This window comes from Triticum aestivum, chromosome 6A (genome assembly GCF_018294505.1).
Source record: "Triticum aestivum cultivar Chinese Spring chromosome 6A, IWGSC CS RefSeq v2.1, whole genome shotgun sequence".
NCBI lineage: Eukaryota > Viridiplantae > Streptophyta > Magnoliopsida > Poales > Poaceae > Triticum > Triticum aestivum.
Window position 1 is genome coordinate 584806980 of NC_057809.1, and position 72089 is coordinate 584879068.

The window sequence follows — 72089 nt, forward strand, 5'->3', positions numbered from 1 at the left end:
GTATATTCTTATGATGTAAAATGACCAACTTACAGCGCAGTTAGAACAGTATACTTACTTAAAAAAAGTAAGAACAGTATGCCGTGATTGTACATGTTTAGCTATTTCTCAAAATTTTCCGTGAAAACTTGTGTGCTTCATTCAGAACTCTATAATTCACCTAGCTTCATTCAGAACTTGTGTGATTGTAGATGTGAGGTTCTTATAAACTTGCTTCCATCAGAATTGGTATGATGGCTTCAACCAGAAATCTTTAAAATTTAATTTACAAATAGTATACTTCAAGCATCAAACTCGTGTTTCTGTATTTTCTGTCAGCAAATATTGGATGTGAAGGATCATATTCATTGCCTGTTTCTACACAATTCCTTTTCTAATGGAACTTAAGCATTCAGAACTGTGTGTTTCCAGTTAAATAATAATAATTCAGAACTACGTCCGAGTCTATTTACAGAAAGAGCATGACAGAGTATGATCCTCGTTTGGTAGCACCAGCTTGTTTGTATTTGGCATCAAAGGTAGAGGAAAGCACAGTGCAAGCAAGGCTTCTTGTATTTTACATCAAGAAGATGTGTGGTGAGTCTCCTGATCATATAGATAGACCCATGCTTACCTGGAAGGCTGGAAGAGCTGCACAGCCTACTAACCATTTATTCTCCTTCCCCTAAATTGTAGGTTCTGATGACAAGTACCGATTTGAAATCAAAGATATCCTTGAAATGGAAATGAAGCTCCTGGAAGCACTCGACTATTATTTGGTTGTTTACCATCCATACCGTCCTCTTCTACAGTATGGCTTTGTTTCCCCTATCATCTCAATAGCAATGACATTTCCACTAGAATTGAAGCTTTTCTGCAATGGCACTGAGAGATGTTCTGCTTTACAGGTTATTGCAGGATGCTGGCATAACAGATCTGACACAATTTGCCTGGTAAGCATATCTTCTTGAATAAGAATGTGGTATCATATTGAGGACCACGTGCTGCTAATCTGCCATGGAACTTGTCGTCCTTTCTAATTTTAGTCACACCGTGTACTGTTTTTCTTTTTGTGGATGGAAGTTGAATTCTGTCATATGCAAGAAAAGTTCTTTGATATACTTTAGTGATAGTGGTTGTTAAAATTAGCCTTCTCTTTTTTGAATCATTTTATTATGAGTGATTTTAGTCGGAGCAAATGGACTGCCCTTTTAGTGCCCCCTTTTAGAATTTGTCTGCACATGTATTTCATTTAAATGAAGAACATTTACATTCCATATGTCTGGAACATTCCTGTTAGGAATGCAGGACCGTGGGGATAATACAAATGCCTCTACCGTGTTTTCCTTCTCACTTAAGTATAGTAGTACGACGAGATAAATATCTTTTATGTGGAATAGCGGGGACAACAAATATAAGTGAAAATACTTTTTATTTCTGATTTATGGTATGCTCAGTCATACACGACCTATATCTATGTTGATAAGACACTGTTACTTGCAGGGGCCTTGTCAATGATACTTACAAGATGGATCTCATTCTCATATATCCTCCTTATATGATTGCATTGGCCTGCATATACATTGCAAGCGTTCTTAAAGATAAGGACACAACCTCGTGGTTTGAAGAACTCCGCGTTGACATGAACATTGTAGGCGTTCCTCTGATATTTTCCCCATCGGTTGGCAATTTCATTATGTCCTCATATTAACGATCGACACTCCTTTTCAACACTCAGGTTAAGAATATCTCAATGGAAATCTTGGACTTTTACGACACCTACAAGATTGATCCTCAAAGGGGCCTCCAGGAGGACAAGATCATCCCTGTGATGAACAAGTTGCCATCAAAGGCCTGAAGGCTGATCTGACACCTGACCGTTTAACCACCTTATAACGCTTATCATCTGGATTGTGTTAACCCCGTAACCCTAAACATCTTCGAAGGCAAGATCCAGGGAATGCCCCGGGACTTCGATGACATAAATTGTTAGGTGATTAGGCGCAAGTTATTTAGGGGGTAGTCTGTAATACTTGGCATCTGATTTCTGCATCATCCAAAACCCAAGTGAAATTGTTTCAACCTGAGCCCTGTTTGTTGGCTTCTTCTTAGAGTTACTCCATTTATCTGAAACCTAGTACCATTTCTGTTAGGGAAACGTTGCGTGCCGGTCGACCGGCCGAACACTGCGCCGGTCCCTTGTGTTGCGCCACGCGTTTTCTCTATTGGCCCACAACCGCTTTTGTTTCTTTCGTTCTTATCTTCACCAGGACTTCTCTCGTCCACTCATTTCTCTTCCCGTGCGTCTTCCTCCTCTCATCTATCTCTTCTCACGCTGCTCCATCGCTCCATCGCCCCAAACTTTGGTCTCCGATGCTGCTCCTCCCCCACACGCTTTGGTCTCCGGTGCTGCTCCTCCGCCATCGCTCTCTTCTCCACAACCCTCCTGCTTCCCCCATCTTCTTCATCTAGCAAACATCACCATGGATGGATTGGATGAGAGCTACAAGACCCACACGCCAGCACCGGTGGTGCGCGCTGGGAGCAGCCCGCCGGGATGTTGCAAACGGTGGTGCGTGCTGCTGGGGCCGGCAACTACGGATCGGCGGCGACCCAGTTTTTTTGCTGGAACGGACCAATTTTTTTGCTGCGATCCAGCGACGGCAATCTGTTTGTTTTTGCTGGAACCACACTTTGTTTTTGCTGGAACCATGTTTTTTGTTTGCTGGAACCATGTATTTTTTTTGTTTTGTCGGTCATTGCCAATGCTATGCGAAACCATTTTTTTTTGTTTTTGCTGGAACCATACTTTGTTTTTGCTGGAACCATGTATTTTTTTTGTTTTCTTGGTCATTGCCAATGCTATGCGAAACCATGTTTTTTGCTGGAACCATACTCTGTTTTTGCTGGAACCGTACCTTTGTTTTGTTGTAACCATGTTTTTGCTAGAACCATCTTATTTTTGCTGGAGCTATGATTGAATGGGGTGCTACAACCGTTATGGTTGGTGCTACAACCGTGGTCGGCGATTGCTTCAACCTGCCACGGCACCGTCCAAGCGGCCAAGGGCGGTTACCCTCGCCGGAGCTCAACGAACAGAGCACTGTCCGAGTGGGTGCTACAACCGTTATGGAGGGGTGCTACAACCGTGTTTGACGATTGCTTCAACCGACCACGGCACAGACCCGGCAGCCATGGGCAGTACCCTGCCAGAGCTCGACGAACATGGCCACAACAACGACGGACAAGGTTGCAACCCACGACGGCGAGGCAGGGAACAACTACGGCGAGGAGCTTCAACGGTGATGACGGCGAGTTGCGACGGCTACGGCGGCGGCGACGAGCTCCGTGATGCAGTTAGAGCGGTGGCCAGGGGAGGACGATCTGACGGGGGCGGGGGAGGATGATCTGACGCGGGCGTTGACCTCGACCCTCTTTTTTGCGCGGAGATGTGATCGCTTTGTTTTTTTTTTCTGGTTGCAGATAATGGGGACGAGGAATAAGCGCATCAGACGGTTATAGGGAATCTGATCGTACGGTGGGATTAGGACCGGCCCAAATTTGGGCCGGTGCGCCGGCGCCCATCACTGGCCTTTCTGTTATGCAATCTGGCATCTCCAGCATTGACCATGTTTGCCCGTCAGAAGCCCGCGGTAGAAAGCTCGGCACTCCTGTAAGCATGACAGCCGGTGACCTCACACCAGACCCGAGTGGGCAATCTACCCTTTCAGCTATGCCGCCTACAGCGGTGTGGTAGTCGACGAGCCCATCATTGATCAGGACTGAAACGTAACACACGGGGGCACATCATAAGAACACACCAATACTGAAGATGCTATCCACTGTTTTATCTCAGCTTCAAGCTTAATCTCAGTTACATCATAGACCAACCATCTAATGATACGTACAGCAGTCAACTTAATCAATTGTTCATCTGAGCACCTGCTACAGGTTCCTCAGCAACCATAATCTATGTGATGATACTCTTTGGCGATTGATCCGATGCTGACCTGAAAACAGATTTCACAGGAAGATGTTAGTCCAACGGCACTGTATTTGACGAGTGTGCCCAGGTGAAAAAAACCTGCAGATAGGCAGAAGGGCTCACCTTAACCATCCGAGTTCGGAAGGTAAATACGATGGAAGTTGTTCTTCCTCAGGGCCTTGCGGCAAGTAGGGCATTTCTTCTGAAACTGGATGGCTTGCTTGATGCACTCTGCGCAGAAGATATGGCCACATTTTGTTGTCGAAGGCTCCACCAGCTTGTTAAGGCACACCGGGCAAGTGAAATTCGGTTCCTTTGGAACCACCACCTTAGCAGGCTCTTGGCTAATTTGCACCGCATTGTTCGACTGCCGAGACGGAAACATACAGTTATAGTTGAACAAAAATTGTAAGCAGTAAGGCCAACAAGAACTGGGCACAAGGTTCAAACGCATGGAGAAAAATGGAGGGGAACTTCTACCTTGTTCCAACATATCCTCTAGCGTACTGCGTAACCATATCAATGCATGGCATCTATGCTACACAAGGTAAGATGGTCCTTGAAATTTAGCGGTTGCCAACTTGTCGGTGCAAAATTAAAATCTTTACAGTTAGCAGCTACCAAGAACAATATTAAGAGACCTATATGGCATCATCACAAAATTACACATATGAGTGTCTTATTATTTATCTATGGCTAGTAACAGAACAAGAAAAATATTGTCTACTTAAATCAAAGAACCTTCACACTCGTAATTCACTAAAAGGGCAGGATATCTCAGAACTCTACAGGAAGGATAAAGACAAGCATATACCAAGCAGCTGCTATATACATAGAGGACAAGGTAGATAGCAGCTAAGTAGCAACTACACGGTGTCTTAAAGCTGTGAAAGTGTTCCCTTAAAAAATTACAGATTTTACCTGCAGGCTGGACCCTTCTTCCCTTTCTGGGGAGAGACATATCAAAGGCGCAACCCTTTGGCGTTTGTTCCACGTGTTATGAGAAGGCATAGCTGCATTATCTACATGAAACAGTACTGATTGAGTAAATCATAAAGCAGAATGACAAAGTTGTGATTAATCTAAATTGACTCGGAATCAGATAGCATATGATGAACATGTTTACATCTTGTACTTAAGCTTTCCAGATTCAATGTTCATACACATGCATTGTCTTACAACAAACAACTGCAATGTGAAATTCGAAGAAGAAAACTTCAAACAACGAGTCTAATTCTGAGCAGCTTATGTTATGATTGCTTCCACATTTGAGAACCCAACAATATACTGTGCTGCTCACGATTTCAACAGTTCTAGACAAATCTATCAACACAAATCATATTAAACTGATGCAGAATTTATTCCCAAATTCTTTTATGTTAGAAGCTAAACATTTCTATCAAGTGCAGTATATGATAAACTAACCTTCCAGGGCAGCATCTTCATCCAGATAAAGTGGTGTCAAAAATTGACTTCTAGTTCTCCGATTCTCTGCAATGGGAAATTTAAAGAAGAAAACGTCAAACAATGAGTCTAATTCTGAGCAGCTTATATTATGATTGCTTCCAGATATGAAAAATAGATGTCCTCATGTTATGGGTAAGAACCCAACAATGTACTGTGTTGTTCATGATTTTGACAGTTCTAGAAGAATCTATCGACACAACTCATATTAAACTGATGAAGACTTATCCCCAAATTCTTTCATGTTGGATGCCAAACATTTCTATCAAGTGCAATATATGTAGCTAACCTTCCATGGCAGCATCTTCATCAAGACAAAATGGTGTCGCACATTGCCTTATAATTCTCCAATTCTCTGCAATGGGAAATTCGAAGAAGAAAACGTCAAACAATGAGTCTAATTTTCAGCAGCTTATATTATTATGATTGTTTCAACATGTGAAAAATAGATGTCCTCATGTTATGGATAAGATCCCAGCAATGTACCATGTTGTTCATGGTTTCAACAGTTCTAGAAGAATCTACCAACAGAACTCGTACAAAACTGATGAAGAATTTATACCCAAATTCTTTTATGTTGGAAGCCAAACATTTCTATCAAGTGCAATATGTAGTAAGTAATGAACTTACCTTCCAGGACAGCATCTTCATCCAGAGAAAATTGTGTCACAGGTTGCCCTCTAGTTCTCCGGTTCACCCCCTGCAAAATGCAAGGTAGTTTGATAAAACTGATCCATGATTATAGATAAATTCCTAGCAGGAAAACCTGAGCAAGAAGTACACTAAACACTAGTAAGTGGTGCATACACAGACTCTGTTTCTTAAACATCACCACGGACCCAATGGCATAACATTTTATTCTTGAAAAGTGAAGTGCATGGTGCATCATTAAAAGACGAGGATAAGAAATTTACCGGGGGAGGCACTTGTGAAGGCGATAGGGCCTGCACTTCATCATCGAGAGCTTCCACATCAATAGGCGATGTGCGTGCACCAGGGAAGACCGAGAGCCCATGATGGTTCCCCGCCACCGGCGAGCTTGCATCCAAGTCCACAACAACTTTATCAGCAGATCCATCCAGCGATTGCCTCCTTGCGGCACGCCGTGCGCCGCTGGTATTACTCATGCTATGTACTCCCTCTGATGCTTATACTCACCTTACCTCCCTTCAGTTCTATATAACCAACCTGAATTTTAAGAGCGTTGTCAGTCTCAACCCATCGTCCTACAATTATTTGTGCACAATCGACAAGGATAACGACTTCGATTACATGAACCCAGCCCAGCCATCCTAAAAGTGGTACTATTATATACAAATAGGTAAACACGCCAAAACTTTTGATCGCAACTTTAGACTATCTTGGCAAAGCCATTCTGCAATACTAGCAACAATATAATAACAAAAAAAAAACAAAGGCTTCACCAGAAAAGGAGCAACCGGATAGACTTTTCTTCCCCCTTTTGTGAATAATCGCATTTGGGGAAGTGAATCGCAGATGGTCATACTCCTACTACTATTGGGGCATAAATCCTAATCCTAATCCGGTAGAATCCGGTGGATAATAGCCAGGAATGGACGGAGAAAACGAGAGCAGGAAGGGATGCCCCCTAAATCCTAACCCGGACGGAGAAGATCTGTCCAATCGACGAGCAGCCCGCGCGGCGGGGACTTGGGGCAGAGTCGAGCGAGGCCGATCCAAGGATCGGTACGGCGACCGGATCAAGAACCCCTCCCCCGGTCGCGGTCAGATTCCGATCGAATCGAACGTGAACAACCGGGAGAGTCTAAGAAATACAGATCGATGGATATACAGAGAGCGATTCGCGCTTACTCGAGCGCGGCGATCGAGGGACCTGACGAGGGTTTGAGGCAGAGTCGCCCAGGCACGCACGCCACCACCACCAACCGACGAACTGGACTTGAATGTGTCTCCCTCCTCTTCGCCCGGCGTTTAAAAGGGGGGAGCGATGAGCGGCGCGGTTCACTCTTTTTTCCTCCCTCGCCGGGCCCCACTTGGAAGTCGGATCCCTTTCGTGCCGTGGGACCGTGTGTCAGGGGGTGGGGGGTCGTGTCGAGGCGGGGGTGGTCGCCGGGGATTATTTTTGGGGGGATCGGCGGCGTTGAGGCCGGCCCACACGTGTTCGTGCTCCTCGTCGCCGGGGCACGGTGGGCTGGCTGGGTAGGCGTGCGCAGATGGTCGGACGAGGAGGGGAGGGGGGATGGGAGGATAGCGGTGGGAAGACTTGGCGGTTGACCCTGGGATCGGATCCCACTATCCCACGTGTTAGGCCAACTCCATCGTGCGACCCTATTCTGTCCGGCCTCGTTCGTTTGGGGTAAAAGGGATAAAGGAGGCGGCCCAGCGCGTGATGGTCCGGACCCATCTTGTCCGTTTTGTATCCGGACCAACCCATTTCGAGCACAAACTTGCGCCGGGTTTGGGTCGCGGCGGATACCAAACGGACGCACGCTCGTCCGCGTCGGGGCCGCGTGGCAGGCGGCCACCCACCTCCCACCCACCCACATCAATGCGCACGAGCGGGCGGCCCCACCTGTCATCCGCACGTCGAGCGGTCGCCGTCCTTCTTTAAGTGAGAAGCGTGGACGGGTCGTCATCCACACTGCCCCACGCCACCGTCCAGCCCGCCCCCGTCCACCACGCACCTCCGGCTCACCTGTGGACGCCGCCGGAGTACGTCGACCTCGTCAGCGACGACGACGACACCGGCGGTCAGTGAAGACGGCGACGGCCACGGCACCGACGGGCGCGGCAGGAGTGCGCGGGAGGCGGAGGCGTTTTTTTATTTTGTTTTATATGTTAATTATGAAAAATGGGCCTTTTAAGTGGTGGTGGAAACTGGGCCGTTTTGTGGCCGCCCCCTATATATTTTATGTTTTTTTAAAATGTGTTTATTTAGTTTTTTAGTTATTTCGTTTTAGTTTTAATATTTCTTTTATTCACGTCCACCCCGGACACGATTTGAGGTGCGGCCGCGCGGTGCGCGCACGCTAGACCCATCTGACAAAGACGGACACGGGCGAACCCATCGGCGCCCCAAAGGGACAAAATCTGGCCAATCCGGATGTCCGTTTGAGGTCGTGCGGTGGAGTTGGCCTTATTGCGTGTGCGCAGACGTCTGCAGACGCACGTAAATTGCGCACTTGGTGCCGAAATTAGTCGATATCAGCAGCGATTTGCTTAGACTTTTACGTGTAAATAAAGCTGATGCTTAAACTTGTCACGAATATTCAGTTTCTGAACTTGAAAAAATTCACTAAACTAAAACTGGTTATACAACTTGGCATGAATGTGTATATACAGTGCTATTTTTTTTATTTTTAAATGAGGATGTAAAAGTGCGCCGACGTAATTATTCACGAAATACAGTGCTAATGTCATCCGCGGGCGTAAAAGTGCGCCGACGTAGCACCGTATATAGCTGGCATGGCCGTATATAGCTGACATGGCATCGACATGTCGTGGGGCCCACTTGTAAGACAAAAACAGGGCTTCCCAAATCCGGCACCGAATAACATCCACGGGGCGTCCGAACGCGTCCGCGGAGAGTGATCGGACAATACTTAAATCGACGTGTCAACAGTCGTGTATCTCAAATCCGATACTTTATATTCATATTAAAGCACACAACATGAAACTAAATTATGTAGATCATCAAACGGTCATATAAATGCACATAATCCACATACCGATAACCAAAAGATCACCATAGTTCACATGATCCACACAATCAACGCATATGTTCTAAACTAGATTACTAATAACGGAAATAAACACTTAGAGAGGGCGTGCTTCACCACTTCCTCGCCAGCTCTTTGCCCTTCCGGTCACCGGCGCTATTTGTAGGTGTCCGGGTAGGCAGCAAGAGGTGCGTCGTCGGAGCCATCGTTTTCAGAGTCGTCAATGATATTGGGGGGGGGGGGGGGAGGAGGAGTCTTTGTGTTTTTTCGATGGAGTTGGCAGGCGTCCGTCTCCGCCGTCGTAAGAGAGCGGCAACAGACCCAGTCAAGGAGGCGAACCCCATCATCGGGCACCACCAGCAGCCCACGGCGGCGGGAGGACCATGCGACCGCATCCGAGGCCACCACCCACATCTCCCTAGCCCACTACCGCTCGCAGAGGACGACACGGGCCTCCGATTTAGGCGAGCGCGTCCACGGCGTCGACGGAGCAGGCACTAAAACCCACTGCTGCCTTTGCGGAGTAGTGACTCGAGGGTTAGGAACGAGGCGCGGAGCGGGTGCACCTCGCAGAGCTCTACGTGGCGGCGCGACGGGCCCACACCAGCATCGGCGTTGCGGCGGCGGGCGTCTAGATGAGATCATTTCCGAGGACTTATTAAATAGGGGTGCTTTTTCTACGAATATAATCAATTCCATAATGCTATCCGCTTTGACAAGGGATGGAGTAGAGCCAGAGATGCCGCTCGTGTCCACCCACTAGTGCTGCAGCGTGATGCGAAGGTTTAGATCCTCCTCGTGCCCGCCACATCAGGGCGGAATGCGTCCCAATCATAACAGGATCTATTCACCGCTGCCGGAGCTGGACATGGTGGATGCGGAAGTGGATGGGCTTGAATTGAGGAAAGGCACGAGAAGATTTGGAGAGTGATACGTCTCCAACGTATCTATATTTTTTTTTATTGTTTCATGCTATTATATTATCTGTTTTAGATGTTTTATATGTATTAATATGCTATTTTATATTATTTTTGGGACTAACTTATTAACCCAGAGTCCAGTACTAGTTTATGTTTTTCCTTATTTTTGAGTTTGATATAAAAGAATATCAAATGGAGTCCAAACTGAATAAAACTTTATAATGATTTTTCTTGGACCAAAAGACACACGTAGGACTTGGAGAGGAAGGCAGAAGAGTCCCGAGGGATCCACAAGCCCTCAGGGCGCGCCCTGGGGGGCGCCCCCTCGGCTTGTGGTTCCCACGGGAGTCCTCCAACCCTAATCTTTGGCCTATAAATTCAGAAATATTCCCAAACCAATAGAAGCATCCACCAAAATACTTTTCTGCTGCCGTAACCTTTTGTACCCGTGAGATCCCATCTTTGGGCCTTTTCCGGCACCCTGCCGGAGGGGGATTCGATCACGGAGGGCTTCTACATCAACCCTATTGCCATTTCGATGAAGTGTGAGTAGTTTACCATAGACCTGCGGGTCCATAGCTAGTAGCTAGATGGCTTCTTCTCTCTCTTTGATTCTCAATACCATGTTCTCCTCAATGTTCTTGGAGATCTATCCGATGTAATATTCTTTTGCGCTGTGTTTGTCGAGATCCAGTGAATTGTGGATTTATGATCAGATTATCTATGAATATTATTTGAATCTTCTCTGAATTCTTATATGCATGATTTGATATCTTTGTATTTCTCTTCGAATTATCAGTTTGGTTTGGCCAACTAGATTGGTTCTTCTTGCAATGGGAGAGGTGCTTAGTTTTGGGTTCAATCTTGCGGTGTCCTCACCCGGTGACAAAGTAGGGGTAGCGAGGCACGTATTGTATTGTTGGCATCAAGTGTATTAAGATGGGGTTTTCATCATATTGCTTGAGTTTATCCCTCTACATCATGTCATCTTACTTAAGGCGTTACTCCGTTCTTTATGAACTTAATACTCTAGATGCATGCCGGATAGCGGTCGATGTGTGGAGTAATAGTAGTAGATGCAGAATCGTTTTGATCTACTTGACACAGATGTGATGCCTATATGCATAATCATTGCCTTGGATATCATCATAACTTTGCGCTTTTCTATCAATTGCCCGACAGTAATTTGTTCAGCCACCGGATTATTTGCCTTCAAGAGAGAATCCTCTAGTGAAACCTATGGCCCCCGGGTCTATTTTCCATTATATATTTTCAGATCTATAAACCAAAAAACCCAAAAATATCTCGATGCATTTTATTTACTTTTACTTTGTCTTACGTTTTAGTAATTTTTATATATAAATCTATCAGATCTCACCTTTGCAAGTGACTGTGAAGGGATTGACAACCCCTTTATCGCGTTGGGTGCAAGTGTTTGATTGTTTGTGCAGGTGCATAGATTGAGGACTTGCTTGTATCTCCTACTGGATTTGATACCTTGGTTCTTAACTAAGGGAAATACTTATCTCTACTTTGATGCATCACTCTTTTCTCTTCAAGGGAAAAACCAACGCAAGCTCAAAAAGTAGCAGAGAGCGAAGTGAAGTAAGTGAGCTAGGGTTTGCTCTGCGTGGTGTTTTTTATGAGGGCGGAGTGGGGTAGTGGTGGGGCAGCATGGGTTGGGCTAACGTGACAGACACGCCCAGGCGTGCTCGGGCCTCCCCATATCCGCCCCAGCTTATGGCTGGATATGGCAGGTGCCGGACAGCCCGGGCGTTTGGGGCCGATTTGAGGCGCCCGACTGGGTCGACTTTTTTTGTCCAATCAGTGAGAATTCCGTCCGTCGGGGCGTTTGAGACCAGTTTGAGGCGTCCAGCTGTAGATTCTCTAAAAGTCATGCTTTTTTTTGCAATAAGATGTAGCCACTGTTTGAATTCTGATCTTTTGACTACTAAGAGCCAAATAAGATGACGTAGGTGGGTGGCACAACTTTAAATATTATTTTTTGCTGAATGTGAGGAAAGAGTAGAGAATCAGGCTATAGATTAACAATGAGCTGCAACACATGCTCCTAGAGACAGTGTGAGAAAGCGAAATGGGCCATATATCAATAAAGTAGCATATTTTTACATCTAAGTATTGTACTTGCCGACTATAAATTTAACTATAGATGATATGACAAAATTATATAACAATTAGCTGGTTGTAATATTAACATGCTCAAGGAATGATAATATTCGTCGTCCGGTTGTAGCGACCAGACCTCAAGCAGTCTGATCTCTGTGTATAAGTGTCATCCCTGGATCGGTAATGCTGACACACACAGTACTTGAAGGATTTATATCAGAGTGGCAATCACACACTTATTACATCGAATGTCTCAAAAGAGAACTTATTACAATAAATATGGCTTAAGGCCATCTAATACGATAACAACGGAAGGCTTGAAAAATAAAGTGAGTCCATCAACTCCAACGGCATCACTAAGTGAAAGACCACGACCTAAGGCTCCTTACTCGTCGTCTGAAAAGTCTGCAACATGATATGTTGCATCCCGAAAACGGGCCAGCACATAGAATATGCTGGCAAGGTAGCACAAGAGAATAATGAACAGAATAAAGCTATCACTATATGCATATATGGGTGGTGGAGGCTGTATGGTTGATATGTTTTGCGTAAAGCCATTTTTTCCCTACTGCAAAGGAATAAATTTTATTTAGCTACAAAGTTGGTTGAAAACATTGAGAAGGTAAACCCCCTCTCAATCCCAATTAAAAGTAATCATTAACCCAATCAAATTAATTTAGAGTGATGAGATTCACATGATAATCCAAGAACTAGATACTCAAAATATCTATAACCGGGGACATGGCTAACCATGATTAGTTTGTACACTCTGCAGAGGTTTGTGCACTTTTCCCCACAAGACTCGATCTCCTCCGTTGGATTTCTCGCACTACATAATGTTTGAGAAATGGATGACCGAGACACAGTCTTTCAGAAGCGTTAGCACCTTACGATGGGTAGACCGGTACACCTACACCCCCTACATCTGCTAGTCTACCACTGTAAGAGTTCACACAACTTAATCAACTATGCTAGAGCCCATACTAGCATGTGACCGCACACGGAAGTTTTCAGTATGAATAATCTTATGATCCCTTTGAGCCTGGTGGCAGTCCATAGGAGAATCACACGGTACCCCGGGATTTCCAAAAAATACAGGTAATCACTGGGTTCCCCAGGTGCCTCAATCCACCCAGATGTGTATTAAAGTTGCCACCTTAAATTGAACAATTAATTAACAATACTCACATCTGTCATGAAAACTCTCAAACCCAATCCACGTCTACGAGTATAGCATAGCAGTATAAGCATAACATAGAAGTAACTCCCAGGGTTTGATAATAAACAGGGTAATAGGTTCCTACCTCATCAACTACTTCCCAACCCACAGTTTAATTCAGATCCTAACCATGCAATGTTTGAGGGTTGATCTGATGCAATAAAAACTGGGTAGTAAGAGGTATGATCAAAGTGTTACTTGCCTTGCTGATGATCCGCAAAATCTAGAGATTCATAGTAGCACGCTTCGCACTCTGGGTGTTCTATCACAAACAAACAAGCATACAATAAGCAATCAAGCAAGGGCACGTGTAAAACTCGAATAAGAGATCTAACTAGAAAGTTCAACTTAAGAACTCCGGTTTGCAAAAAGAATCAAATCAAATGAAGCAACAAAACTCAAACGACAAAAGAAACAAGATCCGTTTACTAATCTGGACTAAAGTCAAATTTTACAGTAGCAGAAACTTGTTTAAGTTGTTTAAACGAAAAGAGGGTTTCAAGATGAAACTCTAGGCTTTTGAATCGCCTTATTCTGTTAAACGAGCGAAAAGTTATACTAAAATGAAAATCAGATCAGAAATCGCGATAAAAAATAATCGCAAAAAATCCGAGAAAAAGAAAAACTGACGAACAGGCTAACGAACGAACGTTCGCCGTCTGCGGCTAAATGGTGAAAACCGTTCGCTAAAACGAACATAAAAATGGCGTTCGCTAAATAACTAAACCGAACCGGATCTAATAAAAAACGGATCTAGAGTTTTCGAAAAAACCAAAACGGTTTTCTCACGAAAACCGAGGCAACTACCTCGAGGTCCGGCGAGGGTCCGGCGCTCTGGCGCGGCGGTGTGGGGCGCGACACGTCGGCGGGTCGCAGGCGGCGCGGCGCGGCGGCGGCGACGGCGGATCGGGGCTAGAGTTAGGGTTAGGGCGCGGTGGCGGCTTGGGCTGGTCGGGGGCTCGGGGCCGCGGCTTATAAGGGCCGGCCCGAGGAGTCCTGGCCGCTTACGGCCCGGAGTCGGCTCGCCTCTTTTTTATAATAATTCTGACGCTCAGAAAATAAAAGAAAAGAAATACTAAACGGACTCCAAAAATCCCGAAATAAATTTTCCCCGTCCTCTAAAAATAAGCCGGACAAGGTGAACATTTATATGGGCCTAAAATGCAATTTTGAAAAACACACTTTTTCCCAATTCAAATAAAATAGCCATAAAACTCCGAATAAAAAATCTTATTTGATTTTAATATTAAATCTTCGATATTTCTCTATTTTGAGGAAGTCATTTTATCCTCTCTCTTTTATTTTTATAAAATAAATAATCGAAGAGTAAATAATTAAAATCAAACGATCCTCTTTTCAAAATTCGAGAAAAACTCGAATATGAAAATAACGAAATCCCTAACTCTCTGTGTGGGTCCTTGAGTTGTGTAGAATTTCTAGGATCAACCAAAATGCAATAAAATATGATATGCAATGATGACCTAATGTATAATATTCCAAATTGAAAATTTGGGATGTTACAAACCTACCCCCCTTAGGATGAATCTCGCCCTCGAGATTCGGGTTGGCTAGAAAATAGGTGAGAGTGATCCGTCCATAGGTCTTCCTCCCATTCCCAGGTGGCTTCATCTTCGGTATGGTGGCTCCACTGAACTTTGCAGAACTTGATTACTTTGTTGCGTGTAACACGGCTGGCAAACTCGAGTATCTTAACTGGTTTCTCCTCATACGTCAAATCGCTATCCAACTGAATTGCCTCCAAGGGCACTGTATCTCCTAATGGTATATCGGCCATCTCAGCATGACACTTCTTCAGCTGTGAAACATGAAACACATCATGAACTCCTGACAGTCCTTCAGGTAACTCCAACTTGTAGGCAACTTCTCCCATACGTTCCAAAACTTTGTATGGTCCTACAAAACGTGGCGCTAACTTTCCCTTAACTCCAAAGCGCTTAACTCCTCGAAGTGGGGATACACGAAGATACACTTTGTCTCCAACTTCGTAAACTATCTCCTTGCGTTTAGAATCCGCATAGCTCTTTTGCCTGGATTGGGCTACTTTGAGTCTATCGCGAATCAGCTTAACCTTTTCTTCCGATTCCTTAATCAAATCTGGTCCAAACAACTGTCGGTCTCCAACTTCAAACCACAACAACGGTGTTCTGCAACTCCTTCCGTACAAGGCTTCGAAAGGGGCCATCTTCAAACTGGCTTGATAGCTGTTGTTATAAGAGAACTCTGCGTAAGGCAAATTATCGTCCCAACTAGATCCATAATCTAGCGCACAAGCTCTCAACATGTCCCCGAGAATCTGATTTACCCTCTCAGTCTATCCATCTGTCTGCGGGTGAAAAGCTGTACTGAACTCTAGCCTAGTTCCCAAAGTTTCATGCAACTGATTCCAAAACTTTGAAGTAAACAGGGTTCCTCTATCTGATACAATGGTCCTCGGAACTCCATGCAGACATACGATCCTGGTCATGTATTGTAACGCCCTCGATGCGGCTATATCTCCCACGTGTCGAAGCACGACTTAGAGGCATAACCACATTGAAAGCAATGTCGCAAGTGAGGTAATCTTCACACAACTCATGTAATACATAAGGGAAAGAGATACATAGTTGGCTTACAATCGCCACTTCACACAATTACATGAATAAAGCATTACATCAACCAGTTACAATCAAGGCCCGACTACGGAGCCAAAATAAAAGAAGACTACCCCAAATGCTACACAGATCCCCGATCGACCCCAACTGGGCTCCACTACTGATCAACTAGAACAAAACAACACAAAGGAGAAGATCTTCATCGAGCTCCTCTTGAGCTTGGTTGCATCACCTGCTCGGTTCAACGGCACCTGCAAGCTGGTTTGGAAGTATCTGTGAGTCACGGGGACTCAGCAATCTCGCACCCTCGCGATCAACTATTTAAGCTTATAGGTAAGGTAAAGGTATGAGGTGGAGCTGCAGCAAGCGACTAGCATATATGGTGGCTAACATATTCGCAAAAGAGAGCGAGAAGAGAAGGCAAAAGCACGGTCGAACAACTATGATCAAAAAGTGATCCTAGAACAACCTACGTCAAGCATAACTCCAACACCGTGTTCACTTCCTGGACTCCGCCGGAAAGAGACCATCACGGTTACACACGCGGTTGATGTATTTTAATTAAGATAAACTTCAGGTTTTCTACAACCGGACGTTAACAAATTCCCATCTGCCCATAACCACGGGGACGGCTTTTGAAAGTTCAAATCCCTGCAGGGGAGTCCCAACTTAGCCCATCACAAGCTCTCACGGTCAACGAAGGATAAACCTTATCCCGAGACAATCCGATCAGACTCGGCATCCCGGTTCTACAAGACAACTTCGACAAAGATAAAACAAGCCCAGCAACACCGCCCGAATGTGCCGACAAATCCCGATAGGAGCTGCACATATCTCGTTCTCAGGGCACACTCAGATGAGCCAAACGTCGGGTAGGCCAGCCCAGAGTTTCCCCTAATAGCCCGGACATCGCTTAGTTGGACCAACACCCAGAGGAGCACTGGCCCGGGGGGGGGGGGGAGGGGTAAAATAATGATGACCCTCAGGAGCGCGACTCCCAAGGGAAAAGAAAAGGCTAGGTGGCGAATGGTAAAACCAATGTTGGGCATTGCTGGAAGAGTTTTATTCAAGGCGAACTATCAAGGGGTTCCCATTATAGCCCAACCGCGTAAGGAACGCAAAATTCGGGAACATAACACCGATATGACGGAAACTAGGGCGACAAGAGTGGAACAAAACACCAGGCATAAGGCCGAGCCTTCCACCCTTTACCAAGTATATAGATGCATTAATTAAATAAGATATATTGTGATATCCCAACAAGTAAACATGTTCCAACAAGGAACAACATCTCCATGTTCCAACAAGGAACAAACTTCAATCTTCACCTGCAACTAACAACGCTATAAGAGGGGCTGAGCAAAGTGGTAACATAGCCAAACAACAGTTTGCTAGGACAAGGTGGGTTAGAGGCTTGGTTCAACAATATGGGAGGCATGATAAGCAAGTGGTAGGTATCGCAGCATAGGCATAGCAAAAGAGCGAGCAACTAGCAAGCAAAGATAGAAGTGATTTCGAGGGTATGGTCATCTTGCCTGAAATCCCGCAAGGAAGAAGAACGAGTCCATGAAGAAGACAAACGGGCGTAGTCGAACGGGTCCTCACAAATGCGACATTATCGGAACCAACCCGAAGAAGCAAACACCAGAAAGAAGCACACAACATGGTAAACAACCAACACATGAACATGGTATGATATGCGGGATGCGGTATGCGATGCATATGCATGATTGGGAAAGGAATGATTGGACCTGGCCTCAACTTGGAAATCCAAGAGTGCCACTGGAAAGGTGAGGTGATTTCGGTTGAAACCGATATAAAGATCACCAGAATCGGATGCACGGTTTGGAAATGGCAAGCAAAACAAATATGGCACCGGTCTGCGATAAACAGCAAGTAGCCATCTAAATGCATCAAGATAATTATGCTACAACACTCAAACATGGCAACAAAATACATGGAAGGGATCCACTCATGATGCTTGACAAAAGATGAACACTGAGCTACGGCCAAATCATCCATTAACAGGTTCAAACAAGCATGGCAAAAGTGCAATTGATAAACAGGTTTCAGACTTAGTGAAATTAACACAAGCCTGGAATTTCAGACCAGGTAGCACACTTTGGAGCATGAAAACTATATGCTACAGGAACTTAACATGGCAAGGCAAGGCATGACATGAAGCTACTCAAAGCACTTAACAAAAGTCCCTTGGTGACCTTGAGCCAAAAGGGATCAGAAAATACAATTGCAAGCATGTGAACATGGCAAAAACATAATCAGATCTCAGACTTAGTGAAAAACTGGAGCATGCAAATCGAGAAGCATTAACGTGTGCATCAAGGGCGCCTCCCCGTGATAGCCACGTCATCACAGGTGCGACAAAAATAAAACACGATAGCGAACTAGTGATTGGGCAAGAAGGAAAAGGAGATCGGGGGTCACGCCACACGCATCCTTCTCTCCCCCAGAAACGAGAACTGCTTCTCGTCATCCTCAATCCTACCGCCGCCGCCACCCCAACCCCAACCCCGCCGCCGCCCCAATCCGACCTCCGGTGGCCTCCTCCTCCCCTAGCGCCGCCGCTCCAGCCCTTCACCTTCTATCTCTATCCCAACTCTATTCCAAGGGAGGGAAAGCCCCGTATCACGTGACAAGGTGAGGGGGCGCCCAGATCCGCAGCGGCACCGCCGCGCCCTCGTCTACCTGGTCCTTGTGGTCGGCCATGGAGGTCTGACCCGACCCATGGATGGATGGGGGCGAAACCCTAGCCCCATACCCACCCATGGATGGATGGGGATGGGGCGACGACGGCGGCAACCTTCCCTCGGTGCTTGCTGATGTGGTGGCCCTCGACACCGGCGACGGGTTGCAGCACATAGACGCCAAAGGTGCTTACGCCCTCCATCCTCCTCCTCTCCCCTCTTCTTCTTCTTCTTCTTCTGGATTTCTCAAGCTGATTCGTGCGATTGGTTTATGCAGGCTGCGGGTGTGACGGAGGAGCACCATGGCGGGCGTGCAGGCCATCTTTCCCTACCAAGTGAGCCCAACCCCTTTCTTTCTCCTGGACAGCTATGAAGAATTGAAATTTGTCAAGAACCTGCAATAGAACCAAAAGAATGATGTAACTACTTTGGTGATTCCTTTTAAGATGTCAATGAGACATGAGACATAGATAACTTGTAATTTGAGATGCCCCTAATTCAATTTTATATCGTGTTGAACTTTCTCAAACTATTATGTATATCATCTTAGTAATTGAGCTAAACAAACTGCCATGGTAGAATTTGCGGGCGTGGCGTCATGACCGGGCGCAAAAGAAGGTATGACCCGCATCTCTCTGTAGGCTGTACTTGGGGAAAAAACTATAGCTCGCGTGGCGAGATGCTCATTACCAGTAGTCATAGCTGCAGTTTTGGTGCGTCAAGTGGTGGATACATTGTTGGCTTGAATTTTCATGTCCCCTGAAGGTTCTGAGTGCTGCATCAAAGGGTGTTGTTGTGATTTCCTCGAGGTATTGATTAGGGGAGTTAGGTTTACATGATTTAGCTCGTTGTTGGCTGGAAGATTACAACAAAGTATGAATGCTGGACAATTCTATATACAGTTGCGCTTCACATGTTTGTTTTTCGGATAATTGTTGCTCCTTTTTTTGTGACTATTGATTGTTCCCTTTACCAGGAATTTTTAGGATGACAATCGTTACAATGCTAGGAGTGGGGCACATCTTACGTTCAAGAGGGCCGAGAAAGATCGGATTTTGGTTGACAAGATTCTGGGTACTCCTTAGTTTCAGATGATGTACTGCTTATTTTTTGTTACCACTTCATGTGATTTATATTTTCTTCAACTTGGGCAAGAATGGTAGATGTTTTGACCATGAAAATCATTGCTTCGAGAATCAAAGAGGAAGAGTTCACATGATATGATGGCGTATGTCTATTTACTCATACTTCATTTCTAAATGGTGTTTGTGTTTCTTTCTTCCTTGAGGTTTTTTCATGAACTATTTTGCAGGTACTCCTTCTCTCAATGCTGGATGAATACATGATCGTTTGGCAGGACAAGGAAGAAAGAACAGGAAAGAAAACACAAAGGGTACTATGAAGTTGCATTTTACTATCTAAATTCCTTACGACATCTTTTTTGCATTTCAGTCAAAAGTTTGAATTCCTCAAATGTGCATAACTGCAGGATCAAAAGAAGCTCCAGGATTAACTCAAAGCTGAGCAGGAAGCTCTCTACGGTTCAAGAAAAAATCCATCCAAGACTCAAAAGTATAAAGAAGTCACCTAGCTAGACACTCAATTGGTGGTGTAAACCGTAGGGTGTCCATTGGTGGAGCCATGATGCAAGCACCCAGAACAGACGTTGTATTCGAAGAATGTTCATGCTGCCAAGAGAATTGAAGACATTGCCCGTTTGTCCCCTGGTAAGCCCCTATCGGTTTCATAGCTTTAGCACGAGTCTCGAGATTCACAGTGGGTGGAGCATCAGAAAATTAGGGAACCAGAACATAAACTCTCTGAAAAAATATCATATATTCAGACATAGAAGCCTGGATGTGGTAGAGATTACAGATATTAAAGATAAGTGAACTTCTTAACCATGCTTTAATTTATTAAGCAAACAAGTTTTTCTAATTTATATCCAACCATATTTAGTGGGTTTTAACTATAGTTAATTTCTGACAACCAGGCTGTTGTTACACTTTTCTAGAATTTGTACTAGGCTTGGGCTTATAGATTTGTTGATGAACTTAATGCTTATACCACTTACCTTGCAGAAAGGCTTTGTTTTATTGGTGTTTAACCATCATCGATGTAGAGGAATAAATGTTCTTGGAAGATGATGCTTGATATTTTAGCCCATGTGCTATGCTAATATTTTTTTTGGTGCCTTTTGTGTTCTCCACTGGAATAACCATAGCTTGGCTTTCCTGATGTTATTGCTCTGAAGTGTCTACCTTGGTTAAAATCACTTCGTGTTATCTCAACTTTGTGTTGCTTTCATGCCAAATCCTACAGAGCTTTGATGATGTTCTGTGCCAATTTTCTTTTAGAATTATACTCTCCTTAATGTTTTTTTGAAAAGACTCTCCTTAATGTTTGATATTTGATCCTTCAATAGTATCTACTGCCCATGATTCTGTTTCTACTGGAAGCATCACCTTGAATGTCGTTTAGCTTCGAAAGGGAAATGTTCCTATTGGGGATTTTATTACTGTTAGAGGGTAGGATGTTCAACCGTGCATTCAATTTTTTTCCCTGACTCTGTATTGCTTTACTATTGCGTGAATTATATTTTTATCCAGTTTTGCTCCTCTTGATGATTGGAAGTTAGCATTGCTCCTATTAGAGCAACAGTATACCAAAGCAAGATCCAACCGAGCTAAGGATGTAAGTTCACTGGATTGTCTTTGAATACTGTTTCGCTTATGCATTATTTACTGCGCTTTGACATGGATTAGATTGGCTTTGCATCTAGGCTCTCTCTTGCTTTCCCAACAACTTCAGAAGAGATTTTTGGATCAGGTATGGTGTACTCAGTTAGCATTATGTCTATGAGTGTAGGTTATATGAAAGTAAACAAAACCATAGTTTTTAGTCTTAAAAAAAGAGAGGTAGACTGAAGAAATTATGTCCTGCTCGAAAACGACTTGTGTACTTACAACTAAAATTAGAAGAGGTGCTCCAGTTCACTGTGCATAAGATATTAGAGCATACACATGATTATTCCTTTTAATATATCCCGTTGTATGAGAATGGAAATACATGTACACAAGGCCATATTTTCTGCTTAAAGTAAAGAAATACAAACCAAACTTTATCTACTCATGATACGTTTCTACTGAACATGTATGCATAACATAGATATCAACTACAATAGCATACAGTTAGTATCATGGAGTCAATTAGTACAGATAAATTTATTGGAAGTTTCTTAGCAAGCGAGCCCAAGTTGCATACAACAGAATAATTAAATTGTACAAAAATCATATGCCTATGTTCTTAATTATTTAGTACATCAATTTAACCAAAGATCAGCATTAAACTAACCAAGTAGATATAGTCGACTATAATTAGTCCGCTTTTCTATTGCTGGGTAACCTTCTTATGCCATCATTTTCTTAGTATTTTTATGCTGCAGGTATCAGGTCCAGAGCCGATGGAGAGAAGCAACATCATGATGCTGCTATATCTTAGTGGTCTTTCTTTCACAATGGTGATCTGCTTCTTATCTGTTCTAGGTGTCACTGTCATAGCTTGCTTGGCATAACCTTCCTTCTTTTGATGGTTGTCAACACACATTTAAGTCACACATACACCATACAAGGTATTGAATAACATATCCTCTCATTTTTACAGGCGTCTTTTCGTTTTCCAGAATTTTTTGTTATAGCATGCTACTTCTTTGCCTTGGATATATAAGCTAAACTCAACTGGAAGTAGTATTTGCTAATTATCTATTTGCAATTCAATTGTTTAGTTATTTTAGGGGCGTTAGTTCATTGATTTAATGACTTGTACCTTTGTTGGGTACTTTGCAGATGCAGAGCCTTTGGTATATGCAGCCGCACTCCCTTGCCGCCACTTGCTACTTCAAGTCCGCTGACAGCCACGTTGGAAACGAGGGCTTCTCCATAGCCCGCCTCAATCTCCACCTCGCCCTCCTTGCTGGTATACATGCATCTCATTTGAACTCTAGAACTGTTGCCTATACATGCCTATTATTGCTGAATAAGATGGAAATGTGGATGTTCAGTGTGGTACTAATATAAGACCTTTTATAGATAGAGATCTATAAAAGGTCTTATATTAGTTTAAAGAGGGAGTATTTATCACGAAACAGCTTATAGGACTTCCAATAAGCAAGAAGTTTCATATAATTTTCCTGGATGCAATAGGATGAACTTCCATTTTATTGGAAGGTGCTATAGTATAAATTTCAAAGACCCACTTCAGTTGTTGCTGTTATGGATTTATAAATCTTAAACACAACAGTCTTTCGGTGAATACATCTATTGTATTTTGGTGAATAAAAATGCGTCAGATAGATCCCCACTCTTCAGCAGATCTTATATAACATTCAAATTGTCTATTAGCTAGATTAGTTTCTCACTGCACTTTGTTTCAACTTTTTTAGTTTGGATCGAGTGTGAATATAAGGAAGATATTGTTGTCACATAGTAATAATCCATCTATGAGTTACTAGGAGGTAGCTCATGCATGTTTATTATGCTTCAAGGTACAGTAGTTTGTAGCATACAAAATTAGTGGTTTGTATAGGTTGTGCATCCTAGGAACAAAGTTTGATTCGTAGGTAGCTGAAGAAGCGAACAACTTCTGTTCTTTGCATTGCAGGTTTCCTATGTTCCAAAAATTGATGTGTATTCAGGCGTGCTATGTGACGCGTTGAGAGAATATGATGGGAGGAGGAGACACAACACTCCACTCCACTTCCTATTATTGCCATCACGTTGTTGCACACTTGGGCTGGTTCTATTGCACACGCTTCTTGCTATTTGGAATGCATCATTCTTATTATTTTTAGGTTAGCTATCGTTTGAATTGATAATAGGACAAGGTTATCAACTCTTTCTTGGCGAGGAACATATTTTTGCAGGCTAGGAGGAAGCTTGAGAACTTGCCGCCCGATCTCGCCAGGGCGATGAGATGGAGGCCTGCTCACTGCTGCTCCGCTGTTCGTTACACTTTCAAGGCCTCAGGGAGCATCGCCTTACCGACGACCTCTTCCTCAACAAGCTTGTCGTGGAGTGCGTCGTCGGGTCAACTCCAATGTCCTTTATTTTGAGAATTCATCATTCACCGCCCTGTAGACAGATCGTTGCTGACCGTCATTGCCACCTATATATACTCAATGTAGTGTGATTCTTAAGGCCGTTAGAGTCGTACATACATCAATGTAGTGTGCTTCTTACGCCGGTTTTGGACAGTATCTACAAAGTGTAAGCTATGATCAAAAGTGGCGTCCCCTTCCTTTTGAACCAGCTATACAGTTGATTGCTACTAAACCAAATTTAATCTACTTTCAGCTCTAACGATTTGGTTATTGTCATTGATTAACAAGGTTGTTAGTTATACAGGCATCTGTGCAGCAAATAAAGAAAAAGACAACAGAATGGGCGCTTCCAACCTGGCACCGCACATGCACTGTTCAGGAGGCGCGCCACGGGCGCGCCCCATCCACTAGTATGTTAACAAGTAGGCATGTTTACGAGCTCGATGCACTCACTACGGAGCATGGCATGACAAACTAAGCATACACCCACCAAGAGTACATATTATATAAGCTAGACATGGCAAGAACAACAACATAGCATGCACGGATCAACAACAACATCCTCGGCAAAATCGCTAACAAGTAGACAATCTGACAGGATTCACGAAATAGCAAAAGTAGAGCTCGATTGACTCAAGCTAGGGTGCTCCATAATTGCAAACAGAGACATGGATGGATAGAGCACCACAATATTAACAAATCATCCTTACTGATCATCCTCAAAAGAGGTACGGATCACTAGGAAACAACATGAACATATGGCATATTGATAAAAACAGATCAAGGACTTTGTGAAATTCTAAGTCCCTGAAATCAGCATTAACGAATGCACTACTTTGCAACCTTGTGCTAGTCACCACACACATCACAAAAATACATGGTAAGCACCTCTGTAAAGATGGCATGTCATATAACAAAACACATGTAGAGCTCAGGAGCATGTCATGCACACATTAATCATGGCAAAAATGACAAATAGCTATTTGGAGCAGCAGATCTGATAATTAACTCAAATAGCTCTCTTCCAACAACATTTCAGGCATCAAGATGAGCTCAAATGAAAATGATGCAATGAGATGAAATGATGTACTCTCTGGGACAAACATTTTGATATGCTACACGCATGAAACGGAGCTACAATGAGAGAGTTACGATGCGAGGAAAAATGCCAAAAATACTGGGGACTTAGCGAAATTACCATCTCCAGATCTAGGGTTTGGGCAGCGCGCGAACCGAGGCGGCGGCGGATCTTGCCGGATCCGCGCCGGAGAAGGCAGGGGCGGCGGCGGGAGCTCCGGGCAGAGGAGGAGCTCGCCGGATCTGGGCGGCGCCGGCCCAGACCGGACGGAGGCGAGGCAGGGCGGCTCCGGATGGCACAGGCGGCGGCACGTCGAGGGCATGGCCGCGGCGCTCCGGCGAAATGGCGGGAGCGGCTCCGGCGGAGCTCGTCGCCGGCGGGAGGTCGGTGAAGGCGGCGGCGGCGAAGCGCGCCGTGGCGGCGGGGTCGGACGGTAGGCGGGGCGCGGCTCGGCCCAGGTGTGCGCGCGGGCGGGCCGGCCATGGGCCTCGCGGGCCGCGGCGGCGTGACATGTGGTGGGAGATGGTTGGCCGGGCGGAGCGGGGCGGACGTGTCCGGCCGGTCGATTTTCGTCCGGCGGCGCGGAGAGGAGAGATCTAGGGTTTCGGGGGAAAAGACCCGAAAATGAAATGGAGGGATCTATTTATAGAGGTAGAGGGAGCTAGGAGAGTCCAAATGAGGTGCGGTTTTCGGCCACACGATCGTGATCGAACGTCCGAGATGATGGAGGAGGTTTAGATGGGTTTTGGGCCACTTTGGAGGGGTGTTGGGATGCAACACACACGAGGCCTTTTCGGTCCCTCGGTTAACCGTTGGAGTATCAAACGAAGTCCAAATGGCACGAAACTTGACAGGCGGTCTACCGGTAGTAAACCAAGGCCGCATGACAAGTCTTGGTCCAATCCAAAAACGTTTAACACCCGCACACGGAAAGAGGTAGAAATGGACACCAGGTGACATAGGAGCGCCGGATTGCAAAACGGACAACGGGGAAAATGCTCGGATGCATGAGACGAACATGTATGCAAATGAAATGCACATGATGACATGATATGCAATGGATGACATGCAAGCAATGACAAGGAAACAACAACGAATAACTAGAGGACACCTGGCACATTGGTCTCGGGGCGTTACAACACTCCACCACTACGAGAGGATCTCGTCCCGAGATCTAGAATGGCACCGGAGGGACAACGGAAGAGAAAGAGAAGAGGTAAAACTAAGTTGCTTCTTTGACAAACGAGTGAAACCAAAGAACCTTGAAAAGGTTAAGCCATATCGAGAAAAGAGTACAACGGAGATAAATGAAGTTGAAAGCACTCTGTTAGAAAAGAGGGACAAGGAAGAACAACTTCGAGCAGCACTCCGGTTGAGAAGTTATGCAAGACTTGATACGGTGAAAAGAACTTGAGCAGAGGACACGACACTCCGTTTAAACAAGATAGAGAAGGAATAAGACTGATATAATTTGGACAACACTTCGACTGTAAATGGAAGAAATTGAACATGATCTTGACAAACCGAGATGAGGAGTGAAAAGAGCAACATCACTAGACCTCCGGGAGAAAGAATAGCATAAAGATAATTGAGACAAAAGAATGTAGAAGAAAATGCCAACTTCTACTACAAAAGAGCTTGAAAAGGTATCCTTAGGAGAAGGGTCGAACGGAGTTGTTGGAAAAACCAACAACGAAAAGAATAAGCTTGATATGGTCTTATGGAATACATCTCAAATTATGAGGTGACAACCTGCCACTCACGGGAGAAAAGAATTGGATTGGTATGAGCAAGGAGACAAGAAACTTATTTCACCGGAAGGATTTAAGAAGAACTTGGGTCATTTATGAGCACCATAGGTAGCAACAATCCTTAGGGAACACTCTAGGTGAAATAGAACCCAAGATAATTCCAACGAATAGGTTGATGGATTTAAAATACCTCATTCTTAACAATATGTGAATCATGAAACATGAGCTCAAATTATCAAGAATGACATAATACCACCTCCAATGATACAGTAGAAAGAATTGCACTCCGGATAGCAAGATGAAGAAAACTTGATATCCTCCGAAAAGAAACTTGATGAACACCTCGAGAAGGAATTAAATCATTGATGAACCAACGTGTAGAACCTCCATGAAGAAACTCCGGTAAACAAAAGGATGACCAAACGAAAAGAAGGATGAAAAGAATAAGATTGAAGCCTTGCGAAGATTAGATGGATCTCCATGACAAGAAAATTGAGAGAGCTTGGAACTCCGGGAAAAAGAGAATATGAAACAATTGAAATCAGGAATTTGATGAGCCTCCGGAATAGGGAATTAATCATTTGGGTGAATCAAGAATAAGAATTATTTTAAGCTCCTCCTTTACCAATTAAATTGATGATGAGCAAACGGATTGCATACAACTTATTCTCGAAGAAAGGATTAGGATAGATATGACGCCAACTTGAGAAGGTCTTCGACGAACCACTGGTAGGACTGGAACAACGAATAAATTGATATGATAACGAAGGAAAAGAAATCTTGAATGAACCACCGTAAGAATTGGAAATGAATGAAGAAAAGATAAGAAACACCGAGAAGAATTATAAAATTAACGAAGATGCTTGAGAGGATTTAGATACATGAGAACGAAGAGAACACGAGCTGATTAGAGATCACTTGAATGAAGCACCGGTAAGATTGGAGAATGATAACTGAAAGATGGGAATGAATAATTATGAGACGATGGGCTCCGGAGAATCAAACTGAAAATACTCTGAATTACTCCGGATGGGTGAAAAGAAATCTCACAATCGAAAACAATAATGAGAGGATGGCGTAATGCTAGAACAACGAATCTTGAGAGAACGGGCCAAGATTTGAGAGAAACTCTTCTTCGGTCTCCAAATACAGAGAATGATGATGAGAGACACCACCATGAATTATTGAGACACTCCGGAATGATTAAAAGAGGAGAGGTTGAGCCAACGATGAATTTTTTTGACAGATCTTGGAGAATACATTTGACTGATGATAAATCATTCTTACGTCAAACTTTGAAAAGAATTTGTGAATACCTCCGGGAAAAATAAGAAGAGTCAGGTAAGATCCTGGAAAAGACCTGTGGGTTATGGGCCCACTCAAAGAAACACCGTTGAAATGATTTAAAAGAGAGGTTGCAACGGTTGAATTAAAAGGCTTGAATGAGATAACATCCTCGAAAGTGCTTGGACGAAAACAGAGTGTAAGCACGAATCTTCGAGATATCTTCAGCACTCCAGAACAATTGAATAACGAGAAGTGAATGATAAAGAGGTGCACCGACATGAGAAGGTATTTGAAACGAGGAAAAAAAGATATGAGATCAACACCGAAAGCTTGAATTGAATCCACCGGAGAAGAAAAACGAGTGAAGAGTGACGAACTTGAAGCTCCGTTAGAAACTTCATGAGAATCACCGGGTAAGAACATGAAGGAAAAGAATGGAGAGACTTCACATGAATAAAAGATACTTGATTAAGAAATCTGAGTCCTTGAAGAAACAAGGGTGGGAGGGTGGGAAAAACAAAGACAGCTTGGGCGGATGAAACAAACAACGTTGAGAAGAACTGATACTTGATCTTGCAGATGTTGAAATGATCGGATCCACTTGAAGAGAAACACACCGGTGAAAAGGATTTACATGACAATCTCGATTATCAAGAAGGATTGGTATTCACATCGAAGTATGAGAACACCGTTTCAGAAAGGTATGGAATCAACACTTGACTTCGAAGCAACTCGAATACCACAACTCAAAACAAAACAAAGGGTTGGCTTGCAGAATAAGCCGGAACAAACATATGATAGAGATTTCGTCCGAAGTTTTCATGGTGGGGCCTACACGGGCTCGATCGTACAACACCATCATGTACAAGGCAGTGCACATGACATACGAAGCGTCCCCGAGTCGGCATAGCCAAGGACTCTTTAAGACACAACGAGACCACTGTAAAACCAACCGTGAATAGGCGGACCACTAGACATCGAACCCCAATTTCATATCATACATCTGTCGGAAAATATCCTAAGATCTACCTGAATTCCCACTTATAAACTCCCGAAACTTTCCGGTTATGCAATCAGGTGTTGGGGATACAGGGGAAGCATAATATCTCACCCAAACTAACAAATCCTACATCCAGCTGTATCCATCCTTCAACACATAACCAAGAAACCTTCGGAAATCGTCTACCTCAACCTTCAAAAAGCATCTGTTATACAAGTTATGGCAATACTCCCGAACTCCCGCCCCAGTACTGGGTGGCGTCGAGGTTATCTCACCAACAACTGCATAAAAGAGATTTTCGATGTCGGCGAAACTAAACTCAGGTATTCCAGAACTGCAACGATAAAATTGTGACGACAACACCTCGGAGCTCAACCCCCCGGGGACACTGCCACAACCCCTAAATGACAGGAGGCACCAAGAACAATGTTCTCGTCACAAAACCATCAGAACGATTCCAAGATACCCGCGTGATCCTAAATTTTTTTTAGTGAAATTTGAGAAGAGAAGAGTCAAAACTCTACGTCAGGATGCCTTACCAGAGCGATGAAGGGACTGTGGAGTAAAAAGAATTCCTAAACTCTCCGGTATATAATTCCTAAATGACTCAAAACATTTTTCTAGACTCAACAACGTCCGCTAATTCGATCAAGCAGTGGGGGCTCCTAAGGTCAGGGAAGGCTCTGATTACCAACTTGTAACGCCCTCGATGCGGCTATATCTCCCACGTGTCGAAGCACGACTTAGAGGCATAACCGCATTGAAAGCAATGTCGCAAGTGAGGTAATCTTCACACAACCCATGTAATACATAAGGGAAAGAGATACATAGTTGGCTTATAATCGCCACTTCACACAATTACATGAATAAAGCATTACATCAACCAGTTACAATCAAGGCCCGACTATGGAGCCAAAATAAAAGAAGACTACCCCAAATGCTACATAGATCCCCGATCGACCCCAACTGGGCTCCACTACTGATCAACTAGAACGAAACAACACAAAGGAGAAGATCTTCATTGAGCTCCTCCTGAGCTTGGTTGCGTCACCTGCTCGGTTCAACGGCACCTGCAAGCTGGTTTGGAAGTATCTGTGAGTCACGGGGACTCAGCAATCTCGCACCCTCGCGATCAAGACTATTTAAGCTTATGGGTAAGGTAAAGGTATGGGTGGAGCTGCAGCAAGCGACTAGCATATATGGTGGCTAACATATTCGCAAAAGAGAGCGAGAAGAGAAGGCAAAAGCACGGTCGAACAACTATGATCAAAAAGTGATCCTAGAACAACCTACGTCAAGCATAACTCCAACACCGTGTTCACTTCCCGGACTTCGCCGGAAAGAGACCATCACGGTTACACACGCGGTTGATGTATTTTAATTAAGATAAACTTCAGGTTTTCTACAACCGGACGTTAACAAATTCCCATCTGCCCATAACCGCGGGCACGACTTTCGAAAGTTCAAATCCCTGCAGGGGAGTCCCAACTTAGCCCATCACAAGCTCTCATGGTCAACGAATGATAAACCTTCTTCCGAGACAATCCGATCAGACTCGGCATCCCGGTTCTACAAGACAACTTTGACAAAGATAAAACAAGTCCAGCAACACCGCCCGAATGTGCCGACAAATCCCGATAGGAGCTGCACATATCTCGTTCTCAGGGCACACTCAGATGAGCCAGACGTCGGGTAGGCCAGCCCAGAGTTACCCCTGGTAGCCCCGGACATCGCTCAGTTGGACCAACACTCAGAGGAGCACTGGCCCGGGGGGGGGGGGGGTAAAATAATGATGACCCTCAGGAGCGCGACTCCCAAGGGAAAAGAAAAGGCTAGGTGGCGAATGGTAAAACCAATGTTCGGCATTGCTGGAAGAGTTTTATTCAAGGAGAACTGTCAAGGGGTTCCCATTATAGCCCAACCGCGTAAGGAACACAAAATCCGGGAACATAACACCGATATGACGGAAACTAGGGCGGCAAGAGTGGAACAGAACACCAGGCATAAGGCCGAGCCTTCCACCCTTTACCAAGTATATAGATGCATTAATTAAATAAGATATATTGTGATATCCCAACAAGTAAACATGTTCCAACAAGGAACAACATCTCCATGTTCCAACAAGGAACAAACTTCAATCTCCATCCGCAACTAACAACGCTATAAGAGGGGCTGAGCAAAACGGTAACATAGCCAAATAACGGTTTGCTAGGACAAGGTGGGTTAGAGGCTTGGTTCAACAATATGGGAGGCATGATAAGCAAGTGGTAGGTATCGCAGCATAGGCATATCAAAAGAGCGAGCAACTAGCAAGCAAAGATAGAAGTGATTTTGAGGGTATGGTCATCTTGCCTGAAATCCCGCAAGGAAGAAGAACGAGTCCATGAAGAAGACAAACGGGCGTAGTCGAACGGGTCCTCACAAACGCGACATTATCAGAACCAACCCGAAGAAGCAAACACCGGAAAGAAGCACACAACATGGTAAACAACCAACACATGAACATGGTATGATATGCGGGATGCGGTATGTGATGCATATGCATGATTGGGAAAGGAATGATTGGACCTGGCCTCAACTTGGAAATCCAAGATTGCCACTGGAAAGGTGAGGTTATTTCGGTTGAAATCGATATAAAGATCACCGGAATCGGATGCACAGTTTGGAAATGGCAAGCAAAACAAATATGGCATCGGTCTGCGATAAACAGCAAGTAGCCATCTAAATGCATCAAGATAATTATGCTACAGCACTCAAACATGGCAAGAAAATACATGGAAGGGATCCACTCATGATGCTTGACAAAAGATGAACACTGAGCTAGGGCCAAATCATCCATTAACAGGTTCAAACAAGCATGGCAAAAGTGCAATTGATAAACAGGTTTCAGACTTAGTGAAATTAACACAAGCCTGGAATTTCAGATCGGGTAGCACACTTTGGAGCATGAAAACTATATGCTACAGGAACTTAACATGGCAAGGCAAGGCATGGCATGAAGCTACTCAAAGCACTTAACAAAAGTCCCTTGGTGACCTTGAGCCAAAAGGGATCAGAAAATACAATTGCAAGCATGTGAACATGGCAAAAACATAATCAGATCTCAGACTTGGTGAAAAACTGGAGCATGCAAATATGTTAACAAGTAGGCATGTTTACGAGCTCGATGCACTCACTACGGAGCATATCATGACAAACTAAGCATACACCCATCAAGAATACATATTATATAAGCTATACATGGCAAGAACAACAACATAGCATGCACGGATCAATAACAACATCCTCGGCAAAATCGCTAACAAGTAGACAATCTGCCAGGATTCACGAAATAGCAAAAGTAGAGCTCGATTAACTCAAGCTAGGGTGCTCCATAATTGCAAACAAAGACATGGATGGATAGAGCACCACAATATTAACAAATCATCCTTACTGATAATCCTCAAAAGAGGCACGGATCATTAGGAAACAACATGAACATATGGCATATTGATAAAAACAGATCAAGGGTAGAGGGATCTAGGGTTTCGGGGGAAAAGACCCGAAAATGAAATGGAGGGATCTATTTATAGAGGTAGAGGGAGCTAGGAGAGTCCAAATGAGGTGCGGTTTTCGGCCATGCGATCGTGATCGAACGACCGAGATGATGGAGGAGGTTTAGGTGGGTTTTGGGCCACTTTGGAGGGGTGTTAGGCTGCAACACACACGAGGCCTTTTTGGTCCCTCGGTTAACCCTTGGAGTATCAAACGAAGTCCAAATGGCATGAAACTTGACAAGCGGTCTACCGGTAGTAAACCAAGGCCGCATGACAAGTCTTGGTCCAATCCGAAAACGTTTAACACCCGCACACGGAAAGAGGTAGAAATGGACACCGGGTGACATAGGAGCGCCGGATTGCAAAACGGACAACGGGGAAAATGCTCGGATGCATGAGACGAACATGTATGCAAATGAAATGCACATGGTGACATGATATGCAATGCATGACACGCAAGCAATGACAAGGCAACAACAACGAATAACTAGAGGACACCTGGCACATCGGTCTCGAGGCGTTACATGTATATCTTTGCCAACTTAGCACTGGTGTAAGTGGTCTTCACTGGAATGAAATGAACTACTTTCGTCAAACGATCGACTACAACCCATATCGAGTCATAGCCAGAATGAGTCCTGGGTAATCCTGTGATAAAATCCATGCCTAGCTTATCCCACTTCCATTCGGGTATCGGCAATGGCTGTAACAATCCGGCTGGCTTCTGATGCTCTGCCTTCACTCTCTGACATACATCACAAACTGCTACATACTCCGCAATATCCTTCTTCATTCCGGTCCACCAGAAGCTGTCCTTCAAATCCAGATACATTTTGGTATTACCTGGGTGAATCGAATATGGCGAATCATGGGCCTCTTGCAGAATCAACTTCCTGATCTACTGATCATTTGGCACATATACACGTTCCTCAAACCATAAGGTATTTTGCTCATCCTCATGAAATCCTTTAGCCTTTCCTTTACTCATCCTTTCCTTTATCTTGACAATCTCTTTGTCCTTCTTCTGAGCTTCTCTGATCTTATCCATCAAGGTAGACTGAATTTCCAATGTTGCTACATAACTTCTCTGAACTATCTCCAAACATAGCTCGCGAAGGTCTATTGCTAACTCATTGGGTAACTCTTCGGTCATGAGGGTATTTACATGACTTTTGTGGCTCAACGCATCGGCTACTACGTTAGCCTTTCCGGGATGATAATGCAATTTCATATCATAATCCATTATCAGCTCTAACCATCTTCTCTGCCTGAGATTCAATTCCTTCTGCGTGAAGATATACTTCAAACTCTTGTGATCCGTGTATACTTCACAATGGTTTCTGATGAGAAAATGTCTACATGTCTTCAACGCATGCACTACGGCTGCTAACTCCAAATCATGCGTAGCATAATTTAGCTCATGGGGTTTAAGCTATCATGAGGCATATGAAACAACTCTTCCTTCTTGCATAAGCACTGCTCCAAGTCCTCGACGAGAATCATCGCAATACACTTCATAATCCTTGCGTTGATCTGGCATGATCAACACTGGCGATGTAACCAAGCGTCTCTTCAACTCCTGAAAACTGGCCTCACATTCCTCAGTCTAATTGAATTTGGTGTCCTTCTTTAACAACTCCGTCATTGGCTTTGCAATCTTCGAGAAATTCTCAATGAACCTCCGGTAGTATCCCGCGAGTCCAAGAAAACTTCGGATCTCTCCAACTGTCGTGGGTGCTTCCCAATTTGTCACAGTGACGACTTTGTTGGGGTCTACTGCTATTCCTTCTCCGGATATAACATGTCCAAGAAATCCTACTTCCTTTAACCAAAACTCACACTTGCTGAACTTGGCGTATAGTTGATGTTCTCTGAGCTTCCCAAGTACCAAACACAAGTGCTCCTTATGCTCCTCTTCGTTCTTCGAGTAGACTAGAATGTCATCTATGAACACTACGACGAACTTATCCAAAAACTCCATAAACACTTTGTTCATCATGTTCATAAAATAGGCAGGTGTGATAGTCAGGCCAAATGACATAATGGTATACTCATATAGCCCGCACCTTGTGGTAAAAGCTATCTTAGGTATATCCTGCTCTCGAATCTTCAACTGGTGGTACCCTGATCGCAGATCGATATTGGAAAACACCTTAGCTCCTTGCAGCTGATCAAACAAATCATTGATCATTGGCAGTGGGTACTTATTCCTGATTGTTACTTCATTCAATCCACGATAATCAACGACCATTCTTAATGATCCATCCTTCTTTTCCACTAGAAGTACTGGTAATCCCCAAGGCGATGAACTTGGGCGATGATAACCCACAAGTATAGGGGATCACAACAGCTTTCGAGGATAGAGTATTCAACCCAAATTTATTGATTCGACACAAGGGGAGCCAAAGAATATTCTCAAGTATTAGCAGCTGAGTTGTCAATTCAACCACACCTGTAAACTTAATATCTGCAGCAAAGTGTTTAGTAGCAAAGTAATATGATAGTAGTGATAACGGTAACAAAAGGTAACGGTAGTAAAAGCAATGTTTTTGGTATTTTGTAGTGATGATAGCAATAGCAACGGGAAAGTAAATAAGCGAAGAACAATATATGGAAAGCTCGTAGGCAATGGATCGGTGATAGAGAATTATGCCGGATGCGGTTCATCATGTAACAGTCATAACCTAGGGTGACACAGAACTAGCTCCAGTTCATTGATATAATGTAGGCATGTATTACGAATATAGTCATACGTGCTTATGGAAAAGAACTTGCATGACATCTTTTGTCCTACCCTCCCGTGGCAGCGGGGTCCTTATGGAAACGAAGGGATATTAAGGCCTCCTTTTAATAGAGAACCGGAACAAAGCATTAACACATAGTGAATACATGAACTCCTCAAACTATGGTCATCACCGGCAAGTATCCCGATTATTGTCACTTCAGGGTTAACGGATCATAACACATAATAGGTGACTATAGACTTGCAAGATAGGATCAAGAACACTCATATATTGATGAAAACATAATAGGTTCAGATTTGAAATCATGGCACTCGGGCCCTAGTGACAAGCATTAAGCATAGCAAAGTTATAGCAACATCAATCTCAGAACATAGTGGACACTAGGGATCAAACCCTAACAAAACTAACTCGATTACATGATAGATCCCATCCAACCCATCACCGTCCAGCAAGCCTACGATGGAATTACTCACGCACGGCGGTGATCATCATGAAATTGGTGATGGAGGATGGTTGATGATGACGATGGCGACGGATTCCCCTCTCCGGAGCCCCGAACGGACTCCAGATCAGCCCTCCCGAGAGGTTTTAGAGCTTGGCGGCGGCTCCGTATCATAAAACGCGATGATTTCTTCTCTCTGATTTTTTTCTCCCTGAAACTCAATATATGGAGTTAGAGTTGGAGTCGGAGAGTCAACAGGGGGCCCACGAGGTAGGGGGGCGTGCCCCCACCCTCGTGGAGAGGTGGTGGGCCCCCTGGCCTTCATCTTTTGCAGGTATTTTTCTTATTTTCTGAAAAGTGGATCCGTGAAGTTTCAGGTCATTCCGAGTACGTTTGCTCCTGCACATAAATAACACCATGGTAATTCTGCTGAAAACAGCGTCAGTCCGGGTTAGTTCCATTCAAATCATGCAAGTTAGAGTCCAAAATAAGGGCAAAAGTGTTTGGAAAAGTAGATACGTTGGACACGTATCAACTCCCCCAAGCTTAAACCTTTGCTTGTCCTCAAGCAATTCAGTTGACAAACTGAAAGTGATAAAGAAAAACTTTTACAAACTCTGTTTGCTCTTGTTGTTATAAATATGTAAAGCCAGCATTCAAGTTTTCAGCAAAGATTATAACTAACCACATTCGCAATAACGCATAGGTCTCAAGTTTACTCATATCAATAGCATAATCAACTAGCGAGCAATAATAATAAATCTCGGATGACAACACTTTCTCAAAACAATCATAATATGATATAACAAGATGGTATCTCGCTAGCCCTTTCTGAGACCACAAAACATAAATGCAGAGCACCTTTAAAGACCAAGGACTGACTAGACATTGTAATTCATGGTAAAAGAGATCCAGTCAAGTCATACTCAATGTAAACTAACAGTAATGAATGCAAATGACAGCGGTGCTCTCCAACTGGTGCTTTTTAATAAGAGGATGATGAATCAGCATAAAAGTAAATAGATAGGCCCTTCACAGAGGGAAGCAGGGATTTGTAGAGGTGCCAGATCTTGGTTTTGAAATAGAGGTGAATAATATTTTGAGCGGTATACTTTCATTGTCAACATAACAACCAAGAGATGACGATATCTTCCATGCTACACACATTATAGGCGGTTCCCAAACAGAATGGTAAAGTATATACTCCCCCTTCCACCAACAAGCATCAATCCATGGCTTGCTCGAAACAACGAGTGCCTCCAACTAACAAGAGTCCCAGGGGGAGTTTTGTTTGCAATTATTTTGATTTAGTTTGCATAAAGCATGGGACTGGGCATCCCGGTGACCAGCCATTTATCTCGTGAGTGAGGAGCGGATCCACTCCTCTTGAGAATAACCCACCTAACATGGAAAATACAGACATCCCTAGTTGATACATGAGCTATTCGAGCATACAAAACAGGATATTTATTTGAAGGTTTAGAGTTTGGCACATACAAATTTACTTGGAATGGCAGGTAGATACCGTATATAGGTAGGTATAGTGGACTCATGTGGAATAACTTTGGGATTTAAGGGATTTGGATGCACAAGCAGTATTCCCGCTTAGTACAGGTGAAGGCTAGCAAAAGACTGGAAAGCGACCAGCTAGAGAGCGACAACAGTCATGAACATGCATTAAAATTAATCAACACCGAATGCAAGCATGAGTAGGATATAATCCACCATGAACATAAATATCGTGAAGGCTATGTTGATTTTGTTTCAACTACATGTGTGAACATGTGCCAAGTCAAGTCACTTAAATCATTCAGAGGAGGATACCACCCTATCATACCACATCATAACCATTTTAATAGCATGTTGGTACGCAAGGTAAACCATTATAACTCATAGCTAATCAAGCATGGCATAAGAAACTATGATCTCTAGTTGTCATTGCAAACATGTTTATTCATAATAGGCTGAATCAGGAACGATGAACTAATCATATTTACAAAAACAAAAGAGGTCGAGTTCGTACCAGCTTTTCTCATCTCAGCCAATCCATCAAATATCATCATAATTGCCTTTCACTTGCACGATCGAATGATGTGAATAATAATAATAGTGCACGTGCATTGGACTAAGCTGGAATCTGCACGCATTCAATAAACAGGAGAAGACAAGGCAATATGGGCTCTTTTGTCAGATCAACAATAATGCATATAAGAGCCACTTCAACAATTTAATTATGGCCTTCTCCTATCGACCCCCAAAGAAAAGAAATAAAACTATTTACACGGGAAAGCTCCCTACCCTACTGGGCGCGCCCCCTACCTCGTGGGCACCTCGTGTGCTCTCCGGACTCTGTTTTCTTACAGGACACGTATTTTGGTTGATAAAAATTCATTATATAACCTCCCGGGGGTTTTCACTCCCGTATCACGCGAAATTATCTTGTTTTTGTTTTGAGCTGTTCCTGCTGCAGATTAGAGCAAGATGTCTTCTGAAGAGTCAGTCGGGGAGAGCCGGGTGTCTCATCCGGCATCGGAACCAAGGGCAAACAACAATGCTGATCACTTTGGGCCAGCAACGGAGGAAGAGATGGAGGCTGATTTGATGAGGATAGATGCCATGGAGGATCAAGAAGTCACTTCCCGCCTCCAAGCTGGATTCACAATGGGAGAACTGCAGAGCTCAGCTATTCCAAACCCGGTTATCCCTTCCAATGTTAGATTTCTTTCTTGTGAGAATATGAAAAAGAGTGGCATTGGTTCTCCCGTAGCTATGCAACACCCTTGGGTGCAGGGAGCTTTGGCTGTTACAGGAAAACTGCGAAAGGAAATAATGGACCTGAAGCAGCAAGTCAACAAGCTTGAGGAGGAGAACTGTATCTTGAGGGGCATCATCACCAAGAATATCACGTCACCATCCCCGAAAAGAGAGACATAATCACATGGGTATGGGCACTCCACTTGGCAACTGCCAAGCTTGGGGGAGTGCCCCGGTATCGTATCACCATCACTTTTATCTTTACCATTTTTCTTAATTCAATCCTTTTGGTAATATCTTGATCTAGTAGAATAAAAGTTCTTAGTATGATCTAGTTGTGAGTTTTGCTTTATTATCCTTCTATGTAACCGAGTCTGTGAGCTACATAATAAAGATTAGTGTTGAGTCAAGGGCTTGATTATTTTGCCATGATCCTAAGGGAACAAAAGAAAAGAGAAAGAAATAAAAAGAAACAAAGAGATCATGTGACTCTTATGGAGAGTAATGAGCTCACATAGAAAGAGTATGATGAATAAAAGTTATCGAGGGTTGACAAACATAGTTTTGGTCGTCATTGCAATTAATAGGAAGTAATAAAGAAAGAGAGGTCTTCACATATAAATATACTATCTTGGACATCTTTTATGATTGTGAGCACTCATTAAAATATGACATGCTAAAGAGTTGACATTGGACAAGGAAGACAACATAATGGGTTATGTTTTCTTGCATCTGAGATAAATTATATTGTCTTGGATCCTCCAACATTTTGAGCTTGCCTTTCTCCCTCATGCTAGCCAAATTCATTGCACCAAGTAGAAGTACTACTTGTGCTTCCAAATACCCTTAAACCAGTTTTGCCATGAGAGTCCACCATACCTACCTATGGGTTGAGTAAGATCCATCAAGTAAGTTGTCATCGGTGCAAGCAATAAAAATTTCTCTCTAAATATGTATCATTGATTGGTGTGATAGAAATAAGCTTTATACAATCATGTGGTATGGAAGTAATAAAAGCGACAGACTGCATAGTAATGGTCCATATCACAAGTGGCAATATAAAGTGACGTTCTTTCGCATTAGGATTTTGTGCATCCAACCATAAAAGCGCATGACAACCTCTGCCTCCCTCTGCGAAGGGCCTATCTTTTACTTTTATCTCCTATACTGCAAAAGAGTCATGGTGATCTTCACCCTTCCTTTTTTACAATTTATCCTTTGGCAAGCACAATATGTTGGAAAGATCTTGGTATATATGGCTAATTGGATGTGAGTTTTCATGAACTATTGCTGTTGACATTACCCTTGAGGTAAAACGTTGGGAGGCAAAAACTATAAGCCCCTATCTTTCTCTGTGTCCGATTAAAACTCCATACCCATAAGTATTGCGTGAGTGTCAGCAATGTGAAAGACTATATGATAGTTGAGTATGTGGACTTGCTAAAAAGCTCTTATACATTGACTCTTTCCTATGTTATGATAAATTGCAATTGCTTCAATGACTGAGATTATAGTTTGTCAGTTTTCAATGAAGTTTACGATTCGTACTTGATATTGTGATTGAATTATTACTCTAGCATAAGATATCATATGACAAGAATTATATAAGTTGCTGCTCTAAGAGATCATGATGCCCTCATGTCTGTATTTTATTTTTATCGACACCTTCATCTCTAAACATGTGGACATATTTTTCGATTTCGGCTTTTCGCTTGAGGACAAGCGAGGTCTAAGCTTGGGGGACTTGATACGTCTATTTTGCGTCATGCTTTTATATCAATATTTATTGCATTATGGGTTGTTATTACACATTATGTCACTATACTTATGCCTATTCTCTCTTATTTTACAAGGTTTACATAAAGAGGGAGAATGCCGGCAGCTGGGATTCTGGCTGGAGAAGGAGCAAATATTAGAGACCTATTCTGCACAGCTCCAAAAGTCCTGAAACTTCACGGATAATGTTTTCCAAATATATAAAAAACATTGAGCGCAAGAACTTCACCAGGGGGGCCACACCCTGCCCACGAGGGTGGGGGGCGCGCCCCCTACCTCGTGGGCCCCCTGGTGGCCCTCCAGTGACCATCTTCTGCTATATGGACTCTTTTGATGGAAAAATAATCATAAGCCATCTTCTCGGACGAAACTCCGCCGCCACGAGGCGGAACCTTGGCGGAACCAATCTAGGGTTCTGGCGGGGCTGTTCTGCCGGGGAAACTTCCCTCCCGGAGGGGGAAATCATCACCATCATCATCACCAACACTCCTCTCATCGGGAGAGGGCAATCTCCATCAACATCTTCATCAGCACCATCTCATCTCAAAACCCTAGTTCATCTCTTGTATCCAATTCTTGTCTCCAAGTCCGGGATTGGTGCTAGTAGGTTGCTAGTAGTGTTAATTACTCCTTGTAGTTGATGCTAGTTGGTTTACTTGGTGGAAGATCATATGTTCAGATCCTATATGCACATTAATACCCCTCTGATCATGAACATGTTTATGCTTTGTGAGTAGTTACTTTTGTTCCTGAGGACATGGGAGAAGTCTTGCTATTAGTAGTCATGTGAATTTGGTATTCGTTTGATATTTTGATGAGATGTATGTTGTCTCTCCTCTAGTGGTGTTATGTGAACGTCGACTACATGACACTTCACCATTGTTTGAGCCTAGAGGAAGGCATTGGGAAGTAATAAGTAGATGATGGGTTGCTAGAGTGACAGAACTTAAACCCTAGTTTATGTGTTGCTTCGTAAGGGGCTGATTTGGATCCATATGTCTCATGCTATGGTTAGGTTTACCTTAATACTTTTGTTGTATTTTCGGATGCTTGTAATAGAGGTTAATCATAAGTGGGATGCTTGTCCAAGTAAGGGCGGCACCCAAGCACCGGTCCACCCACATACCAAATTATCAAAGTACCGAACGTGAATCATATGAACGTGATGAAAACTAGCTTGACGATATTCCCATGTGTCCTCGGGAGCATTTTACATCATATAAGAGTTTGTACAGGCTTGTCCTTTGCTACAAAAAGGTTTGGGCCACCTTGCTGCACCTTATTTACTTTTGTTACTTGTTGCTCGTTACAAATTATTTTATCACAAAACTATCTGTTACCACTTATTTCAGTACTTGTAGAGAATACCTTGCTGGAAACTGCTTATCGTTTCCTTCTGCTCCTCGTTGGATTCGACATTCTTACTTATCGAAAGGACTACGATAGATCCCCTATACTTGTGGGTCATCATGTTATCACCATATAAACCGCGGAGCAAAATAATAATATCAGGGATACTAAGGTTTCCACAGTTTCCGCGACCAATTAAGCAATGACTAGCAAATAATGCGAAATAACGTAAAACAGGAAAATGTATGCTAGTGATTCATGCATCGGAAACCTTCCTTGTTTCCCCTACAGTGATAGTGTCAATGAACCCCTCCACATCATCATGATGTGGTTCTTCTGTCTTGCCCTCAAAAGGGACTAAACAAACCCGACAAAAATCATAAAGTGACATCTCCTTATGCTCATCATATAAATGAAACTCCACCATAGGTGGTGAGCTCCTAGAATGGAAATGAAAGTTTTGCACAAAGGTATTTGTGAGTAAGACATACCGATCGCATTGGTCATGGAGGAAAGCGATGAGGCTTGCATTCTGAGCCAATTCATGAAAATCTTCATAAATCCTGGCTGCTCTCAAGAAATCCTCGGAAGGCCATTCACACACTCGAACCTCCGCGGTGCGAGGCAGATTATACTTAGGCTTTGATGCCTTTTCCTTTGAGCTTTGGCTCGATGAGCCCCTCAAAAGTCTCCTCATCATTTTCTAAAAAATTCAGAAATTTTTAGTAACTTCAAAATAAAGGTAAACCATACTCAGTAATATTGATAGCAACTACTCCTACAAGTGCCTAGGACCTATATCATGCATCAAAACTACTCATGACCATATAAATTTGACATGCAAGCTCAAGAACAGGGTCACCTAAGAAGCAAAAATTTGCAATGAATAAAGCACTAGAACAAAAACTAATTGGACCAATGGAGGAGTCACATACCAAGGAACAATCTCCCCAAGCAGTTTTGTGAGAGGTGCTTTAAGCAAGGAGATCGAAAATGGCAGCAAGATGAGCTAGAACTTGTGCTTGAGCTGGATATTCGTGTTTGTGGGAGGAAGATGAAGTGTGTGGGTGTAGGAATAAGTGGAGGAGGGCCACTGTGGGCCCACGAGGCAGGGGGGGGGGCGCCCTCCACCCTCGTGGGCAGGTGGTTGGCCCCTTGCTGTGTTCTTTGTACCAAATATTCTCAAATATTCTAGAAAAAATCATATTTAAATTTCAAGGCATTTGGAGAATTTTTATTTTCGAGATATTTTTATATTGCACGGATAATTAGATAACAGACAGAAAAATATTTGTTTTTATTTTATTTAATATAAATAACAGAAAGTAAAAGTGGGGTACAGAAGGTTGTGCCTTCTAGTTTCATCCATCTCATGGTCATCAAAAGGAATCCACTAACAAGGTTGATCAAGTCTTGTTAACGAACTCATTCCGAATATCATGGAATCGGAGAAATTTCGAATAACACTATGTTACCTCAACGGGGATATGCACATCCCCAATAATAAGAATATCATATTTCTTCTTGACAGTAGGAAGAGGAAATTCGAAACCTCCAAATATAATCGATGGCATTTTTCCAATAGAGTTGATACTATGAACTTGAGGTTGTTTCCTCGAAAAGTGTACCGTATGCTTATTACCATTAACATGAAAAGTGACATTGCCTTTAGTGCAATCAATAACAACCCCTGCAGTATTCAAAAAGGGTCTTCCAAGAATAATAGACATACTATCATCCTCGGGAATATCAAGAATAAAAAAGTCTGTTAAAATAGTAATGTTTGCAACTACAACAGGCACATCCTCACAAATACCGACAGGTATAGCAGTTGATTTATCAGCCATTTGCAAAGATATTTCAGTAGGTGTCAACTTATTCAAATCAAGTCTACGATATAAAGAGAGAGGCATAACACTAATGCCGGCTCCAAGATCACATAAAGTAGTTTTAACATAATTTCTTTTAATGGAGCATGGTATAGTTGGTACACCGGGACCTTCAAGTTTCTTTGGTATTCCACCCTTAAAAGTATAATTAGCAAGCATGGTGGAAATTTCAGCTTTCGGTATCTTTCTTTTATTTGTAATAATATTTTTCATGTACTTAGCATAAGGATTGGTTTTGAGTATATCAGTTAATCGCATACGCAAAAAGATAGGTCTAATCATTTCAGCATAGCGCTCAAAATCCTCATCATCCTTTTTCTTGGATGGTTTGGGAGGAAAAGGCATGGGTTTCTGAACCCAAGGCTCTCTTTCTTTACCATGTTTCCTAGCAACAAAGTCTTTTTTATCATAACGTTGATTCTTTGATTGTGGGTTATCAAGATCAACAGCAGATTCAATTTCTATGTCATTATCATTACTAGGTTGAGCATCATTATGAACATTATCATTAACATTATCACTAGTTTCAGGTTCATTACCAGATTGAGTTTCAGCATCAGAAATAGAAATATCATTTGGATTCTCAGGTGTTTCAACAATAGGATCACTAGAAGCATGCAAAGTCCTATCATTTTTCCTTTTCTTCCTTTTAGAAGGACTAGGTGCATCTATATTATTTCTCTGAGAATCTTGCTCAATTCTCTTAGGGTGGCCTTCAGGATACAAAGGTTCCTGAGTCATTTTATCACCTTAGTCATAACTCTAACAACATTATCATTATCCTTACTATTCAATTCATTGAGAAAATCATTTTGAGCTTTAAGTACTTGTTCTACTTGAGTGGTAACCATAGAAGCATGTTTACTAATAAGTTTAAGTTCACCTTTAACATTAGCCATATAATCACCCAAGTGTTCAAGCATATTTGAATTGTATTTCAATTTTCTACCAAAATAAGCATCAAAATCTTCTTGCGTAGCCATAAATTTATCAAACTCATCCAAGCATGGGCTAGCAAACTTAGTAAACGGGATTACAGCTTTATCATATCTATAGAGAGAATTTACCTTTACTACATGTGTCGGGTTATCAAGACCATGAGTGACGGTGTCCTGGACTAGGGGGTACTCACCACGTCATCTCCCGATCTATTAGATTGGGCCAAGGACCCCCGTGGCCGTATACTCATGGGCCAGTTCGGACGGCTGCCGCATACAAGGAAGATTCCACAAGACTTGGCGATCAAGACAAGGACTTCTCCCCACCGGCGTATTCGGCTAGGACTCTTGTTATCCTAGGCCTCCAGTGCATTATATAAACCGAGGCCAGGCTAGTCGATAGATATACAATATATACAACAATCATACCATAGGCTAGCTTCAAGGGTTTAGCCTCCTTGATCTCGTGGTAGATTTACTCTTGTACTACCCATATCATCAATATTAATCAAGCAGGACGTAGGGTTTTACCTCCATCAAGAGGGCCTGAACCTGGGTAAAACTTCGTGTCCCTTGCCTCCTGTTACCATCCGGCCTTGACGCATAGTTCGGGACCCCCTACCCGAGATCCATGGGTTTTGACACCGACATTGGTGCTTTCATTGAGAGTTCCGCTGTGTGATCGACAAGAGGATCGATGGCTCGCCTGCAGATCAACTGCGACTTTGGCATCTTCGTCACCAGCTCGACTGGTCACCTTGGTTCGAGCAAGAATTGCGCCCCGTGTTCGGATCACCATGTTCGGACGAGGACCTTCATCAAAAATCAACTCCGATCTCTATCAAGATCACAGAGGAATCATCTATGGAGCTCGGGGGCTCAACGTCAACATTGCCCTCAAGCGACCGTGCTGTTTTTCTGGACAGCGAACTCGTATCTGCCACCACCACCTCCTCGAGTATCGCTTCGACGATCGCTTTGGTGGAATTGTGCGGAATTGAGTCTGCAACAACACTGGAAAATTTCGTTGAGTTCCGATGGAGGAATCTCTGGCAATCCAAGATATACCGGAGCCCTGTCAAATCTGGACGGGAATTTGGATGAGTTTAGGGCGTGGTGTACAGCTTCTAGCTCGGACGTCCTTTGGAAGATACAACCGTTTATCGGCTGCGGAATTCATATATCTACCACCTCTCAAAATTTCGGCTCGATCCGACCGTCCAAACTCCGGGAACCTTCCGATTAGTGCATCACTTTTCGAATCTGTTTTCTGCGTGAAAATGAATCCGACCCGAGTTCATCTTTTTTATGAACAGGATTTCGGACATCCCTTTTGAAGGAAGTTTTGTATGGGGTATTTTGTTTTGTTCCCGAACACATCCCACTAACTGTAAGATCTTTTGAACATGATCTTTAACATCATGCTGGTGTCAAACCAGTCTGGCAATATTACTCCACGGCTGCCGACCTGCGCTAGACACGGCGTCACTTTGTTGAGCCGAGCTCAACTTCTTCGGATCATCATCTTAGCAAGCCGAACAAGAGTCCGGCATCGTGAAGGATAAATCATCACCAACATTGCCGCCCCACGGATTACACGGAGCGGGCATACCGGCATCGCCGCACGGTCGCTTCATCAAGCCGGCATCGACCACGTCACGACCTGCATTGACAGGGCTGCACTATTGCTTCTTCAAGCTGGTCTCCATCACGCCGACCTACTTCGACTCATCGGCTGACATCGAGGCTTCAACATCTCGGCTGGACCGGGGGCTTCGCCATCTCTTCATCAACCTACTCCGGACACTTCTGCGTCACTAGCCGACCAGCTCCGTCACGTTAGCTGGGCCGAGGGCTTTGCCTCGGCGAGCCAACCTTCGCCAGCATTGCCATGTCGTCGTTTTATCGCCCATCAGGCAATGGGTGTGCGGATCGAGTCCCAATTTTGGGAATCACCTTCCTTCGGATGGCTACAACAAATAAACCAGGTGCTATTAACCCCAATATTTTTTGCTTGTTTGGGTTCATTTTTTCCCAAGGAATTATTACTCTGGTTCGTCCGTCATATGTACACAGGTCTATCAAATGGTGGCCGCGTTAACGACGGTCACGGGGTGGCTCGATCAGTTTCCGTACATAGTCCGGTGAACGCCGCACTCGGAGCTCGGACCGACCTGCGAATTCAGGCTTTGCCACGCCTTTACCGCATCACGCCGATGCCCTGCATCGACATTGACTTCGGCGCCAGGCCATATTTCTTTTATTACTCACTTTGCATAAATTATTTACTATGCAACAATTTTTTTTAATTATCATTATTACTATTATCTCCGGTTTGCACTATTTTTTGTGCACAGGAAAATGATCCGGGGACTTCGGCGTCACTCTGCCGGTCTGCACTGATCGTGCTATGTCACCACTTCGGCGTGTCAAGCTCTCCGCTCCGCCACCTCGGGACCGGCTTGAGGGATGGAACCTTGCCCCGCATCAAGCTCGGACCGCGTCATCAATACTGAACACATTAACCAGCTAAGTAGCTTTCATGCTCAAAGCTTTAATTTCTAACTTGCGTTCGGTTCGACCAAGCATTATACTTTTTTTTGGAAAAAAGTTGCTTCTAAAAAATTTCCTTGTCCAAACTTTGTTTGTGACACATAAATTCAAATACCCCATTTACTTGGGGGCTTCCTTTATGAAGCTTTTCCTGTTGCATATGATTATACTTGTACGGCTTCGTTCCTTGTTCATGTATTACGCCACAATATGCACCATATTGACTTAAGCGATTTGCAAGCTGGGTTGCCTCGCTCCTGTGTTTACCCCTATGTTCCCGATTGTTCGGCTAGGGAGTAAAGGGAACACCTCTGCGATTGTCACGATCGGGTCACCCGAGCCGGACCTCAGACTGGGTGAAGCCAAAAGCTAGCGCTCTTATAGTTATTCAATGATGGTCGGCACACAATGGAACTCATGAGTACAAAAAATCTATTGCACAAGTCTCATAATAACAATGAGCACCGAAGAAAGGTATCGGTGGGGGTACTATTTTCTTCGAAGATGCTTCTTACACTTCGCAGTAATATAGCATAAGTTCCCTGAGCGCGCTTTGTCTGTTACAGCCTTATGGCCTGATTGCCTGGTTATTGGAAACACCGTCGATATTCTTGACCGATGGAGTACATAACACTTTTCGGTCCTTGACCGAAGAGGGAGAAGCCGACGGTCGGTTAAGACGCGTTTAAAGTTCGGTTGAACATAGATATGATATAAGTACTTCGGTACATGCAATCATTCTTCTACCCAAGTCACTTGGGGGCTCTTAAGTTTATTTGAGCTGTTTTATAATAAGTGTTCTTCTTCTTAGTCATTGTAAAGTTTTATTATTATTATTTATCACTCCTTTTTTTGACACGAGTGTGCGGTCACTAGCCGGGGAGCCTAATTTCTCTCCCAAAGCCGCTAGAGTTTAGTTTGCTAAACTGGCCTGATGAGAAGTACTCCGCCCTCGGGATAGGAGGTTGAAGCCGTAGGCTGGCCCGCTCGAAGTCTTGAGATAGGATGTATCATGTTAAAGCACGACAGAGGCACTTCTTTTTTCTAAGACCAATTTTCGGATTGGCACCGAACACTTGATCTTGTTCGGACGTCATGTTTTTACTGACGTTTCTTGGTTTTCCAAGCTTTTTGGCACTTTTAAACTATTTGTGCTTTTCCAGCATTAGTCTCGCAGTGCAACACCGGACACCTTTAGGGATTCGGCAAAACCATTCTCGGATATTGCTATATATGCATCTGTTTCGAATTGTGTCTTCGGTCAATAGTTGGGTTGCCCGGCTCCTGCGCTTGCCTCCTACGTTCCGCTTTATTCGGCTAGGTGTGCAAAGGGAGAACCACTGCGATTGTGCTTCAAGCTCGCATGGTCAAGCACCTCAGTGGAGAAAGCCGAAAACTGACTGTCACGATAAGCGTAAACTGGTCAGCGATCCGATGACTATGGGCCATTCATAACATTGGCCGAAGTGTTTACGGCTTGACCTCGACTATCGCCGAACACTACCGGGGGCTATTAACTAGCCTCCCAAACTAAATCCTCTATATTTTGCTCTTACATTCGATCTGAGGTTTCATGATCATGCTTAGCATGACAACCCAAAAAAAGGAACCGATAGCGGGACTATTTTCTTTGGAATACATTTCTTCTGTTAAACACTAATATAACATATCTCTCTGCGTACCTTTGTTTATAAAACCGTGTGGCCAGATTGCCTTGTTTGTCGTAAATCTTTGCCCTCATAAAGGCTTTATAAAGTAGGACAAACACTCCTCGGCTACTGGCCAAGGAGATGGAAGCCGATGGTCGGTCAACAAAGTTTTGTACAATGCGGATCCGAGCATTAATGGCGTAAAGAAGTTGGATACATAGAGTCATTACACATAATTTGTGATTTTACTATGGATATTGATCCTTAATTCGGCCACCCATGCCCGCATTAAGGCTCGGGGGCTACTGGGCTTCGGGCTTATTATTTACAAATATTAAAGGGGCACATCGATCCCCTGATCTGGTGTTGCCACTCGACCAGTGTCTCGGGGGCTACTGCATTGCTTGTCCAATGCAGAAAATTTTATGTGCAATATAGTTTCCGAGGAGATTTTGATCCTCAGGTTGGTCGGCCGCACCCAACCTATGTCTTGAGGACTGAGCACGCTGCTTTTAGTGTCCCCAAGTATTCTGCCGAGCTAGGACTTGATCCTCAGGCCGATTTTGCAAATCAACCTGAGTCTCAGCGGCTACTGGGATCAGCGGTCTTACGTCATCCTTCATGTGCATCTCGGGTTTTAGACCGATACACACCTTGAGGGCTACTGGTTATATATCTCGGCAGAGAATAAATTGCATCAATCAAAAATATTGACAAAAATCGGCCCACATTCGGGGTGGTGCACCACCTCAGAAGCAGTCCGGCATAAAGCTCGGGCACTAGTGGCTGGCTCCATAGAGGGCATTTCCGGCACTGAGCTCGGCTAAACTCCTTCAAACTTCTTTGAACCAAGGTGATTTACGACACCTCGGATATAATCCGGCGTTGGAGCTCGGATATACAGTCCGGCGTTGGAGCTCGGATACATAGTCCGGCGTTGGAGCTCGGATACATTCCGGCATTAGAGCTGGGAAGCGGTCCGGCGTTGGTGCTCGGCTGCAAAAGATACCTCGAATGCAGTCCGGTGTTGGAGCTCGGACGCAAGAGGACCCTGCCTCCCGGGAACAACTTCAAACCCGAGGTGTGGCATAAAAATAAACAAGGCATTGATAAAGGCCGGAAACTTAAAGGGGCTCCTCGGATACCCGATGTGTAGACTCGTCGAATGCATTTCGGCGATCCTCAAGATCAAAGATAAAGAAGATTTGTTGAACCAGTTTTCAAGACCGGCAACCGAAGATGAAGAACAGTTCGGAAGAATCGAGGAGCGTCCCTAACTTGAATACTGGTTCAGGGGGCTACTGACGGTGTCCTGGACTAGGGGGTACTCACCACGTCGTCTCCCGATCTATTAGATTGGGCCAAGGACCCCCGTGGCCGTATACTCATGGGCCAGTTCGGACGGCTGTCGCATACAAGGAAGATTCCACAAGACTTGGCGATCAAGACAAGGACTTCTCCCCACCGGCGTATTCGGCTAGGACTCTTGTTATCCTAGGCCTCCGGTGCATTATATAAACCGAGGCCAGGCTAGTCGATAGATATACAATATATACAACAATCATACCATAGGCTAGCTTCTAGGGTTTAGCCTCCTTGATCTCGTGGTAGATCAACTCTTGTACTACCCATATCATCAATATTAATCAAGCAGGACGTAGGGTTTTACCTCCATCAAGAGGGCCCGAACCTGGGTAAAACTTCGTGTCCCTTGCCTCCTGTTACCATCCGGCCTTGACGCACAGTTCGGGACCCCCTACCCGAGATCCGCCGGTTTTGACACCGACAATGAGTTTCTTCAATAGGTAAAGGATTAAGATTATATGTTTCTTCAACAGGCGGTAAATTAAGACCATGTATTTCTTCAATAGGAGGTAAATTCTTAACATCTTCAGCTTTAATACCTTTCTCTTTCATAGATTTCTTTGCCTCTTGCATATCTTCAGGATTGAGAAATAGAATACCCCTCTTCTTCAGAGTTGGTTTAGGAGTAGGCTCAGAAATTGGCTCCGGAGGTGTCCAATTATTTTCATTTGTCAACATATTATTCAATAGAATTTCAGCTTCATCCGGTGTTCTTTCCCTGAAAACAGAACCAACACAACTATCCAGGTAATCTCTGGAGGCATCGGTTAGTCCATTATAAAAGGTATGAAGTATTTCATTTTTCTTAAGAGGGTGATCAGGCAAAGCATTAAGTAATTGGAGAAGCCCCCCACCAAGCTTGTGGGAGTCTCTCTTCTTCAATTTGCACAAAATTATATATATCCCTTAAAGCAACTTGTTTCTTATGAGCAGGGAAATATTTAGCAGAGAAGTAATAAATCATATCCTGGGGACTACACACACAACCAGGATCAAGAGAATTAAACCATGTCTTAGCATCACCCTTTAATGAGAACGGAAATATTTTAAGGATGTAAAAGTAACGAGTTCTCTCATCTTTAGTGAACAGGGTGGCTATATCATTCAATTTAGTAAGATGTGCCACAACAGTTTCAGATTCATAACCATGAAAAGGATCAGATTCAACCAAAGTGATTATATCAGGATCAACAGAGAATTCATAATCCTTATCAGTAACAAAGGTAGGTGAAGTAGCAAAAGCAGGGTCAGGTTTCATTCTAGCATTTAGAGATTGCTTACTCCATTTAGCTAATAATCTTTTGAGTTCATTTCTATTTTTGCAAGCTAAAATAGCTAAAGAAGCTTCTTGAATAAAAACATAACCCTTAGGAATAACAAGTGATTCTTCATCATCACTTTCATCAGTATCATTAGATTCAATATTTTCAATTTCTCTAGCCCTAGCAAGTTGTTCATCAAGAAAATCACTAAGTGGCACAGTAGTATCAGGCATAGAGGTAGTTTCATCATAAGTATCATGCATAGCAGAAGTAGCATCATCAATAACATGCAACATATCAGAACGAATAGCAGAAGCAGGTTTAGGTGTCGCAAGCTTACTCAAAACAGAAGGTGAATCAAGTGCAGAGCTAGATGGCAGTTCCTTACTCAAAACGATAGATCTTCATTTTTGGATCTCTCAAGTTCTTCATAATGATAAGCAGATATATATCCCAAGTGACTCAAAGAATAGAGCTATGCTCCCCGGCAATGGTGCCAGAAAATAGTCTTGATGACCCACAAGTATAGGGGATCGCAACAATTTTTGAGGGTAGAGTATTCAACCAAAATTTATTGATTCGACACAAGGGGAGCCAAATAATATTCTCAAGTATTAGCAGTTGAGTTATCAATTCAACCACACCTGGAAACTTAATATCTGCAGCAAAGTGTTTAGTAGCAAAGTAATATGATAGTAGTGATAACGGTAACAAAAGGTAACGGTAGTAAAAGCAATGTTTTTGGTATTTTGTAGTGATGATAGCAATAGCAAAGGGATAGTAAATAAGTGAAGAACAATATATGGAAAGCTCGTAGGCAAGGGATCAGTGATAGAGAATTATGCCGGATGCGGTTCATCATGTAACAGTCATAACCTAGGGTGACACAGAACTAGCTCCAGTTCATTGATATAATGTAGGCATGTATTCCGAATATAGTCATACGTGCTTATGGAAAAGAACTTGCATGACATCCTTTGTCCTACCCTCCCATGGCAGCGGGGTCCTTACGGAAACTAAGGGATATTAAGGCCTCCTTTTAATAGAGAACCGGAACAAAGCATTAACACATAGTGAATACATGAACTCCTCAAACTACGGTCATCACCGGTAAGTATCCCGATTATTGTCACTTCGGAGTTAACGGATCATAACACATAATAGGTGACTATAGACTTGCAAGATAGGATCAAGAACACTCATATATTGATGAAAACATAATAGGTTCAGATCTGAAATCATGGCACTCGGGCCCTAGTGACAAGCATTAAGCATAGCAAAGTTATAGCAACATCAATCTCAGAACATAGTGGACACTAGGGATCAAACCCTAACAAAACTAACTCGATTACATGATAGATCCCATCCAACCCATCACCGTCCAGCAAGCCTACGATGGAATTACTCACGCACAGCGGTGAGCATCATGAAATTGGTGATGGGGGATGGTTGATGATGACGATGGCGACGGATTCCCCTCTCCGGAGCCTCGAACGGACTCCAGATCAGACCTCCCGAGAGGTTTTAGGGCTTGGTGGCGGCTCCGTATCATAAAATGCGATGATTTCTTCTCTCTGATTTTTTCTCCCTGAAACTCAATATATGGAGTTGGAGTTGGAGTCGGAGAGTCAACAGGGGGCCCACGAGGTAGGGGGGCAGGCGCGCTCCCACCCTCGTGGAGAGGTGGTGGGTGATATGTCTCCAACGTATCTATAATTTTTGATTGCTCCATGCTATATTATCTACTGTTTTGGACATTATTGGGCTTTATTATCCACTTTTATATTATTTTTGGGACTAACCTATTAACCGGAGGCCCAGCCCAGAATTGTTGTTTTTGCCTATTTTAGGGTTTCGAAGAAAAGGAATATCAAACGGAGTCCAAACGGAATGAAACCTTCGGGAATGTGATTTTCTCACTGAATACTACTCAGGAGACTTGGACCCTACGTCAAGCCAATTAACAGGAGGCCACGAGGTAGGGGGGCGCGCGTGCCCCCCCAGGCGCGCCCTCCACCCTCGTGGGCCCCCTGTTGCTCCACCGACGTACTTCTTCCTCCTATATATATCCACGTACCCCCAAACTATCAGATACGGAGCCAAAAACCTAATTCCACCGCCGCAACTTTCTGTATCCACGAGATCCCATCTTGGGGCCTGTTCCGGAGCTCCGCCGGAGGGGGCATCGATCATGGAGGGCTTCTACATCATCATCCAAGCCCCTCCGATGAAGTGTGAGTAGTTTACTTCAGACCTACGGGTCCATAGTTAGTAGCTAGATGGCTTCTTCTCTCTTTTTGGATCTCAATACAATGTTCTCCCCTCTCTCATGGAGATCTATTCGATGTAATCTTGTTTTTGCGGTGTGTTTGTTGAGACCGATGAATTGCGGGTTTATGATCAAGTCTATCTTTGAATAATATTTGAATCTTCTCTGAATTCTTTTATGTATGATTGGTTATCTTTGCCAGTCTCTTTGAATTATCAGTTTGGTTTGGCCTACTAGATTGGTTGTTCTTGCCATGGGAGAAGTGCTTAGCTTTGGGTTCGATCTTGCGGTGTCCTTTCCCAGTGACAGAAGGGGCAGCAAGGCACGTATTGTATCGTTGCCATCGAGGACAACAAGATGTTTTTTATCATATTGCATGAAACTATCCCTCTACATCATGTCATCTTGCTTAAGGCGTTACTCTATTTTTAACTTAATACTCTAGATGCATGCAGGATAGCGGTCGATGAGTGGAGTAATAGTAGTAGATGCAGGCAGGAGTCGGTCTACTTGTCTCAGACGTGATGCCTATATACATGATCATACCTAGATATTCTCATAACTATGCTCAATTCTTTCAATTGCTCAACAGTAATTTCTTCACCCACCTTAGAATACTTATGCTCTTGAGAGAAGCCACTAGTGAAACCTATGGCCCCCGGGTCTTTTCCTCATCATATTAATCTCCATCACTTTATTATTGCTTTGCTTTTACTTTGCCTTTTACATTTTACTTTGCATCTCTATACCAAAAATACCAAAAATATAATTTATCATCTCTATCAGATCTCACTTTCGTAAGTGACTGTGAAGGGATTGACAACCCCTAAGCGCGTTGGTTGCGTTGAGCTATTGTTTTTGTGTAGGTACAAGGGACTCACGCGTAGCCTCCTACTGGATTGATACCTTGGTTCTCAAAAACTGAGGGAAATACTTACGCTACTTTGCTGCATCATCCTCTCCTCTTCGGGGAAATCCAACACAGTGCTCAAGAGGTAGCAGTGGCCCCCCTGGCCTTCATCTTTTGCAGGTATTTTTCTTATTTTCTGAAAAGTGGCTCCGTGAAGTTTCAGGTCATTCCGAGAACGTTTGCTCCTGCACATAAATAACACCATGGCAATTCTGCTGAAAACAGCGTCAGTCCGGGTTAGTTCCATTCAAATCATGCAATATAGAGTCCAAAACAAGGGCAAAAGTGTTTGGAAAAGTAGATACGTTGGAGACGTATCAGGTGAATATATCCTTTATCCAGTAACTCCTTAATCTGCTTCTTAATTTCCTCCAAATCCTGAGCGGACATCTTGTACGGTCTCTTAGATGTTGGTCCTGTGCCTGGCAAAAGCTCAATCAAAAACTCGATGTCTCTATCCGGTGGCATGCTTGACAACTCTTCTGGAAATACATCTGGGAATTCCTTCACCACTGGTACTTCCTCCTGTACTACTCCCGATAAGCAATTTACTTGAGTCCTATTCGGCACATGCCGAGATACATACTTGATCCTTCTTCCTTCTGGGGTGGTGAGCAAAATTGACTTACTGGTGCAATCGATGTTTTCTCCATACATCGATAGCCAATCCATACCCAGAATCACATCCAAACCTTGCGACTCCAGAATTATCAGTTCTGAGGGGAAAACATGCATAGCTATGGTCAATGGCATCTGAAACCATCCTTGGCTTGCCATATACTCTGCTCCGGGCGAGCTCACTGACATTGGTGTGCTAAGAACTTTGGTGGGCAGTTTATACTTATCCACAAATCCCCTCGATATGTATGAATGAGATGCACCAGTATAAAAAAGAACGACTGCAGTAAATGACTTAACCAAAAACTTACCTATTACTACATCTGGCTGGGCTTCAATCTCCTCCACGTTAACGTGGTTCACCTGTCCCCTGGTGAAAGGGTTGGGCTTCTTCCCAGATCTTCCATTTCCATTTCCGTTCTTAGCTTCAGGACATTCATTGGCGTAATGTCCAGTCTTCTGGCACTTGTAGTAAGTAACATGGCTTAGATCCTTCTTGGCAGGTGTTGCTGGGTTGGAACGGTTCTGTCCGTTGCTTCCTCCATTACCATTTCCGTTCCTGGGGCCACTATGGTTGTGCAAACTTCCTCCATTATGAGTGTGGCCTCCATGGTTATGCACAAGTCCTCCCGAGTTCAGGGTGAAATGGGGTCTCTGCTGAGCTCCACAATTATACTTCCCTTGTCCATACTTCCTCTTGCGGCTGTCAATCTGCTGCTGCTTCCCTTAAAGCATGCGAGCTCTATCCACCAACTCCTGGTAGTTATTGAAATTTTCTACCATCAACTGCATGCTTAGCTCATCATTCAGTCCTTCCAGAAACTTCTCCTTCTTAGATGCATCTGTAGCAACGTCATCTGGGGCATAACGTGCTAGCTTACTAAATTCATCCACATACTGGCCAACAGTGCGCCCTCCTTGGCGTAAGTTGCGAAACTCACGCTTCTTCATGGCCATAGCTCTTGCTGAAACATGGGCAGTGCGAAAAGCTTGCTGGAACTGATCCCATGTGACAGTGGCTATATGATAGGTGATAGTGTAATTCTACCACCATGGGGCTACTGGTCCATCCAATTGGTGTGCGGCAAAACGCACCTTCTCAGCATCCGTGCATTCTCAAGCAGTCTAATCTCTGTGTATAATATTCGTCGTCCGGTTGTAGCAACCAGACCTCAAGCAGTCTGATCTCTGTGTATAAGTGTCATCCCTGGATCGGTAATGCTGACACACACCGTACTTGAAGGATTTATAACAGAGTGGCAATCACACACTTATTATATCGAATGTCTCAAAAGAGAACTTATTACAATAAATATGGCTTAAGGCCATCTAATACGATAACAACGGAAGGCTTGGAAGATAAAGTGAGTCCATCAACTCCAACGGCATCACTGAGTGAAAGACCATGACCTAAGGCTCCTTACTCGTCGTCTGAAAAGTCTGCAACGTGATACGTTGCAGCCCAAAAATAGGTCAGCACATAGAATATGCTGGCAAGGTAACACAAGAGAATAATGAACAGAATAAAGCTATCACCATATGCATATACGGCTGGTGGAGGCTGTATGGTTGATATGTTTTGCGTAAAGCCAATTTTTCCCTACTGCAAAGGAATAAATTTTATTTAGCTACAAAGTTGGTTGAAAACATTGAGAAGGTAAACTCTCAATTAAAAGTAATCATTAACCCAATCAAATTAATTTAGAGTGATGAGATCCACATGATAATCCAAGAACTAGATACTCAAGATGTCCATAACCGGGGACACGGCTAACCATGATTAGTTTGTACACTCTGCAGAGGTTTGTGCACTTTTCCCCACAAGACTCGATCTCCTCCATTGGATTTCTCGCACTACATAATGTTTGAGAAACGGATGACTGAGACACAGTCTTTCAAAAGCGTTAGCACCTTACGATGGGTAGACCGGTACACCTACATCCCCTACATCTGCTAGTCTACCACTGTAAGAGTTCACACAACTTAATCAACTATGCTAGAGCCCATAATAGCATGTGGCTGCACACGAAAGTTTTCGGTATGAATAATCTTATGATCCCTTTGAGCCTGGATGGCAGTCCATAGGAGAATCACATGGTACCCCGGGATTTCCAAAAAATACAGGCAATCACTGGGTTCCCTAGGTGCCTCAATCCACCCAGATGTGTATTAAAGTTGCCACCTTAAATTGAACCATTAATTAACAATGCTCACATCTGTCATGAAAATTCTCAAACCCAATCCACGTCTATGAGCATAGTATAGCAGTATAAACATAACGTAGAAGTAACTCCAAGGGTTTGATAATAAACAGGGTAATAGGTTCCTACCTCATCAACTACTTCCCAACCCATAGTTTAATTCAGATCCTAACCATGCAATGTTTGAGGGTTGATCTAATGCAATAAAAACTGGGTAGTAAGAGGTATGATCAAAGTGTTACTTGCCTTGCTGATGATCCGCGAAACCTAGAGATTCGTAGTAGCACGCTTCGCACTCTGGGTGTTCTATCGCAAACAAACAAGCATACAATAAGTAATCAAGCAGGGGCACGGGTAAAACTCGAATAAGAGATCTAACCAAAAAGTTCAACTTAAGAACTCCAGTTTGCAAAAAGAATCAAATCAAATGAAGCAACAAAACTCAAACGACAAAAGAAACAGGCTTCGTTTACTAATCTGGAATAAAGTCAAATTTTACAGTAGCAAAAACTTGTTTAAGTTGATTAAACGGAAAGAGAGTTGCGAGACAAAACTCTAGGCGTTTGAATCGCCTGATTCCGTTAAACGAGCGAAAAATTATACTAAAACAAAAATCGGATCAAAAATCGCGATCGAAAATAATCGAGGAAAATCCGAGAAAAAGAAAAACTGACGAACATGCTAACGAACGAACGTTCGCTGTCTGCGGCTAAACGGTGAAAACCGTTCGCTAAAATGAACGTAAAAACGGGCGTTCGCTAAATAACTAAACCAAAAAAAAACAAACTGAACCAGATCTAAAAAAACGGATCTAGGGTTTTCGAGAAAACCAAAACGGTTTTCTCACGAAAACTGAGGCAACTACCTCGAGGTCCGGCGCTCTGGCTCGGCGGCGTGGGGCGCGGCACGACGGCGGGTGGCAGGCGGCACGGGCAGCGGCGGTGGCAGCGGATCGGGGCTAGGGTTAAGGTTAGGGCGCGGTGGTGGCTTGGGCTGGTCGGGGGCTCGGGGCCGCGGCTTATAAGGGACGGCCCGAGGAGTCCTGGCCGCTTACGGCCCGAAGTCGGGTCGCCTCTTTTTTTATATAATAATTCCGACGCTCAGAAAATAAAAGAAAAAAAATACTAAACAGACTCCAAAAATCCCGAAATAATTTTTCCCCGTCCTCTAAAAATAAGCCGGACAAAGTGAACATTTATTTGGGCCTAAAATGCAACTTTAAAAAACGCACTTTTTCCTAATTCAAATAAAATAGCAATAAAACCCCGAATAAAAAATCTTATTTGATTTTAATATTAAACTTCCGATATTTTTCTATTTTGAGGAAGTTATTTTATCCTCTCTCTTTTATTTTTATAAAAGAAATAATCGAAGAGTAAATAATTAAAATCAAACGATCCTCTTTTCAAAATTCGAGAAAAACTCAAATATGAAAATAACGAAATCCCCAACTCTCTCCGTGGGTCCTTGAGTTGCGTAGAATTTCAGGATCAACCAAAATGCAATAAAATATGATATGCAATGATGATCTAATGTATAACATTCCAAATTGAAAATTTGGGATGTTACACTTTTCCCAAGTTAGAGTTTTCTAGGTTTGTTCAAATTTTGTGAAACAAAATCATCTACATCTACAAAAATGCCAAATCGATCAATAGCTTCGCCATGACTTTCTTTTTCATATTGTATTTTTTGATGTCATTGATATAGGTTTCTTTAACTATAGGCTTGCTCTACCGGCAAGATGCCCCCACCCCACGCTCCACTCCCGCCCCACCTCCTACCCGCATCGCTGATGGCCCAAGTTGCCAGCGGCCAACCGCAAAGCCCCCTCCCCGACGCTCCTCCACATCCACCTGCAACCTCGGAGACTGACTTCTCCATGCCAGAAACTACACTTGCTTCCAACTGAGCCTTGATGAAGCGGACGGGCTAGATTTCCAAAATCTTGTCTAGAGTGAGCTTCCCTCTCGCGTTCCACCATCGAGCTTTGGTCTTCAACCTGCAACCACGCTCCGCATCGACTTTCGCCCGTCCACCCTGTCTCTCGACACCTTCCTGGTCGCCACCCTGCTTCAGTTCCGCTTCAGTGGTGAAGCTTCGATTTCGCGGTCTCACCCATCTCCAACTGCAGCTTCTCCTTCCTATCGTCATCAAACTCTGTCACCACCCGCATTGCTGCATGCTCATCATTCCCTCACCGCACTACTTGTCCTACAGATCCATCAAACCTCTGTCACCCACATGCTTGATCCCCACTCCTCCATGCTTGGAGGGGCCATGGAACCCGCAGATGCTACCACGGGGATGTGACTTGTGCTTCTTCCTCCTTCTCATGCAACGACCTGTGTTGAACTCTAATCGCCGGACCATCATGGCTTGAGCTCCTCCTCATCGATTCAATAGTTGCTCTCTTACCAGAGCTCTAAGGATAGGCCATTTCACCCTGGTTTTGCTTTTAGTAATTTCATCTTGCATGATTACCATTGCAGATTACCTCTCCTCTAATCCCATAAAAATAGCCCAATCAGATCTTTGGTTAGTCTTTGACCTTCAGTGTGTAATCCCAAATGTAGTGTTTGTTAATTCTGCTCTAGAGACCACTTTTTTTGAAAAAAAAAATGTTTTCAACTCCAGAGAGTTGGGTACTTTCTTGTTCCAAGTTCAGTCTTATCCAATAGTGTGAGGAATGAGATGATCTCCCGCTCCTAGTGCTCTTCCAACATTTCAAAATCTCTCTGTTCACTACCATTTATCGCGCCAATGACGCTGCAACAATCGCGCGACCTCGCCTCAAAGCGACCGTTGAGGCTCGTTTCATATTCCAGTTCCTCATGCTTCCGTCAATCCCGGGACTTCTCCCTCTCTCACCCAGGCTTGCGACCTGCAACGTCTCGATTGACCAGTCCACTCCCATGGAATCCCCCTAGGGTTTCACACCGCCAACGCTGCAGGAATTCCCCTCCCGCACCGCTGCCGGTTCTCCCTGTCCTGCTTTAAAGAAGGAAGAGCCAACCACTAGTGCCTCATTTCATTCTCATGCCCTCACAACATGGGAGGGAGGAACTAGAGAAATGAGAGTGATACATCTCCATCATATCTACTTTTCCTAACGCTTTTCTTCTTGTTTTGGACTCTAATTTGCATGATTTGAATGAAACTAACCCAAATTGACGCTGTTTTTAGTAGAACTACCATGGTGTTGTTTTTGTGCAGAAATAAAAGTTCTTGGAATGGCACAAAACTTTTTGGAGTTTTTTATGGAAAAAAAGAATAATACTGGAGCCAAGAACCACCGGAGGGGGCCCCTGGGTGAGCACAACCCACCAGGGCGCGCCCCCCTCCTGGCGCGCCCAGGTGGGTTGTCCCCACCTGGTGGCCCCGCAGACCCTGATTCCAACGCTATAAAATCCTATTTTCGAAGAAAAAAAGGGAGAAAGAATTACCGCGTTTCACGAGACGGAGCCGCCGCCACCTCCTATTCTTCATCGGGAGGCCAGGTCTGGAGTCCGTTTGGGGCTTCAGAGAGGGGGATCTTCGATCTTCCTCATCACCAACCCTTCTCCATTGCCAATTCCATGATGCTCCCCACCGGGAGTGAGTAATTCATTCGTAGGCTCGCTGGTCAGTGAGGAGTTGGATGAGATTCGTCATGTAATCGAGTTAGTTTTGTTAGGGCTTGATCCCTAGTATCCATTATGTTCTGAGATTGATGTTGCTATGACTCTGCCATGCTTAATGTTTGTCACTTTGGACCATTGTGCCATGATTCCAGATCTGAACTGTTTATGTTATCACCATTATATCTATGTTCTAGATCCGATCTTGCAAGTTATAGCCACCTCTTATGTGTTATGATCTGTAAACCCCAGAGTGACAGTAGTCGGGATACTTTCCGATGATGACCGTAGTTTGAGGAGTTCATGTATTCACTATGTGTTAATGCTTTGTTCCGGTTCTCTATCAAAAGGAGGCCCTAATACCCTTAGTTTCCATATGGACCCCGCTGCCACGGGAGGGTAGGACAAAAGATGGCATGCAAGTTCTTTCCATAAGCACGTATGACAATTTATGAAATACATGCCTACATTATATTTATGAACTAGAGCTGTGCCGTATCGCCCTAGGTTATGACTGTTATATGATGAATATCATCCAACGAATTCACCGATCCAATGCCTACGAATTTCTCTTATATTGTTCTTGCTAAGTTACTACTGCTGCTTTTACCGTTATACTTGCTACAAAATCATTGCTATCACTGTTACCGTTACTATTGTTGTTGCTACTACTAGCAAAACTATCATATTACTTTGCTACTGATCATATTGCTGTAGATAATTAATCTCCAGGTGTGATTGAATTGACAACTCAGTTGCTAATACTTGCAAATATTCTTTGGCTCCCCTTGTGTCGAATCAATAAATTTGGGTTGAATACTCTACCCTCGAAAACTATTGCGATCCCATATACTTATGGGTTATCAAAGAGCTACCATGATGACGGAATTGACCTCGGGATCACGGCAGAGATTCTCATTGGAGGCTAAGAAGGAAGACGATGGGGGAGGGGCGCTGGTCAAGGCAGCGGTTGGGCGTATTAGGTGAGGGAGTGGTGAAGCCGGAGGGCTGAGATGCCCCCGCCATGGTAGCTCGATGCTGCTTGTGATAGGTGTTGGGATTTCCCTAAAGAGGAAGGGTGATGTAGTATAGTAGCAGATAGTATTTCCCTCAGTTAAGAACCAATAGAAGACACCACACAAAAAGGTAAGCGGTAACTGCACACACACACAAAGAAAATACTTGCACCCAACACGGGCAAGAGGGTTGTTGATACGTCCATTTTGCATCATGCTTTTATATCGATATTTATTGCATTATGGGCTGTTATTTCACATTATGTCACAATACTTATGGCTATTCTCTCTTATTTTACAAGGTTTACATAAGGAGGGAGAATGCCGACAGCTGGAATTCTGGGCTGGAAAAGGAGCAAATATTAAAGACCTATTCTGCACAACTCCAAAAGTCCTGAAACTCCACGGAATACCTTATAATAAATAATGAAAAATCCTCGCCAAAGATGAAGACCAGGGGGCCCACACCCTTCTCACGAGGGTGGGGCGCGCCCCCCTAGGGCACGCCCCCTACCTCGTGGACCCCATGGTGGCTCTTCGATGACCATCTTCTCCTATATGAAGTCTTTCATTGAGAAAAAAATAAGAAGCAACCTTTCAGGATGAAACTCCGCCGCCACGAGGCGGAACCTTGGCGGATCCAATCTAGAGTTCCGGCAGAGCTGTTCTGCCGAGGAAACTTCCCTCACGGAGGGGGAAATCATCGCCATCGTCATCACCAACACTCCTCTCATCGGGAGAGGGCAATCTCCATCAACCTCTTCATCAGCACCATCTCATCTCAAAACCCTAGTTCATCTCTTGTATCCGATTCTTGTCTTCAAGTCCGGGATTGGTGCTAGTAGGTTGCTAGTAGTTTTAATTACTCCTTGTAGTTGATGCTAGTTGGTTTAATTGGTGGAAGATCATATGTTCATATCCTATATGCATATTAATACCCCTCTGATTATGAACATGTTTATGCTTTATGAGTAGTTACGTTTGTTCCTGAGGACAAGGGAGAAGTCTTGCTATTAGTAGTCATGTGAATTTGGTATTCGTTCGATATTTTGATGAGATGCATGTTGTCTAGCCTCTAGTGGTGTTATGTGAATGTCGACTACATAACACTTCACCATTATTTGGGCCTATAGGAAGGCATTGGGAAGTAATAAGTAGATGATGGGTTGCTAGAGTGACAGAAGCTTAAACCCTAGTTTATGCGTTGCTTCGTAAGGAGCTGATTTGGATCCATATGTTTCATGCTATGGTTAGGTTTACCTTAATACTTTTGTTGTAGTTGTGTATGCTTGCAATAGAAGTTAATCATAAGTGGGATGCTTGTTCAAGTAAGAACAGCACCCAAGCACCGGTCCACCCACATGTCCAATTATCAAAGTACCGAACGCGAATCATATGAACGTGATGAAAACTAGCTTGACGATATTCTCATGTGTCCTCAGGAGTGCTTTTCCTTATATAAGAGTTTGTCCAGGCTTGTCCTTTGCTACAAAAAGGATTGGGCCACCTTGCTGCACTTTATTTACTTTTGTTACTTGTTGCTCGTTGTCGGTGTCAAAACCGGTGGATCTTGGGTAGGGGGTCCCGAACTGTGCATCTAGGCCGGATGGTAACAGGAGACAAGGGACACAATGTTTTACCCAGGTTCAGGCCCTCTTGATGGACGTAAAACCCTACGTCCTGCTTGATTAATATTGATGATATGGGTAGTACAAGAGTAGATCTACCACGAGATCAAGGAGGCTAAACCCTAAAAGCTAGCCTATGGTATGATTGTTGTATGATGAAGTTATCCTACAGACTAAAACTCTCCAGTTTATATAGACACCGGAGAGGGTTAGGGTTATACAAAGTCGGTTACAATGGTAGGAGATCTTGAATATCTGCATCGCCAAGCTTGCCTTCCACGCCAAGGAAAGTCCCATCCGGACACGGGACGGAGTCTTCAATCTTGTATCTTCATAGTCCTGGAGTTTGGCTGAGGGTATAGTCCAGCTACCCGAACACCCCCTAATCTAGGACTCCCTCAGTAGCCCCTGAACCAGGCTTCAATGACGACGAGTCCGGCGCGCAAATTGTCTTCGGCATTGCAAGGCTGGTTCCTCCTCCAAATTCTTCATAAAAGTTTGTAAACACCAAGAGTAGTGTCCGGCTCTGCAAAATAAGCTTCCACGTATTGCCATAGAGAATAATATTAACACAAATTTAATCTACTAACGTATTCCGCAGCGTGACATCACACTATGGCCAAGCCTTTATTCGAATCGTTTTCACTTCTCCACCTCAGCGTGTTTTGCGAGGCGGTTTCCTTGGCACGTCTTGTCAAAGCAGAGATTGTGTCCACTTTGTTTACGGGATTCTCGTTAATACGGATGTGGGTAACCCAACCGCGCCACTTATCACGGCGCTTGGGAGGCAAGCGAGTTTTACTAGGCTGGTGGGGACGCATAGTCGCATCCGCCCATATAAGGGGATAAGGATCCACCTTTTTACCTATGCCTTCTTCCTCCTTTGCCTACCCATCTTCTGCGCACCCGAGCTCCAGCGCCCAAGCCCGCACTTCCTACCTCAACCCCCTCCAACAATGTTCGGAGCGGGAGGCAAGTGGATGGTCTCCTCCATCACGGAGGGCCATGTCAAAAGGTTAAGGAAGGCCGGATACTTGTCCAAAGACATCGCGCACCGGCTTCCTGAGGAGGGGCAGCTTCTCCCCACCCCAAGGCCCCATGAGAGGGTAGTATTTCTTCCCCACTTCCTCTGCGGACTGGGTTTTCCTCTCCACCCATTTGTCCGCGGGCTCATGTTCTACTATGGCCTAGATTTCCACGATCTGGCCCCGAACTTCATCCTTAATATCTCGGCGTTTATCATCGTGTGCGAGGCTTTCCTCTGCATTCACCCCCATTTCGGCCTCTGGCTCAAGACCTTCAACGTCAAGCCAAAGGTGGTGCGCGGCAACCAGGCGGAGTGCGGAGGTGCCATGGCGGGCAAAATTGCCAACGTCCTATGGCTCGAGGGCTCCTTTGTGGAGACCTTGAAGGGGTGGCAGTCAGGGTGGTTTTACATCACCGAGCCACGCGATCTGAAGTGGATCGCAGCCCCTGAATTCCGATCCGGACCCCCTACGCGGCTCACGTCCTGGAAGGAGACGAGCTTGTCGTGGGGCGACGAAGAAGAGTTGACCGGACTGCAAAAATGCATCCAGTCCCTGGTGAACAAGCAGCTCAAGCTTGTCAACGTAATCCAGGTCATGCTCGTCCGCCGGATCCTTCCATATCAAGAACGGGACTTCAATTTGTGGGAGTTCAACCCGGCGCAGCATCGAACTCTGAGCATGCTCTTCGACACGACATACGAAGATGTCTGGAGGGGGCTAACCAAAGGCGCCGAGGCTCCCACATCCGCCTCCGAAGACCGCGGATTCAGCTCGCAGCGTCCTGCTGGCGAGGTAAGATATTTCCATCTTTTACAGGATGTTAAGTTTTTTTCATAGTTTGACTCTATGCGGGATCTAAACTCCCTCACCTTTGACAGGATTGGCGGGAGAAGTCCGAACAGATTAACTGTCCGGCTCCCTTGCCCGAAGACCCAGCCCCTGCTCTCCTGGAGAAGCTGCTGGTTCCGGCACCTTATGTGGTGCCGGAGAAAGAGTTCCCGGCATATGGTGGTGGCGGACTCGTCATCCGACGAGTCCGAGACGCACTCCTCCCGTGAAGACGAGGAGGAGGAAGAAGAAACCTCTCCCCCTCTAGCGGGGGGAGGAAAGAAGAGGAAGGCCGCCCCAGTAGGGGAGGCCGAGGGGTCCAAGAAGAGGAAAACCCCTCCGCCGGACTACGTCCCCTACGCCGACGAGGACGAAGAGGAGTGGCCGGACAGGGCCAAGCGTCTGGCGAGATCGTAAGTGTTCGGATACCAGAGTAACTCATGATATTCCTTTTGTTGCACAGCTTTCCCTAATGTCGGATATAATCATGCAGTCCGCCCAAGGACGGGCTCGACGAGTCGTCGAGCGGCTCCCTGGATTCATCGGACGTGAATTCAGTTCCGCCCGCTGCTTCCCCCTGTGCTACGGATGACGCCGAAGTGGCGTCGCAACAAGCTCCGGGGCGAGAGGAGGTGGTCCAGGAGGAGCCGTGAGGCGACCTCCCGGACTCCAGGGGTGAAGGGGACAAGACCCCCCTGGGCTCCAAGTCCGGCTTTAAGCCGGACACTGCGTCGGAATCATCAACGGTTCCGGACCGTGGTAGGCGAACTCCTACCAAGAGGAGCAAGCCTACTGAGCCGGCGTCCTTCGTCCAACCGGAGGCGCCGGACAATCTGCTGGAGGAGCTTAAGGGCGCCTCCATCGACGAGGAGCACCGTGCCATCATGAGTACGGTGGTCCAGAAGGTTCGGTCCGCCAAAAGCGGACTGACTGAAGCTTGTGCTAGCCTTCTAACAGGCTTCGAGGTAAGTAAAAATATGTAAAAATATTACCGTATAGACAGTAGCCCCTGATGCTCTGTTTGGCGTTCGGAAAGAAAAGACGAATAGAGGATCTATTAAATATCGCAGGAGTCTAACTAAAAAGGAGTCAATATACGTATGCAGGCTTCGCTGCTGGCCACCGCCGCACTGACTGCGGAGGTGGGTGCCCTGAAGCAGGGCCTCGAGCGGACCGAGCAAGAGCTCGGCCTTGCCAAACGGCAGCTCGAGGAGAAAGAAGGTAAGAGATACCTTATAGAAAAATGCCTATAGGAAGGCGCAATTGCAAAAAATGACAGGAGTATACTGCTTATTGTAGGGGCCACAACTAAGGTGGCGACCCTCAAGCAGGCGCTGTCCGAGGCCGAGAAGAAAGCGGCCACGGAGCGTGCCGAGCGGAGAAATTTGAGGCGTAGGTTGGCGAGGTGCGGCAAGAGCTTCAGGTTCTCATGCAAAAACATGAGAGTTTGGAGCTCGACTCGAAGACGCAAGCGTCCGAGCTTGCTGCGGCCCTTAAAACTGTCAAATCTGCCAAGGCCGAAGCCCGGAAGGCCCTCCAGGAATTGGATGCGGTGAAAAAGATAGCGGCGGGTAAGGCATTCTGTATGCAAAGCAGACATATAAAAGTAAACTACTTGTTACGTACCCGAATCCGGAGCTCTCCAGGGGCATTCGCGGATCTTCCCCGCAGCGTATCCGATGCCGCCGCATTCTAGCGAGCCGAGGAAGGCAGCTCGACGGATAAGGTGTTCTGGTCTTAGTACGCTAAGGCCGGACACCCTGTGCCCTTGAGCGACCAGCTGAAGAAGCTGGTCGAGCTCCACAAGGCGGCCGAACAGGCCCTAAAGGGCTTCATAGTTCGGCTGTGGCCTGGAGAGGCCCTGCCTAGGAGCTACTTCAGACTGGTGCGGCGGCTGGTGGAGGCTTGTCCAAGGCTCGAGGTCATCAAGCGCTCCATCTGCATCGAAGGTGCCCGTAGGGCCCTTGCCCGTGCAAAGGTGCACTGGGGTAAGCTGGACGGTGAGAAGCTTGTGAAGGACGGGCCGCCGCCGGGGAAGGAGCATCGCAAGCCCGAGAACTATTACAAGGATGTTCTTGCTGGTGCCCGCCTTGTGGCGGATGAATGTACCAAGGATATAATTTTTGAATGAACTCGCTCGTTGTTATCCTGTGCACTGAAAACTTGTTCATATGCGCTAAGCAATGCTTGAATTTAAAATATTACTTTCTGTGCGGCCGTTTATCAAAAAATTGAGAGATGGCCAGTCGTCGGCTTCTGCCCCCATGCCATTAGTGCTGGGGTGTTCGGGATAAACCTGAGCGCTCTTTTTCCCATGATTGGGTCCGTCGAGGGAGGCGGTCAGCACAACGAACAAGGCAATCAGACTATAATGCTTGAACACTCTCACTTAGCCATAGAACTCTATAATTTTAAATTTCAGCGAAGCCCCTAGTATTCGGAAGACCGAGTTTGGGGCGTTATCCATGCCTTGGCCGGACAAAGCCGGTTCCTCGCTCGAAGTGGCATAAGCCTTTAAGGACTCAAAAAACCTCTCGAACAGCGACCAGTCTCTCGCCTCATCATGACAGTCAGTTTTAGCTTTCTCCACTGAGGTGCTCGGCCCAGCTCAACTAGGGCACAATCGCAGTGGTTCTCCTAGTGCTACCTTAGCCGATATAGCGGAACGTAAGGCAGCAAAACATAGGAGCCAGGCAAACCCAACTATTGACCCAAATCATGATTCGGAGCCGATGCATATAGTGTTATAAGTTCGGGGTGCCGCACTTGTGAAAGTGGACGGACTTCTCACGCCATATTGATGGGTACTGAAGCCCCTGGCGTATTTTGCCATACCACAGTGTACGGATGCAGCATGTTATTAATAAACATATATATAAAGAGAGGGTAATGCAAAAAATAGACAAAAAGCTATGCATTGTTTATAGAAAGGCTGCTATGAAAGCGGAACGATACAAATAGTGCGATAAGCAAAATAAATTGGACTATTTAAAATGTCCTGGCCACAGGCAGGCCGCGAAATTGTATTAAAAAACAGGTATACTGCTTGCAATAGAGACCACCTGGGAGTTTCATAATGCGGCGTGGCTTGTCTGCTTCCCTGGATCTTGCATCGTTTGTGTGGCAGTTGAATTGCTGAACGGGTCGTCCGAAGTATGGATTCCTGAGAGTAAGAGAAAAAAAGAAGGAATCCGGCAGCCCCTGGTGCGGTTTAAGCCGTATTTCAGGCGTGCCGTGATAGTGCCCCTTCCCCTGTGCCCATGGTATTTCAAGAGCGTAGTTATGTACGTGAAGCGTTGGTTTCGCTATATCGCGAGGGCTAGGGTTGGGGCCGCATTGCTACGCTAGCTCGGAACGTGCCAGGCGGTCTTGTTGTAGGGTACTCCGGGCGCGCTTGACAGTGTCCGGCTTTTTGAAGGCCGAACTGGAGAACTGCCTAGAGAGGCTGCTTTGTACTTCTGCTGCGAGCGCTGCCGTGTGCTCCTCCGTTCGGAGGGAGCGTTCAGTGTTCCCATTGACCGTGATTACTCCTATAGGGCCTGTCATCTTGAGCTTGAGGTATGCATAGTGCGGTACCGCATTGAATTTTGCAAATGCGGTTCGCCCGAGCAGTGCGTGATAGCCACTACGGAACGGGACTATGTCGAAGATTAACTCCTCGCTTCGGAAGTTATCCGGAGATCCGAAGACCACTTCCAGTGTAACTGAGCCTATACCATTGGCTTCTACACCTGGTATGACGCCTTTAAAGGTCGTTTTGGTGGGCTTGATCCTCGAGGGATCTATGCCCATCTTTCGCACTGTATCCTGGTAAAGCAGGTTCAGGCTGCTGCCGCCGTCCATGAGGACTCTTGTGAGATGAAATCCGTCAATGATTGGGTCTAGAACCAATGCGGCGAAGCCGCCGTGACGGATGCTAGTGGGGTGGTCCCTTCGATCAAAGGTGATCAGGCAGGAGGACCATGGGTTGAACTTTGGGGCGACCGGCTCCATCGCATATACGTCCCGTAACGCACGCTTCCGCTCCCTCTTGGGGATGTGGGTTGCGTATATCATGTTCACCGTCCGCACTTGCGGGGGAAATCCCTTCTGTCCACTGTTGTTTGGCGGCCTGGGCTCCTCCTCGTCGTCGCTATGCAGCCCCTTGTCTTTGTTTTTGGCTCTTAACTTGCCTGCCTGCTTGAACACCCAACAATCCCTGTTGGTGTGATTGGCTGGCTTTTCGGGGGTGCCATGTATCTGGCACAAGCGGTCGAGTATTCGGTCCAAACTGGACGGGCCCTGAGTTTTTCTTTTGAATGGCTGTTTCCATTGACCGGATTTGTAGCCTCGGAATCCGGCATTAACTGTCATATCCTCGTTGCTGTCGCTGTTAACGCGGTGCTTTTGTTTGTTCCGACGCGACCTGTCACTTTTGTCCTTGGTATTCGGATTACCAGTGTTCTTGGTTAAGTTGTTACTGCGAGCTAGCCAGCTGTCTTCTCCCGCGCAAAAGCGGGTCATGAGTGTCGTGAGGGCTGCTATAGATTTCGGCTTTTCCTGTCCCAGGTGCCGGGCCAGCCACTCGTCACGGATATTATGCTTGAAGGAAGGCCTCTGCGTCCGGACAATCGACTATCTGGTTTTTCTTTGTTAGGAGCCGTGTCTAAAATTGCCTAGCCGATTCTTCTGGCTGCTGAATTATGTGGCTTAGGTCATCGGCGTCCGGTGGTCGCACATAAGTGCCCTGGAAGTTGTCAAGGAATGCGGCTTCCAGGTCCTCCCAAGAACCGATTGAGTTTGCTGGCAAGCTGTTAAGCGAATGTCGGGCCGGTCCCTTAAGTTTGAGTGGGAGGTATTTGATGGCATGTAGATCATCGCCGCGGGCCATGTGGATATGAAGGAGATAATCCTCGATCCATACCGCAGGATCTGTTGTGCCATCGTACGATTCGATGTTTACGGGTTTGAAGCTCTCAGGGATTTTATGATCCATTACTTCATCTGTGAAGCATAGTGGGTGTGCGGCGCCTCTGTATTGGGCCATATCACGATGCAGCTCGAAGGAGCTTTGTCTGTTGAGTTCGGCCCGGCCGGATTCATTGCGTCCGGAGTGACGATCATCGTCACGTGCCGTGGGGCGCCTGCGTGATCCGTAGATCGATCTTGTTTGCCTTGCCTTGTCCTCCAGGATGTCGCGCAGGTCGGGCGCATTTTCCCGTGCCTTAGTATGCTTGACGCGGTGCCGGGGCATGGCTTGAGTGGAGGGCCAAGAGGCCTCTCTGTCGCGGCCACGAGGTGGCCGGTCGGCCATGTCATGCGCTGGTGATGTAGGTGCTTCCTCCTCTAGTCGGGGTAGCAGCCTGCGCTTTGGGTAACTCTTGGAGGGGCGTTCGAGTTCATACTCTTCGGCCGCAAGGACTTCAGTCCATCTGTCAGCTAGCAAATCCTGATCAGCTCTAAGTTGTTGCCGCTTTTTCTTGAGGCTGCTTGCCGTGGCCATGAGCATGCGTTTAAAACGCTCTTGTTCGGCAAGATCCTCTGGAACGACGAACTCGTCGTCGTCGAGGCTTGCCTCGTCTTCGGAGGGAGGCGTATAATTATTGTCCTCAACCTCTTGGTCTGCCGCCCTCTCGTGAGGGCTGGCTTCTCTGTCCTCCTGTGCCGAATTTTGCTGGAGGGGGTGATCTTCGGTGCTATCCGGAGTAATATTATCTCCCGTGCTGGAATCACCATTTTTGCTTTGGCGGGATTTAGAGCGGCGCTGCTGACGCAGGCGCTTGGGCTGTTTCTTAGAGGTATCGTCCACCGCTGTTCCATCGCCATCTCCATCCTTTGGAGTGTCCATCATATATATGTCATATGACGAGGTGGCCTTCCAACGCCCTACAGGTGCTGGTTCTTGTTCGTCTCCTGCATCGTCGTCCATGCCGTCGATGTCTTCGGAGTCGAAGTCAAGCATGTCGGTTAAGTCGTCGACAGTGGCTACGAAGTGGGTGGTGGGTGGGTTTTGAATTTCTTCATCGTCCGTATCCCAACCTTGCTGACCGTAGTCCGGCCATGGCTCTCCTAATAAAGAGAGAGACTTTAGAGCATTCAGGATGTCGCCGAAGGGCGAGTGCCGAAAGATGTCCGCGGCGGTGAACTCCATTATCGGCGCCCAATCGGATTCGATCGGCGGGGGCGCGGGGGGCTCGGAGTTCGGAGAGGAATCCGGCTCCTCGAAGTCATGGGCCATGCGGAGTGCGGGGCTAGAGTTCGGCTCGATCGCCTCTGAGATCGCAGCCCCTGAGGCAGCGTCCAACCGCTGATCCTTGATTGGCGCAGTGGGCTCCGAGTCAATGGTCGGAACCGATGCGTGTGCGGCCTCCAAGGCGCTGTTCGGCGGCAGAGCTATATCATGCCCATCGAGACAGTGCGGCACACTTGGCTGTGGCTCGAATCCGTCAAAGATCAAGTCCCCGCGGATGTCAGTCATGTAGTTTAGGCTTCCAAACCTGACCTGATGGCCAGGGGCGTAACTTTCGATCTGCTCAAGGTGACCAAGCGAGTTGGCCTGCAGTGCGAAGCCGCCGAAGACGAAGATCTGTCCGGGGAGAAAAGTCTCACCCTGGACTGCATCGTGGTTGATGATCGAAGAAGCCATCGGGCCTGAAAGCGACGACACAGAGGAACTCCCAATGAAAGCACCAATGTCGGTGTCAAAACCGGCGGATCTCGGGTAGGGGGTCCCGAACTGTGCGTCTAGGCCGGATGGTAACAGGAGACAAGGGACACAATGTTTTACCCAGGTTCGGGCCCTCTTGAT

General features: G+C 44.9%; 2 protein-coding genes and 1 long non-coding RNA gene across 5 annotated transcripts in view; 2 read left to right on the forward strand and 1 right to left on the reverse strand.

The window, feature by feature from the left end:
• The window catches only part of LOC123128708 (cyclin-C1-1), a 4412-nt gene extending 2324 nt beyond the window's left edge, over positions 1–2088 (forward strand). The window contains exons 5-9 of one of the 2 annotated variants that reach the window (XM_044548787.1): positions 431–576; positions 676–790; positions 888–932; positions 1483–1630; positions 1718–2088. In XM_044548787.1, coding sequence (XP_044404722.1) covers positions 431–576; positions 676–790; positions 888–932; positions 1483–1630; positions 1718–1837 — 574 coding nt within the window. In that variant the 3' untranslated portion in view covers positions 1838–2088. The remainder of the gene's footprint in view (positions 1–430; positions 577–675; positions 791–887; positions 933–1482; positions 1631–1717) is intronic. The other variant, XM_044548788.1, reaches the window with a different exon arrangement.
• A 1698-nt stretch (positions 2089–3786) lies between these two features.
• LOC123128709 (E3 ubiquitin-protein ligase BRE1B) lies at positions 3787–7622 on the reverse strand. Of its 2 annotated transcripts, none has more exons than XM_044548790.1 (8): positions 7284–7622; positions 6343–6616; positions 6059–6128; positions 5718–5783; positions 5390–5455; positions 4886–4986; positions 4088–4331; positions 3787–3989 (listed from the first exon to the last, which is right to left on the reverse strand). In XM_044548790.1, exons 2-7 carry the CDS (start codon positions 6553–6555, stop codon positions 4089–4091), a joined length of 759 nt encoding a protein of 252 aa, XP_044404725.1. In that variant the 5' UTR covers positions 6556–6616; positions 7284–7622; the 3' UTR covers positions 3787–3989; position 4088. The 2 variants fall into 2 exon arrangements, with proteins under 2 accessions (XP_044404725.1, XP_044404724.1); XM_044548789.1 differs by having other exon boundaries at positions 7262–7618.
• A 12457-nt stretch (positions 7623–20079) lies between these two features.
• Positions 20080–22618, forward strand: LOC123131151 (uncharacterized). The gene is made up of 6 exons (XR_006464082.1): positions 20080–20105; positions 20202–20439; positions 21322–21406; positions 21495–21541; positions 22158–22343; positions 22558–22618. It is a non-coding gene; the product is annotated as an uncharacterized lncRNA (long non-coding RNA).
• The last annotated feature ends 49471 nt before the right edge of the window (positions 22619–72089 follow it).

Bases quoted from the DNA above. Each gene is read 5' to 3' on its own strand.
- LOC123128709 (XM_044548790.1), bottom strand. From the start codon at position 6,555: ATGAGTAATACCAGCGGCGCACGGCGTGCCGCAAGGAGGCAATCGCTG. The intron at 6,129-6,342 runs GTAAATTTCTTA...TGCATTTTGCAG, and splicing joins CTTCACAAGTGCCTCCCCCG to GGGGTGAACCGGAGAACTAG. The intron at 5,456-5,717 runs GTTAGCTACATA...TTCCCATTGCAG, and splicing joins TGAAGATGCTGCCATGGAAG to AGAATCGGAGAACTAGAAGT.